Consider the following 71,358-nt stretch of genomic DNA (forward strand, 5'->3'; position numbering starts at 1 on the left):
ATTTCTCTCCATAACATCTCTCCTCTGGCACTGCCACTATTCCAGTAGGGGCCCTGAACCCCTCATGGGTGGACTATTGCAGAAGCTGCTGATGGGTCTGCCTGCCTCTACTCTCTCCACACCCCTATTCAGCCACTAAAGTGATTTTCCTGATGAGATCTGCTCACCTAGCTCAGTAAGGAGCAAGTAAAAAGATGTACTGTTTGGCCTTTGAAGTCCTTATTGCCCCCATCTTTCCAGTCTTCTTACACCTTAGTCCTCCTACACATACTCTTCCATCCAGTGACCCTGACCTTTGGGTCTTTCCAGAAGCCACTTCATCTCTCCAATGCAGGCATTTCCTCTGGAAGTCACCCACACTGGAATGATCTCCCTCCTCCCTGGCTTCCTTTAAGTCCCAACTAAAATCCCATCTCCTCCAGGCAGCCCTCCAGGACACCTCTTAATTCCAGGGCCTCCCTTCTTTTATCTGCTGTCTCTGCTGTATATAACTTATTTTGGGTAGGTGTGGGTGTTAGCACCTTGTCTCCCCCTCCCATTAGTGTAAGCTCTTTAATTCTTTGATCTTTTTTTTGGAAACCCAGAGCTTGGCACGTGCCTGGCACCTAGTAGGCATTTACTATTTATCAATATTAATAAAAATATAGGAATAAAACAATAGAAAGGATTTTATCTTAAAAGGAACATCCAGCACCTAATAGACACTTAACTACTAAAGGCTTTGGGTATTGATTATTCCTGATGCAGATGGACAAGTTGCTTCCTATACTTGGGCCTCCATTTCTGCATATGTAAAAGGGCAACTTGGCACTGAATGCTCGCCAAAGGCAGCCCCCACTGTTTCCTGAAGGCAGGAGTCACACTAGCTGCAGGAGGGAGGTAGTTGCTCTTCTCCATTCAAAAACAAAGGGGAAGGTTTCCTTTCTGGGAGGCTGACTCCATTTCACATAAACGTGACTCTCTTCAGGCTCCCTTACTCAACCTCTAAGTCTCATTTCCCCCCACACCCACTGCACTCTGGTCTAGCCTGCCCGGCCCGGACCAGCAGGGCAGAGGTGACGGTGCCTCCTTTCTTTGTTGGAAAGGAAGCTCGGCTCCGCCTGGTGGAGCTGGCGGGAGCGCCCGGGTCACCGAGAGCTTGGGGATTTGCACGGCGGAAATATCCGGGGCTGCTTTGGTAAGGGGAGGAGCACTGGCTCCCTTCCCGGCGCTGGGGCTGACTCTGCTGGGACTGGAAAGCTAATTACGGGAGATGAGCCCGGGGAAGGGGGTGGTAATGGTTGGAGGAGGCGGTGTGACGGACAGAGTTTGCTGAAACTCGGTTCAACGTGACCTAAAAAGAAGAAGAAGGAAAAAAAGAACAAAAACAAACCAAAGCCCCGGGTCTTTGAGCTCACGTCCTCTCTCCCTACCTACTCCGGCCCTTCGGCTTTCTCCCGGGAACAAAGTGACTGTCCCGAGCTTCTCTTAAGGGCTTGCCGACGCATGCAGCGTACTGCAAGCAGCTAGCCCTGCAAGCCCCCAAGGACATTTCTTTTTCCCTGACGCGCATGTACACACATGCACACACACACATACACACGAAAGCACGCGCGCCCTGCGCGGTTCATACATGGACACACGCACACACGCACACACACATACAGAGACGAGGGAGGAGCCTTGAGCTGGAGGTGTGAGAACGGGGCAGGGCTTCCCAGCCCGGCATCCTTAGAGCAGCCAGTCTTCTAGGCTCCCAGAAGCACTCCCCCTCCTCCGCTCGCTCCGCCCCCAGGCGTGAGGGGGCCTGGAGAGTGGTTTACAGGAAACACTTTAAAACAGCTTAGCCAGTGGAACCGGGCGAGCGGAGCGAGGTACAGCGGCAGCTTCCACTCCCGGGCACCGGGCTCCAGCGCGCTCCACCCTGGGCATGGTAGCTCAATGGAGCCGAGGACGGGGAGCTAGCGCGCCCTAGATGCCCAGGCTGCTGCCGCCGGGCCTCTCCGTGATCAGCCTCAGCCAGCTGCTCTAGCTTCATTCTCCTTGGGGGTGAGGGGTCGGAAGTCTGTTCTCCAGAGTTCGCCTAACCTCAGTGGGGAGCCACGGCAGGTCCTGCCACGTCCCTCCGTGCCCGGCAACTGCTAGTGCAGGTAACAAGCCTTTGGCTGGGATCCGGAGAGATGTTGGGTGGGCACCGTCCCTTTCCTTCCCCCCTCCCTCTCCCCCCCCCCCCCCCCCCCCCGCATCTTCTGCCTGCTCTGGACCGTGCTCGACCGCAGGAAGGGTAGGAAGAAGGGAGAGATGAAAGCTCGCCCCATTCCCGGCTTCGGGATGGGAAGGGCTGGAAAAGTTTGGGGGATCGGGGAGGGAGTGGCTGTGCCTAGGCTTGGCAGGAGCTCTGGAAGCAGGAAAGGGAAAGGAGCCGTGGACATATTAGGTACCCAGCGCAGCCGGGGGTCCTATTGTTGGGATTTTTCGTGGAGGGAAGCGGGGCTGGCTTTCGCCCCCAGTCCTTAGTATTCTCGCCCTCTGGGTCGGGGAGGGGTCAACTTTCTTTTTCTTTATAAGGATGGGACAGCGTTCTCCGCCCAGAACTTGCGGATGGGCAGCAGAGGGGCGGGGGAGATTTGGGGGCGATCAGCTCTTTGCCTTCTTCATACAGTCTTCTCTACCCCCTGCCAGCGGAAAGAAATGTGATCGCGCCCTCGCGGGCTGTCCCTCGGCCCCTCAGATGCCATTCTCTCTGTGTGTCCGGGTGCTTGGGGGGCTGGGCAGCCGATGTGGCTGTGACCCATATGGGCCTTTGCTGGGACAGGGGTGCTCCGCACTGGACTTCCTGAGTTTGGGAAGCCCACCCCACCGGGAAGTTGTTTGGTTCCCGTGCTATAGGGGCATAGTGTGTGCTCCGAGAAGAGGCAGCATTCATGGTCATTCGCGCTGACCTTGCTCGTCCCAGGCAGGCGGCCGCCCAGGTTGGCAGTTGCTTTTCCGATTGGCATTAAAGGGAATCTATCAAAAAGGTCTCTCTCTCCCTCCCTCCCTCCCTCCCTTCCTTCCTCCCTCCCTCCCCCTTCTCTCCCCCTTTTCTCTGTCTCCCTTCTTCCTTTCTCCCTCTCTCGCCTTCTTTCCTCCCAGGGAGCAGAGGGAGCAGTTTTTCTGTAAAGGCTTTTTCTGGGCTTGTCAGCGGTGTGTTTCCGTGTTGGAGAACGTTTGGGTGCCCACGGGATGGAAATTAACCGGGGACAAATGGGCTAGGAGGAGCTGGCGGGGGGGGGGGGGGGGGGGGAGGGAATGTGGGCTTCCAGAGCCCAGGACTCGCGAGTGCCCTTGGAAAGCCAGACCGGGCTTCCCATCCACCCATCTGGTGCACCCGGCCCCATCCTGGCCCGCAGTCCTTGCTGCCCTTTGAACCGAGGGCCAGCCTAATTCCCTGGCGGGGCTTCTCAGCCTGGGGGTTTCTTGGAGTTCCTGAGGGTTGCAGGGCAGCTCTGGCTTGGACATTGCCTTCCCAAAAGAGGCCAGCAGGAGGCAGTGTAGGACTGGGACTTTCAACGCTCCTCCTCCATCCCTCCAGGGATGATGCGAGTGCGTGTGGTGGAGAAGGCACTGGAGCTGCGTGCAACTAACTGCCTCTGAGTCAGACGTCTAGTGACACAACGAGAGGGCATGCAGGTTCGTGAGAGGGGCCGGGAGGCTTCTGGGTTGGCACCTGACGATGAGATCGGAGCTGCTGCTCCTGCTCCCGGTCAAACGTGCCAGTGAGTTAAGGTACCCAGGAAGGAAGGACAAAGGCACTGGCGGGGAGTGTTCTATCGGGAGCGCAGAGAAACCCAGACCGGTGCTGCCCCGGGAGGCTCTGGTTGAAGCCAGCCCCGATCTCTGCACCCCGCTGGCTCTGGGCCCCTGGATCGCCCTCCTCTGCCGCTGTAGTTTGGAGGAAGCCTCCGGGGAGCCAGTAAGCGAGTGAGCGAGTGAGCGCCCAACCTCCACCTTGCGCCGGCGAGCTTAGCGACATGGGTGCCAGGCAGAGGGGAAGCGAGGGCTGCCTTGGCCCCATTTGTTCTGGTTGGTTCGGGGAGAGAGTGCGTGCTCGCCCGGTGTTTCTTAGGGAGGAGAGGGCGGGTTTCGGGCTCCCTAGGCGGTGGGGCTGGGTGTGGTGAGGCTTGGGGAGAGCTCTTAACTGGCGGTACAAGTAATTCCCCGAGGGAGGAGCACTAAGAGATGAAGAATGAAGCCTTGGCTGGCCAGTTTCCTATTGATTGATGGATGAGGGCAGGTCTCCCCTTTTCCCGGAGAGCGCCCCGGGAGGGAGCCGGCCGCGGTTCTCTTCTTCCTTTTGTAGCCATTGTGTACTCGGTCGGGTTGATACTTTGGAGTCCATCCACCCTCCCTTCCCCTTTTTTGCTCTCTGAAACCTGGCCGTTCAGCCTGCTGGGGAGGCAAGGGGCTGGCCACACGGGCGTGTGGGACTGCTCTCCCCTCTGCATTCCCGGCCTCCCAGCTGGGTGTCCGCTGCCTTTGTACCCTAATGAAGCAGAGAAGAGCATAGGCAACTAAGCTCCGAGGCGAGGGCTGCTTTGGGTTCCGTCTTTGTGTGTGTGTCGGACCCACAGGAAGCTTCCTAAATGCTTTGGGAGTTCGGGGCGCTTTTCCCTGAGTCAATCAGGGGTTAATTGGCCGGGGAACCTTCAGTGAGGTTGCCTTCCTCGCTGGTTGGGAAGTTCCTGGCTTTCTTAAGGGGTCAGATCCCTCTAAGAGAGCCAGCCCACATTCTGTCCTTGGGGCACTGCCTGACACATAGTAGGCACTTCCTCAATGCCTCTAGAATCAGAGCTGCCTCCCCGGAGGTTTTCTGGAAGGCCCGCGGACTCCTCTTTGGGGTGTATTTTAGGGCATGGCTAGGAATGGTGATTAGAGTCACTCTTGCCAGCTGTCCTTTTCTAGGGACTGAATCATTTGGGGACTCTGGAGTGGGGCCGGGAAGGCAACAATCCTCTCCCCCGCTTCCTGCCTGCCGTCAAGCGTTCTGAACAGCGAGCTCCTCCTGTTTGGGACCCACGGAGGCCAGGTGAAATTCAGCGTGGACTTTGTGAAGCCAGGAGATAGTCTGAGCATTGTGATCTGGTCTCTCCATCCCCAGAAAGGCATTTGGTGAATTCTCTGGCTGCTCCCCTGATTCTTCTCTCCCTCTGTCCTCTTTGTGTCTTTGCAGAAGCTGGCCCTCCCCCTCCAGTGTGCCCTCCCGGAATACCCATGCCATCTCCCAGGCAGAGAGGGGGGCTTTCCCCCACCCCCACCCTCATTTGTAGTTACTTTGTACATCTTTTGCATTTACCTGTCTGGGTTCCTGCTCTTTCCCCCTAATGGAATTTGTGCTTCTTGAAAGCAGGGACCATGATTGTTTGATTGATTGATTGACTGACCATCTAACCTAGCACCTAACAAAGTACTTGGTAGTAGTAAGTTCTTAATGCTTACATTTGCTTGACAATATTATGTTTTGTTGACTGAATGAATGAGGAAATATTTGAGTGGTCACCCAGTTTGTTATTATCACTTAGAGTTTTTAACCCTTCCTTTCTGTCAGGAAAGGAGTCAGGATTGGTTCAGAAAGGGCTAGCCTATTGGGGTTAAGAGACTTGCCCAGCACCACACAGCTAGGAAGTGTCTGGGGTCAAATTTGAACCCAGGACCAATTCTCTATCCGAAGAGCCACCTAGCTACCCCATTTTTAACATTTGAAAGAAGATATTCTTTTTACATCACCATCAGTCCTGATGTATTCTCCCCACTCTCTCCAGAGAGCCATTCCTAATAACAAAGATTCCTAATAAAAAAGAGAAAAGACACACCACCGGCCCACCCAAGCCCCACTGAGAGTAGTGCTCCACCCCAGCAATGAACAACAACAACAATAATAACTAGTTATAACAATAATATAGATGTAAATAATAATAACAGTGAGTGCTTTAAGGCTTACTTAAGGAGTGTTTCTCCTTTGTTATCTCATTTGATCTTTATAGCATTGACCCAGTTGATCCTCCTCATTTTACAGATGAAGAAAATGAGGCTGAGAGAGCTGAAGCTGGGATTTGCCCAGGGTCACACAGCTATTAAGTGACTGAGGGAGGATTCAATGTGTCACCAGTTTTCAAATGAACCTGTTGGCCATGGCAAAGGTAACCTGATAGCAAAGATCAATGATTGATGGAGGATTCTAATTGGTGCTCTTTTCTTCCTGCCCAGGATCTCGTCTGATCTGTGAACAGTAAAAAAGGCGACCCTCCAGCCTTCATAAAAGATGGAAGCCGAGGCAGGGACGACCTGTATTGTGCAGCCTCATTGTCCTCCAGATGAGTTTCCTTGCCAGATGAGACTGACTGAGAAGATTGCTCCAGTGAAGACTTGTTTCAAGAAAAAACAAGTTCAGAAGCGGCTCAGCACAGGAACCCTAAGAACCCTGAGGCCAATATTAAATACTTTATTAGAATCTGGGTCACTCGATGGAGTTTTCATGCCCATGAACTCAAGTGGAAATGGTGACAGCAGCCTGTGCCAGCCAGTTGTGAAAAAGGCATTGGGAATGAATTCCCCGTGCCCACCAGTGGGCAGTGGGATGAGCATTCTTCTCTCTGGAGGGTCGGATGTCAGGAATCAAATCCCAGAAGCCGATCCCTCCTCAGAGGATACCGAACAGGTAGTGCCATCCCAAGACCACGGCTTTTCGTCAGAGACCACCAGTGGAACAGTGCCCGATCCTACTGGCCAGCCCTTCCAGGATCCCCTCCTGCACACAGCTGCCAGCGATGTCCCTGTTAGTCCTGACTGCACAGAAAAGGCCATGGATTGTGTTCCTGGTTTATTTCAACAGGACAACTATGCCCTCCAATACAACTTCAGCACCAGCAACAAGTTTAATACTGGCCTCTTCCAGGGTAAGAGCGAGGAGGCTTCCCTCGATCTGGTATTCGAACTGCTGAACCAGTTACAGTATCACACGCACCAGGAGAATGGGATTGAGATTTGTATGGATTTCTTGCAGGGCAGTTGTGTGTATGGCAGCGACTGCTTGAAGCATCACACGGTCTTGCCCTACCATTGGCAGGTCAAGAGGACGGCAAGTCAGATGTGGCAGAGTGTAACCAATGATTCTCAGGAGCACTTGGAAAGACTCTTCTGCAATCCCGACAACGACAGAGTTAGACTGAAGTACAGGTAAGTGGCCACTCGCCCTCCCACCCACTGCTGCCTATTGGATATTTGTCCCCTCCCTTTCGTTCAAGAAGAGCCACCTATTTATTTATTCTTCCTGAATTTTCTACCCATCGTCCCTTTGGGTTTAAATGATTCTGACTTCTCACTGTGATGGCAGGCCATACTCATTACTTCCCAAGACTACGGGGGCTTTAGAGTTTGGAAAGCCAAAACAGACCACCCCCGTGCAAGATTTCTTATTGAATTGAGCGTGAACTGGATTTTATGAGCCAAGGAATATTCTGAATGCAGAATTTGCCACTTGAAAGAATCCTCTGGTAAAACTTTTTGTTTTACTCTCTAGTTTTTCTGCATTGGGATTTCCTTGGCACTTAATACCTACCACACGACTTGTGGGACATCCTTTGGGAGTATTTATATTTATACCCAAACTAACATTCAGTTATTAATTATTCAGTCAACCTGACAAACTCTTGCAATTTTTTCCCTTATATTAGACAAAGATCTTAGCTCAATACTTCGTGGACACCTTATATTTATATATTTATTATATACATTATGTATTTTAAAAGTTTTCTTTCTTTTTCTTTCCTTTGATACTTGAGCTTTTTTTAAGGAAAGAAAAAAACCCATTGTGATAATTATTTAATACCGTCTTGGCAAAGAACAGGAGCTCTTAAGCTTGTTTGTGTCATAGAGCCCTTTAGCAGCTGAGTAAAGCCTATGGACCGCTTCTCAGCAAAAAGCTTTTTAGTTGAAAAGACGGAATCACAGAGGGACCCTACTGAAATGTGGTTATCAAAATGTTTTCAAAAAGAAAACAAGTCCTTGGAGCACTGGTTCAGAGCCTCTGGCCTCTACAGGATCACATTTTACCTGCACTGATCTCATTTAGTATCTAAGAAGGTCAGCAGAGATGCCTCTTTGCTAATTATCGAGAAAGCTTTGGTTTGGTACACCAGAAGGCTTTGGATAAATAATCTCGTTCTCTTGGTGTGCTTGGCCAAGGTCCTGTATGTGACAGGGAACTGGTGCGAATTCCACTGACCTTTGAAAGAAAATTCCAAGTTCTCACTGAACTTTGAAACAGAGGAAAACTATAAGAGGGTGATGAAACAAAAAATTGCAAGTATGTGCAAAGCTGTTGGACCCAAAACATTCAGCTGTGTCTTGGAGATGGCTCTTTGTTTGGGTCAGAGTAAGACATGGCTGTTGAGGATGGCTTTGTTTTCATGCCCAAGGGTTAAGAGTTGAGGCTTGTTGGGATGATGGGAATTAAGTGGGGAGAGTGCCATCTCTCTGGAGCAGCAGTGGAAGAATTCTGGGAATTCCCAGATGTCACAACCTGGTATGACAGTGGGGGCTAAAGCCAATAGTGGAGGCTACAGCTGCATGGGAACTGAACGAGCTCCCCACTCACAGCTGGGGTGACTCGTCCTAGTGTCCGAGGGCTCGCTGGGCTACTTAAAACATGGTGCCCAGCTTTGATCATTTCAGCATTCTCTCTCTTTGTTTTAACAAGTGACCCTGGGATCTCAGAGTTCTCCATCTTTCAGTTAAAAAAAAAACAAAAAACAACTTTAACCAAGTTAAGAGACCTCAAGTGAACGACCCTAAGCATAATTCATGTCCCAGAAATCTGATCTTGTGAATCCTTTCCAGCGACCCCCTACCTCTTAACATAAAAGAGTTACGTAGTCATGTGATCCCATCTGGCAGTAGTATATGCAATATTCTGCACCAGTAGCCCCTCAGTCAATAAATATTGTTGTTCAGTTGTCTTTCAGTCATGTCTGGCTCTTCATGGCCCCATCTGGCTTTTCTTGGCAAAGCTTTTGGGGTGATTTGCCATTTTCCTTTTCCAGCTCATTTGACAAACGAGGAAACCGAGGCAAACAGGGTCGGTCCCACAGCTAGTAAGTGTCTGAAGCCAGATTTGAACTCAGTAAGATGAATCTTCCTGACTCCAGGCCCTGCCCTCTATCCACTCCACCAAACTGCCCCAATAAACAGGATTAAACATCTAGTATCTGCCAGGCACTGGCATACAAATATGGGTGGGTGGTAGGACCGGAGATCATCTTTGCCTTCAAGGAGCTCACAATCTCAAGGGCATGAGAGGGGAGAATAAGGTATCCAGTGCGGGGCCATGGTGGGGAAGTCCTGATGATCAATGAGCTCCCTCCTTCGAGGCAGGGAGCTCGTGGCTCTGCCTCACAGAGGGGCAGAGGGAGTGATGAGATAGAGTACTGAGGCTAAAGGAAGGGTGATGAAGTCACTGGCTGCAATGAGCGTGTCATCATTACTCATCCTTGATCTCGAGGATTAAGAGGTGGCACTTTGGGTCTTCCAACAAAAAAAGCATCTTGAGCTAGAGTTCTCTGTATTGTTCCAATCAGGGTTGTCCTGGGGATTGGAGGACTCGAACAAGCAACCGTGTTTCTTTTCTGTGAAGAAAGCTGTAATAAGGTGGGGAAAGCACTTCCTTTTTAGGCTTTTCTTTAAAGCTCTCTGCAGCAAACAACTATGTCTGCCACATTCTCCCAGGGTCCACATGAGCTCGCAGTTCCTAAATTGGTGTGGCCGGGGTGACTAATTAAAACCCCCCACAAAAGCCCAACCCTCCCGAGCCTCTGGAATCCTTCTGTGTCCAGACTGGCAAATTGGGCAGTGACCTTCCCTGTCCCCCTGGTGAAGCCCATGTCCAGACTGCTGAGTGCTTTCAGCCTCCTCATACAGCGAGTTTCTGTTTAAACTGGCCCGGAAGAAACTTCTCAAGGTTATTGTCAAACATATTACATTCTGTTACCCTGAGTCAAGGGAAGAGAGGAAGAAAAGCAGTGTGAGGCCAGCAGAAGCCAGGAACTCGCCCGAGGTCATCGGGTCACTGTATGCTGTATTCTTTCTTAAAGGCTGTTCTGGGCTAAAGTACAGGAGGCGCCCTTTGAGCAGCGCTGGCGGAGTTCCTTACAAAGCTGGCTCAGTAGGTGCTGGCGGTTCAGAAGAGCCTTAATGGGGATTCTGTGTAGTAGAGACGTCCTGAATGGGGCCGTGTTTGTGCATGGATCTAGATCTGTACCGGTGGCCATATGTAGCTGTTGGTGTACATGTCAGTAGATATGTGTGCGTGAGTGGGGATCGTGTGTGTGTGTATACATATATTTATATACTGTGTATGTATAGATATAGCATGTATATATCTATAGAGATAGGTAGATGGACGGATGGATAGACTGATAGATGATAGAAGATGGACAGACAGATGGATTGACAAATGGACAGATAGGTGGATGGATAGATGGGGTGGGTAGACAAGTGAGTAAATGGATGATTGGATGGAGAGACAGATGGATAGATTAATGGATGGATAAACAGATGGATGGATGGATAGATGAAATAGATGATAGGTAGATAGAAGATGGACAGACAGATGGATTGACAAATGGACAGATAGATGGATGGATAGATGGGGTGGGTAGACAGGTGAATAAATGGATGATTGGACGGATGGGATGGAGAAACAGATGGATAGATAAATGGATGGATAAACAGATGGATGGATAGATGAAATAGATGATAGGTAGATAGAAGATGGACAGACAGATGGATAGACAAATGAACAGATAGATAGGGTGGGTAGACAGGTGAATAAATGGATGATTGGATGGATGGGATGGAGAGACAGATGGATAGATGAATAGATGGATAAACAGATGGATGGAAGGATAGACAGACAGACCTGAGAGCCAAGCAGACCTGATTGAGTCCTACTTGTGACCTATTCTGGTTATGTGACTTACTACCCCAGGCAGCTCTCTAACCCTCTAGGTTGTTGAGCAGATGCTGGTGTTCAGAGGAAGGTTTTTCACAAAGGGGAGTTCCCTGCACTGATCCCATATCCTGACCAAAGGGGGAAAAAAACAAGTGTGCTTCCTAGGCAAAATGTGGGTATTTATTATTATTGTTGTTATTATTTTTATTATTGTCAATAATGCCAGTATCGATAGTAATAAAAATAGCTTATTAATCATGGTAGAATGGACGGACGTTGCCTATAGTTCCCAAGTTGAACCATCCCAAGCCTTCAGAGAGGGAACTTGGCTTCCAAAATGAATCTTCCATGGGATTGACCTATGGTCAATGCAACCTGGTTTCCCTTGTATTCCCATGCGATGTTGGGTTTCCTAGCAACAAGATGCAGATAACGGCATTGCCAGAGAGATTTGCAAACAAGCTGGAGCAGCCCAGTTCACATGGTTACCACATTATTTGGCTAAAGCTTATTAATCTCTTGTGGTCAGGCTTGTAAAGCTAGTCTATCTATGCAGATTGCCTACAACCAGGAAGCAGCCCTTCTCAGCACTTTGTCTGCTGACTGGGGAAGGGCCAAGCAGGAGTCAGCTGTGAGGGTAACCAATGGGTGGTGGCTGTTTATGTCACTTGTTGATGTAGCATGGTAACTGGCTACCACACTCGGTATCCATAATATCTTCATTGTGTGCACTTTCAAGAAAGTTCAGCATGCCGGGCCCTGGCAGAGAGGAGGATCGAGGCCAAGCACTCCTGTTGCAAATGCTTCTGCCCTGGAATTTCTTCCCCTCTCGTTTCCCCAGTGGGCTTTCACTTTAAGATATTATTTAACCCCAAAAGGCATGCGGCGTGTTCATTCTATTCCCAGCATAAAATCCAACAACGCTGTATTGGACGGTTGCCTAAAGTCCCTTTCAGGGCTTTGATTCTGATTCTATGAGCACATTTTCAACAACAATTTAGTGCCTGCTGATTTAACTGGTTTGTTTTAAACAGAATAGTTTTTCTTCTCTTTTTTCCAATTTGGCGTTCAGCCCAACGGAGGAGATCGTGGCGTTTGCCACGGGCTTTCTTACGCAGCTCTTGTACATCTGCAGACTTTTAATGCCAGCATCAGCTGGACACCAGTCCCGGGTCCAACCTCTGCAGGTCCAGGGCTGAGACTTCCTTTTGAACCTCGGGTAGGCCTTGGAGTTTTTCCAGATTGGGACCGAGCGCTCTTGGAAAAAAATAAACAACCGAATGTTTTGTTTGGGGACTGAGAGAAGGGATTCTCTGACAGTCTGAGGCTGCTTGTCAGTGGGAGGGAATAGTTTGATGGCAGAACTCAGCAGTTTTGAAAAGCCCCACACTAATCATGCGAGTATTGTTGTGGATAATTGGGATTGTTGGTGGAGGCTGTGCTAGTGGGCTGTGTGTGGCCTCACATTTTGAGGGAGCTGGAATGTTCTGGAAGTTGGGACCACTGGGCCAAAGGGGCCGCTTCCCCCCTCTTTTCAGAGGTCTCCTGGCAGGGCCCAGTGTGGCACGAAGAAAGGGAAACACCTAGCTTCTGTTAATCAACAAGCCCAGGTTCTTTTCTTCCTTTGGAAGCTGAGCTGTTGTTGACAAAAGAGGGAGGTGGACCTGCTTGAGGATTAAGCTCAGTGTTGTCAGATTCTCGGTTTCTGGGCAATTTCACTCTCTTGGGTTGTTTCTACAAGTCTTGCTCATGTGACAGCACTATCAGATGACTTCACAGGCAAAGAGGAGAAATGTTAAGCCTCCACCGGCTCCCACCTTCTCCAGGAAGCCTTCCCCACTCCCTCTTCCTCCCAGAGCCTTCCTTCTGTTAATGATTTCCTATTTAGCCCATAGAGAGCTTGCTTTGTACATATCTGTCTGCAGACTGTCTCCTATTCGATTGTAAGCTGCTCAAGGTCAGGTGCCCCCATTTTGTATCTCCAGGGCCTATTTATTAGCACATAGTGGGCACTTAGTTCATGTTTCTTGCTTGGCTGATTGAGGATGAGGATGGTGGTCATTTCTTTTTTTAAAGGCTTTCAGGACATTTGCTGTTCTGTTGGTCTATAACCTGTAGGCGTGTTTATCCTCCTCCCACAGACTCCTGCCAGTACTTCTGCTTTGCCCAAATCGTTCAATTAAACAAGTTAGCTCTGTGGTCTGCACAGCTGTGGCAATGTATGAGCTAACTCATTATGTGTTATTGATAACACTGGCGAGGAGCGAACAGCTGAAACTCACTGGCTGGGCCTTGTGACTCTTCGGTGTTTCTTGAATATATACAGCTGGGTGGGTTTGAATTTATTTTTAAAACTCCCTAGCTGGAGAGAAAGGAGCAGAAGAGGAGAGGGAGCTTCTGTAAGCAAGATGTGCATGAAGTGACTTTCCAAATGGGCCGCCTGGTGCTGGGGAAGAATGGCTCCAACGAATTGATTATTCCTACCTCTTTGTACGGCTATTTACATATGAAATAAACCTAATTGGCTTCTCTGTCGACACATCCCCAGAAGTTCCTTGGCCTTGTGTAGAGCTCGATGCCAATCAACAGCAATTGCTCCTTTGCTGCCTCTCTGGCTTGTGTTTTTGAAAGTTTTCCTCCATAAGTGAATTGGAGGTTTGGGGAAGCAGCAGCAGCTGTCACCTGGCTCCAGGTTGAGGTCAGCTTGTTCATGGGAATCGGACCCACTTCCCAGAGGTAAAGATGGAGAACGATTGCATGGGAGGCTTCTTTGGGGCATGGAGCGCCGTCCCGGGATGTACCCGCTCTCTGTTGGCAACAGATCCGTAAAGGGCAGAGAAACTGGGGATTCTGCTTTGTTGTGGGCTGATTGCCCCACAAAAGCCCTTCTCTGGTGCCTTCCTGTGGCATCCCAGTGACCCCGGGGCTCTCAGAAGTGATGCCAGTATGGCCGGTCCTGCCACGCCAGCAGGGATTCAGGTACAAGCCTGGCATTGGACTGTGGTGTCCAAGCACCAAGCTGACAAAGTTGGGAGATTCTTCTCCTTAGCCTGGCCAGGAGGTGATGACATTTTCAGACCACAATTCAGGAAGATTATCTATTCAGTTCTAGCCAACAGACAAAGACCAAACAAGTCCTGTTCCCAGGAAGCTTTGGGGAGCTGCTTCCCTAGTGGAGCATTAGGGATGGGGCTGGGGTTTCACTGGTCTAGGGAACTCGTGGATGGAGAAACTCGCCGGACCAGTCTAGGTCAGGCCCTTTTTGCAAAACTTACTGTCCCAGGGAATGGCCAGCAATAAGAAAGGCCAAGTGATTTGCAGGTTCACCCAGCCTGTTTGTGAAAGAGATAGGTCTTGAACTCAGATCTTCCTGGCTCCAGGGTAGACTCTGTATCCATAACACCACACTGCTTCTCTTTGCTCTAAGTGAAAGCTGAAAGAGAGAGGGGAGAGGAAAGAGGCAAGAGAGAGACAGACAGACAGACGGAGAGAGACAGACAGACAGACGGAGAGAGACAGACAGACAGACGGAGAGAGACAGACAGACAGACAGAGAGAGACAGACAGACAGACGGAGAGAGACAGACAGACAGACGGAGAGAGACAGACAGACAGACGGAGAGAGACAGACAGACAGACGGAGAGAGACAGACAGACAGACGGAGAGAGACAGACAGACGGACAGAGACAGACAGACGGACAGAGACAGACAGACGGAGAGAGACAGACGGAGAGAGACAGACAGACAGACGGAGAGAGACAGACAGACAGACAGACGGAGAGAGACAGACAGACAGACAGACGGAGAGAGACAGACAGACAGACAGACGGAGAGAGACAGACAGACAGACAGACAGACGGAGAGAGACAGACAGACAGACAGACAGACGGAGAGAGACAGACAGACGGAGAGAGACAGACAGACAGACGGAGAGAGACAGACAGACGGAGAGAGACAGACAGACAGACGGAGAGAGACAGACGGAGAGAGACAGACAGACGGAGAGAGACAGACAGACGGAGAGAGACAGACAGACGGAGAGAGACAGACAGACAGACAGAGACAGGGGGGGGGAATGGCACCAAAGAGAATTTGAAGGATTCTGAGAAGTGGAGATAAAGAAGGAATGCATGGGGGATGGCTGGTGAATGTATGGAGCAGGAAGATGGAATGCTGAGTTCAGAGAACATCAGGTACTTCGCATTGTCAACATGGAAACCTAGGAGTCCCCAGTTTATTTAGTTTGAAGGTAGAGACCCAGGTTTGGACCTTGTCACAGGAGAGGATCCCCTGAGGGAAGGTCCCTCTTCACCAGACAATAGACATCCACTTTGGCTATTGGTAGCTCCTCAGTCCCGAGTTCAAGTTCGATCCTCAGAAGGAGGGTGTGATATACTGGGAGAGGCTTCTGGACAGGATGTCTATTGTCTGGTGAAGAGGGACCTTCCCTCAGGGGATCCTCTCCTGTGACAAGGTCCAAACCTGGGTCTCTACCCTCAAACTAAATAAACTGGGGACTCCTAGGTTTCCATGTTGACAGTACGGATGGATTGCTTGCGGTCCACATTGGGAGGAAGGCTCCTGATGAAGGCAGAGGATAGATTGGAGCAGTGAGCAGTGTGGAGAGCAGAGGGCCTTAAGGCCCAAATGAAGCTTTGGGGGTTGATCCTCGGACACTAGGGAGACCCTGGAAGCATTTAAGTAGGGAGTGTCATGGTCAGACTGTGTTGGCAGTTGTGTGGAGAATGGATGGAAAGATTTGAGAATTGGAGGAAAGGAAGGGAAAGAGGAGGAATTTCAGCCGAGCACAGCCTCTTGGAAGTTAGGGGCTGAATTTATTATCTACCAAAAAGAAAGGCAAGTTCTACAGATCACATCTCCTTCTGCAGTGCTTATGGAGAGACTTGCCATATTTGGTGTTTGCAAAAGTCAGGATAAAAAAATCAAGCTGGGTAGCTCAGTGGATTGAGAACCAGGTCTAGAGATGGGAGGTCCTAGATTCAAATTTGACTTCAGACACTTCCTAGCTGTGTGACCCTGGGCAAGTCACTTGACCCCCATTGCCTAGCCCTTACCACTCTTCTGTCTTGAAACCAGTACACAGTATTGATTACAAGACAGATGAGAAGGGTTTAAAAAAAAAACCTACAAAAAGGCAAGAATGGCCTCAAGGTTCTCAGGTGAGGAACTCTTGCAGGACGGAGCTTGTCCCCAACAAAGCTAGAGAACTTGGGGGTAGCAGGGTTTTTTAGGGGGCTATCTGGAGAGTTCCAGGTGCTAGGTTCAAACTGGAGCACAACAGAGAGAATTAGGGATGGATTGAGATATTTGGAAATTGTTTTTGGAGAGATGAGAAAGGAACTCCTGGAAATTCTCTGATCCCAAATGCAGAGAAAGGAAAGGAATGCAGTAAAGACTTTTAGAGCCAGTAAGGGACCATAGGAAGAGAATAAGGAGTCACTAAGTCAGTCAACTAACATTTATTAAATTCCTACTATGTGTCAATCACTATACTAAGGGCTGGGAATCAGTAATTTATTAAGAGCCTTAAGGGCTATTCTCTGCTAGGTATTATGCTAAGAAATAGAAAGAAAGACAGTCCCTGCCCTCCGGGAGCTCACGTTCTTTTTCTTTTCTTTTTCCCCCATTGACATTGATTTTTATTTCTCCAATCTGGCTTCTCCTCTTCCTCCTTTCTTTTTTAAACCACTCCCCAGTTGAATTCTCTTTTTCTTTTTGTTTGTTACATTAAAATTCCCAGGTAACTTCCTCCCTCCCTCCCTCCCTCTCTCCCTCCTCTCTCCATTGTAATGGGAGAAGACATCATATAAAAGGGACCTCTGAATGGTGGGGAGGGTGGGGAAGAGACAAAGAAGGAAGAAGGATCATTCAGTACAATGGAGGAAGAGAATATCTGGGGCGGTAGAGAATTGTTAAGTGTGTGGGATGTTGCCTGGAGGTCCAGGAGGAGGACCAGTGACATTTAGCAGTTAAGAGAGCAGTTTGAATTGGAAATGTCATCGGAGGGCTTCCCAGGTGTATGATGGGGAAGATCCAACCTTCCAGTGTGGAAGGGGTTCCCACACTCCTGCCAGGAGCTTTGAATTATCAAAGTAGAAGTAGGTAAGAAGTCAAAGCAAAGAATCCAGCCAAGGGCTTTGCATCACTGAGGCCAAAGCAAGTTCCTTCCTGGTTGATAGTGTGTTGGGGTAGGCTGTGATCACATGTCACACTGGACTTTGCAACACCATAAACACATGAGTGAGGCCTGGAAGGAGCTCGCTCGTCCCCTTTTAGGGGGGAGATCTCTAATGCTCTTGGATGAAAGCCTGCCTCTTTTCTCAGTGCTTCTAGTTACTGTTGAGAGGACCAGTGCAGAGGGGAGGGAACTCGGTTTCCCTGTTTCCAACCAGCAAAAGGGTGTCTCCTTGTGTGCAGTGTTAGGTTGGGTGTTTGCTCATTCTTCTCCCCTGTTGGTGGCTAAGGAAAAGGTTCCAGGTAGGATGATTGGGCTGAAAAAAGAGAGCAAAGGATGCTTTTCTCTGTCTCCAGAAACCAGTGACTCATGAACACAGACCAGGGTGGGAATATTGGGCTAGGAGAAGGAGAGAAAGTCTTCCCTGCTGCATCTTTGGGCAAAAACTGCCTTTCTTCCCTCAGACTTGGGGATTGAGGGGCGACTCCTAAGCAGAGAAGAGACTTCTGGGACATTGTGAGATGAGACTTCCCATACCAGGAAGAAATTTGGACATATTCCTGTTTCCAGCTAGCTTGTTTTTTCATTTTAGTCTCCGGTGAAACCAGAGAGCAAGCAAGAATGGGCCTTTGGTTGTGAGAATTGCCTCATTACCCACACCCCGACTTTTAATGGCCTTCTGCAGAAGTTGAGGTGCTGGGTGGTTTTCCTCCCTCTCTCTCTCTCTCTCTTCCCCCCATCCCCGGTGTAGATTGCACCAGAGCTGAGGCCTGGCCATCCGCATAGGGCATGGCCTGGAGAGAGGAGCCCCGTGAGGCCTGGGTGCTTGTCTGTTCAGAGTGCAGCGTGGACACTTTCAGAAAAGAGCCAGCTCCCTTCTCTGTGATTAGCACAACTGCTGCACCTGATCAGGACAAGGACAGGGCAAAGGGCCTCGAATCCTCCAGATCGCTTCCTGCTGTGGTTGTTCTTTGGTTTCTGCCTGTCACCTGGCTTCTTTCTTTCACTTCCAGGCAGTGAGAGAATCCAAATAAGAGTTCTCCTCCCCCTTCCTTCCTCTCCCCATGAAGGGTGAAGGGGATATGGGATGAAAGGAACCCAGGCTAGCTTGTTCTCTTTCCTCCCAGCATTTAGACTCCTGGTTGCTAGGCTACCAAATAGCAGAGACCTTGTGTGGAATGTTCTAGCATTAGTTTGTTACTCCACCTTAATTTGCACATTTTAGCTAATTGCTACCAGTGAGCCCTGGACGTGTGGCGCCCATAGGCATGGCCCTTGCCATGGTCAAAGGGTTCAGACTTTATACACAGCCAAATCTCAGACAACATTGGGATGTTGTTAGCTCAAGACTTTCCACTGGGGGCAAGAATTCTTCCCCTCCTCTTCCACCCAAAGAGCCCTTGATGGAGAATGGAGTATCTAGATAGTTTTCTTAAAGCAACAGGTGATTCTTGCGGATATGGACTGTGAGGAAGGCAGGGTAGGGAAGTAAAGGACTTGTGTTCAAATCCTGCTTCTGACTCTTCCTAGTCATGTGACTTTGGGACTTTTGGAATTCAGGGAAAAAAAGAGTTCATTCTCTAAGGAGACTTCAGAGTCCTTTAAATTAATGTTGGGTTATTTATCCAGTTACTTTTATGGAATGAAAGTAAACCCACCCCAGCTTTTGGTCCAAGTGAGCATATCTGAATTAAGGAAGTTTTTTGTTTATAAGCCCTTACCCTCCCTCTTAGAATTAACACAAGGCAGAAGAGTGGTAAGGACGAGATGAGGCAATGGGGTTTAAGTGACTTGCCCAGGGTCACCCTGCTAGGAAGTGTCAGATGTTCTATTTGAACCCAGGATGTCCCTTCTCCAGTCCTGGCTCTCTATCCACTGAGCCACCTGAATTAAAGAAGTTCTGCTTCCCCTGATAAAGTCCTGCACTTGAACCTTGCCATCCTGTTGTCTGTCTGACTACAAGGTGGAATCCTTTCCATGGGAATGTTTTGAACCATTTTTTTCTTCAGGAAGGAGCCACATGGAGTGGCCTTGATAGAACTGGCATTTATGGTGGAAAGTGGTGTTGGGTGGATACGAGAGCTTCCATGAAAGGAGTCTGTGCTTGGGTGCCCAGCTGTTCCGGTAGAGACAGAATTTCACTTCCTGTTCAGGCCATGGTGCAGCGGGTGGCCCATTTATTATATATAGTTGCCCTCTGACTGTGAGGCTCACAACAGGCCCAGCTGAATCAGGCAGAAAGGCTCCACACTGGCTGGCACCATGAAATCGAGCTCCTTGGACACATTCTGCCAGCCAGCAGGCGTTAGTAGATATCTACTATGTACAGACACTGTGCCAGGTGCTGGGGAAATGAAGACGGGATGGAAGAGGCCCTGCCCTCCAGGAGCTCACCTTCTGTGGGTGGGGAGAGAGACAAATCTATAGGGGAGGGGAATTAGTGGCTCAGAACCCTCCCCTGGCTGGGGGCTTTGAAGGAAGCTGGAGATTCTCGGGGCAGAAGGACCAGGCACAGGGTACTGGCAGATCATTCGTGCATTCATTCATTCATGTGTACCCATTATTTCCCCCAAAAGAACATCAGCACTTTGAGGGCAGGCTGCTCTTGTTAGGTCCCCGATTAATACCAGCCAAAGAATTGAGACAGCCACACCTATGTGAGGATGAAAGACTGCCTAGTTTTTTAATGTATGAAAGTTGTTGATGTTCCCCGGAGCCCCCACTCAAAAAGCTCTCTGGGGTTCTTTGCTTTGCTCCAGTGGTTTTGAAAGAGCAAACCTTTCAGTAACTGCCTGCTTGACTTCTCTAATACCCTGGCAATGGCTGAAATCTGCCTTGAGCAGGTGCCTCAGAGGGTTTTTTTCCTTTAACTCTTGCCCCCTATGAACTCCATAGGGAATCAGTAGCTTAGCAGGCTTCCAGGGGAGTCCAAAAAGTGCTGACAGGGCTTGATTCTAGCCACACATCTTCTGATTCTGGGTTCTGATTGGCACCTCATCCCCATTTGTCCTTGATAGAGGCAAAGGCATCGACCCATGCACATTTGAAGAAATGCAAGATGCTCCCTTTTCTAAAAGGGAATACACAATTATATAGACATATAGTATGTGAATACTTATATGGGGTATACAGAAGTAGTGCACTGGATATAGAGCCACAGACCTGGAGGCAGGAAGACCCTGTTTAAATCTGGTCTGAGACACTTACTAAATGTGTGACCCTGGGCAAGTCACTTCACCTCTGCCTCAGTTTCCTTTTTCTATAAAATGGGGACACAATAACAGCACCTCCTTCCCACAGTTGGTATGAGGATTAAATGAGATAATTATAATGTGCTTAGCACAGTGTCTGGCACAAAGTTCATATTTATAAGCATTTCCTATTACAAATGTGTGTATATATATAAATATCAATAAAATGTTATAATCATTAGAATAGTATATTGCTAGCTGGCTCTGTTACATATACATACATAGACATAAACTATACACGTACACACATACATGCATGCATACACATACATACATACATGTACATCTACATAAACACAATGCACAGAGCCCTCATTTGCCCAGAATGCCAGGAGAGCCACAAACCGTGTCATGTTGCTTTCTTTCTCTTCTTTCTCGGCTTTAGAGGCTTCTTTTCTCGTCTCCCTCTAGTCAGGGTAAGGTGTGCATTAACAGAAGCTGCTAGTTTGGGTGCAGCAGGGGTGTCTGGCAGTTTGTGCAGGGAGGGGGCTCACACAATATCCAGAATGCTAATTACAAAGTCGAGGAGGCCTCCTCCCACCCCCCTACTTGTTCTCAAGGAACCTGGTGACTAATTGCCTTTTCCCTCACTACCTACGTGTTTGAACATCCCAGGGGAACAGACAAGGGACCAGGTAGCACCGCGGACAGAGGGGCAGCCCTGGGGTCCAGACCCAAATCTGTGCCTCGGGCCGCTCTGAAGTCCCGACCTTGCCTAAGATTTACTGCTCTGCGGAGGAGAATCTGGTCTGATTTCACTCTAAGCCACGCCCCCCTCAAAACAACAACAACAACCCCGAACAGAAACAGAGTAGATTCATTGTTGCACTTTCAGCTTTTGCAGATAAGAGTTCTGAAACCAACACCGAGTTCTTTTGGTCCTAAAGGAGATCAGCTCAGTCCTCCCCCACCCCAGCTGAGAGACTAATCACAGGAATGTTACAGGTCACAAAAGAAATGGAAAACAATGTTTCTAAAACAGGAAGTGAGGCGAGTGCCCATCCCCTAAACATAAACAAATAAGGACTTGGGCTTTCTGTGTACCTCGGAGGTTCTGCATGCTATGTGAATTATTTAAGGCTGTAACATTATTGAGAGTCCACGTCAGGTTCCAGCAACCCAGGGCTATCAAAGGAGCTTGTTTGAACACCCCAGGCAGTCACCAGGAGCCAGCTTTGTTTTGTTTGGTGGGCCTGTGAAATATTTCCAGAACTCTCTGTTTCCAGCCACCATCCCTATCTGGGGTTTACAACAGGAGGGCCTGCACTTCAAATAGACTGCATTTACCTTTTGTCCTTTCCTTTGGTGGTGAACCAAAGCCAGAGCAGAGCTTTTTTTCTTCCCTCTCCCTTGCTTGATAGGCTATAGGACTGCAGTGCTTCACTTGGGAGCCAAGAAACTTAGGTTTTATCAAATAGATATTATAAATAGATATATACATATAATTATAAATACATAGAAATAGAAAAATAAGTCTGATAAATATATACCAATATATTATAAGTATATAAATATGGATATTATATAGAAATATAATGAATATTCTGAATATATAAATATATCAAATATAAGTATATATAATATAGTATATATAATATATAGAGAGAAATGGATAACTAATATAAATGATTTTATTTATAATAGTCTTTAGTTTATTTTATGAATTTAAAAACATTATTCTGAGAAGGGGTCCATTGGATGGATGATGAAAGGGGAGGAACAAGACACAAAATGATGAGGAACCCCTAGTTTAAAAGGTTGAATTGTAACAAAGTGATATTGAATCCTCACTATTCCATTCCATCCCCAAAACTCTCTCTTCCCCATTTGTCCCTTCTCCCTTCTCTCTCTCTCTCTCTCCCTCCCTCCCTCCCTCCTTCTCTCTCTCTCTCTTCTCCCTCCCTCCCTCTCTCTCTTTTTTTTCCCTCCCTCCCTTTCTCTCTTTTTTTCTCCCTCCCTCCCTTTCTCTCTTTTTTCTCCCTCCCTCCCTCCCTCTCTCTCTTTTTTCTCCCTCCCTCCCCCCTCTCTTTTCTCCCTCCCTCCCTCCCTCTTTCTCTCTTTTTTCTCCCTCCCTCCCTCCCTCCTTCCCTCTTTCTCTCTTTTTTCTCCCTCCCTCCCTCTCTCTCTCTTTTTTCTCCCCCCCCTCTCTCTTTTTTCTCCCTCCCTCCCTCTCTCGCTCTTTTGTCTCCCTCCCTCTTTTTCTCCCTCCCTTTTTTTCCTCTCTTTCCTTTTCTCCCTCCCCCCCCTCTTTTCCCATCTTTGTCTTATCTTTCATATCCAAAGAAATCCTGCCTCATTTCTCCCTGATTTCAAAAACTTGGATTTGATTCATTTTCTTCCTCTGTAAAATGAAGGAGTTGGCCTCATGGTCTCCAAGGTCACTTCTAGCCTTAAGTCTATGTCCCTGTGACTCCACCATAAGGTGGTAAGCTTACCAAGCTGTTTCCATCCTTGAATCCCCAGCACAGTACCTGGCAGAGACTTAGCTTAAATGATTGCTGACTGCTTGATACCCCCAGCTGCTGGTACCTTCCCCAATCAAATTTTCTATTTTTCTTGCACGTGGTTTGTATTTACTCATCTGCATACTTCAGTAGGGGTCCCCCACCCCTAACCCCAGCAGATTGTAAGCTCTCCGAAGTCAGGGACTGTTTCTTCATCCCCCACCATCTGGAATAGAGCCTGGTTTGAAATAGGAGCTTAACAGATGTTTATTGGTTGATTTTGCTGGGCCGTTTAGAGCCCTGAAGACCAAGAGACCCCGCTTCTCTTTGTCCCTCTGACTGAGTGTTTTGATCTTTGGGTATCCCCTTCCTGGCTGGTAGGGACAATTCAGCATCCTCCTTAAAAAGTGGGTTTCAGCAATCCAACTATTTTTTCTTGTCTGTGACAGTTGTGAAAGCTGTTGCCTCCTCTTTGGAATCTTCAGCCTTGGCTCAGTTTATCTTAATATAAACCAAAGATATAAGAAAGCTCTCATGTGTGAAGTGAATTTTTTTCTTATGGCCTGAGCCTGTGTTCTCTACTTTGGTTGCCACCAGACCTTTTCCCAGTGAAGTGATTTCTCATTATTTTAGATGATTTCTAAATCTTGCCGCTGCCCAGAAATAGCTCTTCTCTGTGCTGGGGCCAAAGGGGGAAGCAGAACCTAAGAAACATGGTGCCATTTATCTGAGGCAGGGATTATGCTCTTCAGAGTCAGTGTCAGCCAGTTCCTTTCATTAGTTTGGGTGTTCACACCAACACTGTTTACCCTTGGCCATTGCAGTTCTATTTTTCTTCTTCTTTCTGGGCTGTCGGTGCCTGTGGTTATCGAGGCTCACAAAGGAATAATGATCATGTGGGGGCATATTTGCTGAATCAGTGTGGGTGTTGGCACACAAGGCATTGATAAAATATGCTGGAGAATGTCAGACTTAATTAGTTTGTCAAGATATGTGCAGGGTGGGAGGAGAGCAGGGGAGAGCACCTAAGCCCTGAGAATGGCTTCTCTTGTTAAAACCGAGTTATTTTGTGTCTGGAGCTGGGGGGGGGGGGGGGAGTTGGCAAAGGAAGCCTGTGGAAGCTGCCGTTGTTCATCAGTAAATTGAGTCACATCTGTCCTTTGATGCAGTCTCACAAGCCCTTGCTTGGACTCTCTTTCTAATTCTCCAGGGAGGCGTTACATCTTCGGGAAATCAGTTTCAGTTTTGTTGACTTGTTTAATTCCTGGCAACTGTGACTTTTTGTTTTTACACATAGATCTGTATGGAAGGGATTTCTGAAACCATTTAGTCCAATCTTCACTTATAGAAAAATAAACTGAGGCACAGGACATCTAAGGGACTTGTCTAAGGTTACATAGGTACTAAGGATCAGGCAGGATTTGAACTCAGGATCTTTGACTTCACACTCTTTTCAATACAAAGATGAGAAGGAGAAACCATCCCAAACTTTAATAGAAGCTCTTGTGTACATGGTACTTGGCCAGGTGCTTTCCCAACTACAACCCAGTAAAATGGACAATGCAAGAAATCTCATCCCCATGAGTCTCCTCATGGTTAAACTCTCCATCCATCTAAAGTCATACAGATAGGTTTCTGACACCATATCGCTTCTCTGATGATGTATTCAGAACAAAAATGAAAACACAAGAGCATCATATTAAGTCATTACGGTCAGTAAGAATTAACAACAAAAACATGTTTGTGATAAGTGCATTCTGGGGTGAAGAGCAGAAAGGAGAGCCTAATAGGAGGATCAAATGAATTAATAGGGATAGCTCACGGTATCACACTTCCTGGCACTGTGGGAAAGGAAGGAATGAGCATGTATATAGCACCTACTATGTGTCAGGCACTGTAGGTAGAAGGGAAAACACATTCAGCACATTCTGTGTGCTAGTCACTGTCAGGGAGGAAATAAGCATTGATAATAAGCAGTTATACAGTACCTACTATGTGTTCAGTGCTAGGATATAAAGACAAAAAAAAATGAAACAGTTCCTACCCTCAAGGAGCTGACTTTTCTGTATAGAGAGACAACGTATACAGAACTATTTATAAACTATCCCTGACTGTCCATGCAAAATAGATACAAAGTGACTGGAGAGAAGAGATCTGGAAAGACTTTGCTAGAAGGTTGGTCTGGAGCTGAGTTTGGAGAGAAGCAGGGATTGTAAGAAGCAAAGATGTGCATTCTCTATAAAGGGGATGGAGCAAGAGTGTTGAGTGGAGAGATGACCTGTTCTCATTCAATTTTACGACCCTTCTCCCAGGAGGAAGGGGTCCTATTGAGTGCCCAAAGCTCCTTTACCCTTTTTCTTCAGTTTCCCATTATTCCCCTAACCGGATTTTGAGCTTGACTCATTAAGTTGCCACTTAAATTGTTTCTAAAATCTCATTTCCTCCAGGACACATAGGTCAAATGAGACCACCTTTCCCATGTACCTTCCTTATTCTGGGAACAGTCCCCCCCCCCCCCCCCACTCCTCATATGACTCTCAAATTCAGAATTATCCTTGTCCTCCAAAGCAAACTTGCTACTGATAAGATTTTGATGTTAATTATCAGACAGCCCTGCTGTGGGGACACATGCCTGGTTTCCAAACCCCCTCCGTCCCCTAGGGGAAAAGGAAAAGAAAGTAAATTTCCTGTCTGGTCTCTAAATCTCTGCTCAATCTCCAGCCTCCCTCAGAAGAGAAGATCCTTCTCAAGTGGAGATAACTAGGTGGTAAAGTGGATGGAGCACCAAACCTGGAGTCAGGAAGACTTAAGTTCAGATCTCAAGTCTCAAATACTTCCTAGGTGCATGACCTTGAGCAAGTCTCTTCAACTCTTCCTCAGTTTCCTCATTTGTAAAATGAGGATGATAATAGCACCTATCTTTCAGGGTTGTTGTGAGTCTCAAACCAGATGATGGTTATAAAGGGTGCCTGGCACTTAGTAGGCTTATTCTATGACCCAGGGCAACACTATCCTTCCAGGTCTTCAGGTTCACAATTTAGGAATTATCCTGGACCCCACCATCTCTCTTCTCTTGATCTAAGCAATTATCAAGGCCTGTCAACTTCACCTCTTCATCTCTGGTCAATTTCATTTCTGCACCTCTACCTCTGTGGTCATTTCACCTCTGAAGCAGCTCTTGTTCATTTCACCATTGTCTCAGCTGTGGTGGGCACCTCTGAAGCAGCTCTTGTTGATTACACCTTTGTAATGTTTCTTTGTTGATTTCACCTCTGTACCATCTGTGGTCATTTTACCTCTGCAATATCTCTTATACATTTCACCTCTCAACCTCTGGTCATTTCACCTCTGCAACAATTCCTCTTGATTTTATCTCTTGTTGATTTCACCTCTGCAACATCTCTCTGCTATCCCCCTTCTTTCCCTTGACCTTACCTCCATCCTTGGTTCAGGGTATTATAACCACACAGTTGGACTCTTGCCATAGCTCTGGTGGGTCTGTCTGCTTCCAGCCGCTTCCTACTCAGTCCATCCCCCACACACAGCCCCCAATAAACCCCAGTGGCTTCCTGTTGCCTCCAAAAACAAATATAAAACACTCTGCTTGGCGTTCAGAGCCAACTGCCATAGCCCTTATTCATCCTTCTCAGCTCTCTCCTGCCTTTTTGTTGCTAAACTTCTAGAAAAGGCCATCTGCAATAGCATAAATGTGACTCTACTTCTCTTCTTAACTCTTCAGTCTAGCTTCTGATTTCATGATTCCACCCAAACCACTCTGTCTAAAGTTACTAGAAAGCTTTTAATTGCCAAATCCAATGTACTCCTCTATCTTGACCTTTCTGCAGCTTTTCCCTTGATTTGGGAATCATCCCCATCTCTTCTAAGTTTTGTGACACTTCTGCCCTGGGTTCTCCTTGTACCTCTCTATCCATTCTTTTCTACTCCCTTTGCTGGATCTTCTAGCTTGCCTTGGGGGCTCCCAAGGCTCTATCCCAGGCTCTTTCTTTTCCTCTCACTGTTCTATTCCATGTAGTGAAATTATCAGCTTTCATGGACTCAACTCATTTATCATCTCCAAGCTGATGGGTCCAATCCTAACTTCACTGCTGACCTACAGTCTTGTGCCCCCAATTACACTATCTTGACACCTGTAAATTAATGCCTGATGAATGCCTTTTGATAGTGACTTGAAATATCAAAGCTAGGAGGCAGGGAGGGCTAGTCTTGGAGAATCTTATGGCACAGTTTCTTTTGTCTGGGATTAAGTTGTCTTTGTTGGCTCTTTTCTAAAACATGTCCTGTTCAAAGGAAACCAGTTGGTGAGATGAATCCTTTACAAAGAAAACTGTGATGTTTTTCAATTATTGGTCTGTCTCTGAAAGTGCTAAAAAAGTATATTGGAAAATTGGATCCAGGCTAAGCATGGATCTAGGCAGCATTCAATTGTAGTTCACGATGATTTGTCATAGGACCCAAAGAATTGACATGTAAGCAGTCTAGGAATAGCTACAGTGCTCACTAGTTTTCTCATGCAAATCAAGATACAGGATGTATTTTTTTTCTCCTTAAAGTAGCAATTACTTGAACAGTGACTGGTGACTAGAGTAGAACTGTCTCTTTAATAGTTTCGATATGCAAAGTTTTTTCCCACCCTCTATCAAAAGTTCATAGACCCTCAGAATATGCTTGTCGATGAAAAAAATGACTTCAAATACACAGGAAACATCACCAGGAAAAAAGCATCATGCATATTAGCATATAATGAAACTCTGTTTGACCTCCTTATGGAATTCCTAATTATTTGCTCATAATTGAAAGCAAATCAACTAGAGATTAAGTTTTAGGAGGAGGCTGGTTTCATTTTAGAATCTAGGAGCTTAGGAGATTGGGGTGGTTGCCTGTGTCTTTCTTTGTGAGTCTCTGTTTCTGTCCATCTATCTGTCTCTCTCTTTCTTGCTGTTAGCACTCATGGGTGAGAGTTTCTAGGGTCACCAACTAGTCTTACATGCTGTGACTTCTGGTTATATTTGGAGTCCCATGTGATGAGGGAAGAAGGCTCACGACTTTCCAACAGTGCCTAATCTCGCTGGACGGAGTTGGCTGTGCTCAATGCCTCCTCTCCTCCCCCCAGCCACTTGCAAAATTGCACTTGTCAGATTCTTTTCAAATGGCATCTGTCTACTAGCCATTCACCCGAGCCCTCCTAATTACTTTAGCGTGGGAGAAAGTTGAGAGCTTGTCCACAGAGTAATGGGCTGCTGGTTTTTTTCCTTTGCCACCTAGCACTGTTCCTTGGGCTGCTGGCACGTGGCTCTCGGTCCCAGGAGTGCTCGTGGGTTTCTGTTGACTCATCCCCATTCCATGAGCAGATCAGGGCTAACTTACACGCATCTGCAATATGACCAGGTCCAGGGTGGAGGTACAGTCTGTGACTGGATCATGAGGGCAAAACTAGCTGGCAGTGAGCAGACCAGTGACCCCATTAGCACTGCCCAGCCAGCTGAGCACGGCGGCCAAATCCAAAGCCCCTAAAACATAGGCAGGGAGCAATTTACTTAATGGCAACAATCTGTCCCAACACCTGTATTTTCACACACACCAACATCTCCCCATTAGCCATATGGAAACAAGTCAGCTTGTATGCTAGGAGGAGCCAATTGAAAATTCTGGCAAATAGAGTTGCTTTTTCCAGCATTAACAAGGAATCGGAGTCCATGATTCCAAGATGTCCTAGAATTCTAGAACATTCATGAGATTTCAAGCTGGAAGAGACCACGGCTACATCCTCTAGTCTATCCCTTGACTGATGAAGACACCGAAGCCCAGAGGGGCCATGATTTACCCAAGGGCTCAGATGGGCGGGCAGTAGGCGGCAAAGCTGGAGTGCTGAGCAAGCTTTCCCTGCCTGGCGCCTAGCACACCTCACTTCTCGCATGTCTAGGAATGATAGTTAAAATTTGTTTATTTAAAAGAACATTTCATTTGTTTTCAAAACCTAGAAGATGTTCCATGACAAAAAGAAGGAAAAACCAAGTGCCAGTGCTTTAATTAGGTTCTTTATGAATCAGATGTGTGAATTTCCTAAAGGGCTCTGATTCATATAGTGGTTTCTTTGTGTTGGAGTGAGTCCTTCCTTCCCTCCTTTTCTTCCTGTCTTCCTCCCTTCCTCTTCCCTTTCTTTCTTTCTTCCTTCCTTCCCTCCTTCTCTTTCTGTCTTCCTCCCTTCTTCCCTTCCTCTTCCCTTCCTTCCTATCTTCCTCCCTCCCTCTTCCCTTTCTTCCTTCCTTCCCTCCTTCCCTCCTCTTTCTTCCTCCCTTCTTTTCTTCCTGTCTTCCTTCCTTCCCTTCTTTTCTTCCTGTCTTCCTCCCTTCCTCTTCCCTTCCTACCTGCCTTCATTCCTGCTTTCCTACTTTTCTTCCCTTCCTTCCTTTCCTTCCTTCCCTCCTTTTCTTCCTGTCTTCCTTCTTTTCTTCTTCCCTTCCTTCCTTCCTCCCTCCCTCTTCCCTTCCTGGCCATCTGCCTTCCTTCCTTTCTTCTCTCCCTTCTTTCCTTCCTTCCTTCCTAATGGGCTTCTAAAGACCTGTGAACCTGTGTAACATTATGGATACCAAAACAATCCCAAATATTCCCATTGCTAAGCTCCTAATAGTGAAATCAAAGTCTGTTGTTGTTGTTGTCGTGCCCTGCTAGCACTCTTTTCACCATGAGATGGTAACGAGTGCCACTACTCCACTGCCGTTGGGGTAGAGTCAGTGAGAATTCTCCCTCTTCTCCTCTCAGCCATTTCTTTAGGAAATAGAGACATTTTCTGGTTTTCCACCGCAAGCAGCAAAAGAGAGAGTCCGAGGCTTTTTCCAAACGGGTGATATTGTCAGGCACGATGCTAGTGCATTGATTAAGCCCATTAAACCACTGGCTCATTTGATCTTCAATTCTGGGAAGTAGGTGCTAGTATAATACTCAGTTTACATATGTACAAGCTGAAGCAAACAGGTGAAGGGACTTGCCCAGGGTCATCATCTAGCTATGAAGTATCTAAGGCCAGATGGGGGTCTTCCTGATTCCAGGCAGAGTGCTCCATCCACTGTCTATTCAAACAAGTATGTATCAGGCAGTGACAGAAAAGAAATGGGCCCTGCCCTCAAGGAGCTGGTTCTAGTTTGGGGAAGGCAGTATAGCGGATAGAGGTCTGGCCTTGGAGACGGGAAAGCCTGAGATGGAGCCCTACTTCAAACACTTGTATGATTCTGGGCAAATCACTTATGTGCCTTGGTTTCCTTATCTGTAAAATGGTCTTGATGGCTTCTTCGAGGTTTCCATCAGCCTTAAACCTGTGATCCTGGAGACTTGGAATTCTAGAGCAACAGAATGCAGTCAGTCCATGAGTGCCCGCCCTTTGCTAGCAGGCTAAGAATTGAACAGCCTTAGTGTCGTCTTCATTTCTTTTACTCTGTAGCGAGGAGCCTTCCTGCATTCCTCAGTGGGCTTTAGCGCCAACCAAGGCTGAAGTGCAGTTTTGTGAATGAACTCAAATGTGCTTCCCTTGTCCTTTGCAGGGGGCATGAATTCTGGGCGGACTTGAATACGATGAGCGTGTATGAGACAACCGAATTTGACCAGATCCGGAGACTGTCCACCCCGTCTTCTTTCAACGCCAGCTCCAACTACCACACCGTCTGGAAGTATTTCTGCAGAGATCACTTTGGCTGGCGAGAATACCCAGAGGTATTGATTGTTATAATCAGTGGCATCAGGGCACCAGCTAATCCCCTCCCTCCCCCTTCTCTGCCACTTGGCTCGCAGCCCAGGAACGATGAGGCAGCATTTAAAATCACAGATTGGGGATCCAAAAGGTGTATGAGCGTGGTGACCTCCTGGGCAATACCTTCAGGGATGTGGGGAGGCTGGGACATTTGTGGGGGAATTCTGGCTCTCTGTCCATCTGTCTGTCCATCTATCTATCTCTCTGTGCCTATCAGTCTGTGTCTTTCTAGCTAGCTATTTTATCTTTCCATCATTCATCCATCTATCTTTTTCTCTATCTATTTACCCATCCATCTATTTATCTCTCTATCTCTATCCATATATCTATATCTCTCTGTCCATCCATCTAGCTGTCTTTTTCTCCCTCTATTTACCCATCCATCTGTTTATCTCTCTATCTCTATTTCTCTATCCATATATCTCTATCTCTCTGTCCATCTACCTCTCTCTCCATCCATCCAGCTATCTAGCTTTCATTCTCTCTCTCTCTCTCTCTCTCTCTCTCTCTCTCTCTGTCTCTCTCTCTCTCTCTCTCTCTCTCTGTCTCTGTCTCTCTCTCTCTCTCTCTCTAATCTTATAATAAATGAAAAAAATTGGGGAAGCAACATGGTATAATGAAAGAGTGCTGACTCTCTAATCAGGGGACCTGGGTTCAAATCCTGACTCTGCAGCCTTCTTCCTATTGGGCATCCATCATCTGTCACTTAATCTCCTGAGGCCTGTGTAAAATGAGTGGGGCTTGACTCAGTGTCCAGTGATGTCCTTTCTAACTCTAAATCGAAGATCCTATGATTGAGATACTTTGGGTTGTAATATTCATGTTCATTAAAAAGGGCAAAAAGCTGAAGACTGGCTCCCCCGCAGGAAAACGTCCCCTTCTCCATGCTTTTCTCATAATGTTCCCTTTTTTCGCCCATCCTCAGAAATGGAGCTTTGTGTTTTTTTTTGTTTGTGTTTTTTTTTTTTGACAAAAACCAAATGCTGACCTCAGAAAGGCGTTGAAGCCAGTGGCAAATGGAGCTGAATTATTTATAGTAGGGGGTGGTAGGAGTGGTTGGTATGTCTACATGTGCGTGTGTTTGGATCTAAAAGGGAAATCACACAAAGGAGAAATGTGGCCCCAGCCCTTGACTTGGAGCGACTTTGCCCAAGAAGCAGGGATCCATCCGGGAGTGTCTCAGGGCCACACCTGGCCCATGGGAGAACAGCATGTGATGTTGTTCGCCTGTGGAGGGCCGAGGAGAGAGAACAGTCACACTCTGTCCCCAGGAAGATGTTTATTGAGTTGTGGTCAGGCCAATCAATCATCCCTCTGGCCTCTCTGCACATGCTCCCTTAGTCCGAGGCACTGAGGACAGCCGGCCCATCGATCACGAAGGATGCTGCTTGACTCACCTTCTTGGTGGAGAATGTCAAGTCATGTTTAAAAGCCTCCAAATGAACTGCAGAGGATTCATTTCACGTCCGAGAGATCCGGCCTTTCTCGGCGATATACATTTCTTTTCTACCTGCGTACATGCGCGCGTGCACTCACACGCCTGCACATATTCGCATGCAAAGGGAAATGGGATCGTTTTAGGCGACTCTTCTTTAAAAGGCAATCGTGCATCCTGGTGTCACGAGCTGAAATAATTGATTGCCTTTTAGCGGCCATCTAGCATGCAGAGAAGGTGATTGTGAAATGCCTTCTCCAAATCGCTGGTCTGGCCTTTCATCTTTCTCCCCTTTGGTCGGCTTCTTGGATTCGTAGCCTGGACTGATTTATTTGACATTTGCACGTTACTTACTTGAGTTCCCCTTACGAAAATCCCCCCAAGAAGCCTAAACAGAGAGGCTCGTGCAGAGCCAACAGGGGCCGCTTCAGAGCAGGGCTGAGCAGTTAGCAGTTAGCTGGGCTTCCCAGCCTCACTGAGCATTCCTGAGCCTCTTGGTGTGTGCTGACATCGGGGGTGGCACCATTGCTGTGGCAGGGAAGCCACTTTTGAACACAGGAAATGAGACTCTCTCTGTCCAGCCTGGGCCTGCTTTACACCCAGTAAAAATCATTCACCATCAGCATTGCTTTTGTTAGATGATCTCTTGGGCGAGGAACAACCTGCATCACGGAAGGGAATAGTTCAGAGAATTAATTTCATGTCCAAGAGATCCGGCCTTTCTTGCGATTTAAATTTATTTTCTACCTGCATACATACGCACATGTACTCCCACGCACGCACATATTCACACACTTTAAGGAGATCACTGGTCCACAGGAGGAGTTGGAGCAGAGGCAGTGTGGTAGAGTAGAAAGTAGGCTGGATTAGGAGTGAGAGGACCCAAGTTCAAATCCTGCTACTTATTACTATATGATCAGCTCTATTTCTCCATTTCCTCATGTGTCAAATGATGGGCTCTGACATTCCTCCTATCCCTAAACCACCAGGTCTGTGTTCCTCTCTTTTTCCTAAATGCTGTGACATTGGCAGCATGTGGCATTGACCGTGAGCTGGTGAAGTGAGTGTTTTACTTTGCTTCATTTTGACTGTTTATTAATTTGTCTTCCTCTGGTCCATTTTGTTTTCTAATTGAACAGTCTATCGTTCAACAGTCTGTCATTCGACTGATAGAAGAAACCAGCTTCCGGGGCCTGAGGGAGGTCCGATTCTCGATGTTGCATCACCAGTACATTCTGAACATCAAGGATAACTACCAGCAAAGCATCTTCTCCCGAAGGATAATGAAAAAGAGACCCCTCTTGAGATCCTGTCTGGTGCTGATGCCTTATCTCCAGTAAGTAAGCTCAGAAAGGGCTCCCTTATTCCTCATCTGTGCGTTTAGCCTCCTGCAGAACTGCCCTCATAATGCTTTGGCTGTCCTTGCATATTCGCTAGGAAACATCCTTCAAGGGGAAAGATTACTCTGCTGTCCAGTGGAAAGTTGAAGGCAATAGTTGGCATTGATTAGATACTTTAGAGCCTGCTGGGTAGTCGCTTTATTTTTATGATACCATTAATATATGACTTTAATGTTTCTGATTCTGTCACTACCACCGAGTAAGCATGCACTTTACACCAACTTTCTGCTTCGAGCCTCTCCTTAACAGCCCAATAAAGCAGATGCTAATGGTGCCTGATTTTGATGTTTCCTGGACCTATGATCTCACTGAAGTAGAAAGTTTTCTATCAAAGCAAAATATTAACTATTCTGCATCTGATAGTCTGAGATAGTGGCTTGGGGGCCACTGAGAAGTCATGTGATTTATCCAGAGTCACACAACAGAGCCTGTGTGGGTCAGAAGTTGGGCTTGAACTCAGATCTTCCCACCTTCAAAAACTGCTGTCTATTCTATGTGCCATATTGCTTCTTTCCATTTTGTAGGTGAAGAAATTAAGCTTCAGGGATAAGAGACTTGGCTTGTATCACTGTAATAGTAAGGGTTAGAAGGAAGGAAAACTCAATCCCAGATCATTCCTGGTTCCAAGTCCAATGCTATTTCTTCAAAACAAAACAGGGAACTTGGGTGTTGCATCATCTTGATTTCCAAATGTATCACTTCCCTCTCTACTTTTCCTATCAATCTAACCCTTGTAACAAAGGCTGGAAGGAAGGAAGGAAGGAAGGAAGAAACCCACCTAGCCATGAATTGAATCTGACAGTATAATTGCATGACTCAATCAATCAACCTGCTGTCTTCCTCTTCACCAACTTCTGCAAATAGAAGCAGAGAGCTGAATTTTCTCAACTCTTTTTTGGGACCAAGCTTGGTCATTAAAATTATACAACTCTGCTGTCTTTTCACCTCTTTATTATTTGGATTTGAGTACCTGAATTCAAAATACTTCTGACTGACTGACAGTAATTGCCATGTAAATGTATTTTTTCTGAGTAAATGTATTTCATGGGCCTTTTGTGAGCACTTATACATTGGGAAGAGTATGGATTTTGAAATCAGGAAACCTGGTTTTGAATTCCATCTTTACTACATCTTTCTATGTTTCTGTGAGCTTAGGCAATTTAGCCTTGCTGGAACTGAAGACCTGTAAAATGAAGTGATTGGCTTAGGTGATCTCTAAAGTCCCTTCCTTAGGGTATCAAGGTAGTATACTGGATGGAGTGCGAAATCTGAAATGACTCAGGAAATAAGTTACTAAATGACTAAAGAAAGGAAAACCTGAGTTCAGATTTTATTTCAGATACTTACTAGCTAGGTGACCCTGGACAACTCATTTAACCACTGTTTGCCTCAGTTTACTCATCTATAAAATAGAGATGATAATAGCTTCTAGCTCCCAGGGCTATTGTGAAGACCAGATGAGATGTTTTATAAGATCTTTGGAAACCTTAGAGAACCATCTAAATGCGAGCTGTTATTATTAAGGTGCCAGCTCAAATCTATGATATTATGATAAGCAAACAGCAGCTTGCCTTCCCCCACAAGTGGAATGAGACTGCATTTAAATTGCCTATAGTAGCGGCGAACACCTGCCTTCCCCTGAGAATGGCACTAGTATTCATGTTACCGAGTCATGGCCAATTTATTTGTCTTTTTCTTTTTTCTGGCAGGACCTTTTCACTTGAAGGGACTGTCTGCCCCCAGTGAGTTATATAGCAGCAAGGAGGTAGCTTGGGATAAATCCTGCAAAGGGGGGGGGAGGGGACTTTGGCCAGGAAAATAATAGGAATAAGATGAATGATTAAGCACTAGGGTTGTTTTTTTAGTTATTAATGCCTTTTATATTTATATAGATCATTTCCAGTTAGGCCTCTCCTCCCCCACCCTCAGTGAAGTTTACCATCCAGTAAAGAAATAAAGGGGCAGCTGAGTGGTTCAATAGATTGAGAGCCAGGCCTAGAAATGGAAGGTTCTGGGTTCAAATTTGGCTTCAGACACTTCCTAGCTATGTGACCCTGGGCAAGTCACTTTCCTCCCATTGCCTAGCCCTTACTGCTGTTCTGTCTTGGAACCAACACATAGTATTGATTCTAAAATGGAAAGGAAGGGAAGGGAAGAGGATCAGGTCTTTGACTGTTTGGCCTTGAGAAGAGAAGGGGAGAGCCAAAGTTGGCAAGAAATTGATTTGGGGAGATTTTTTCCTTCTTCCTACTCCTTCCTCTTCTTCTATTCTTCCTTTTGTCCTCTTATCTACCTTCTTCCCTCCTGCCATCCTTCTCTTTCTTCTCTTCTCCTTCCATCCTTCCTTCTGTCCTTTTCGATCTCCCTCTTCCCTCATTCCTTCCCTCTCTTCTCCCTCCGTCTCTTCCATTCCCTCTCTCTCACTTTTCTTCCTCATCTTTTCCTTTCCTTCTCTTCCTTCCTTCCTTCCTCTTTTGGTTTTCTTTTCTTTCCCAATTTTTCTTTTCTTTCTAGTCCCACGCGGGTAAACTAGCAGTCATGGCTACCGTATGTTAACAATACCAAACCTGGGCTGTGAGACATGAATATTATTTTGTAAGAAACACTGTATCCAGGAACCATGGGAGATGAAACATTCTTTGCATCATTACATCTTGGGGTGAATGTATGCCTTCATCAAAGGCCAAGTAAGGAAAGTGCTACATTGTAGCCTTTTTTTGATTAGAACTAATAAAAATGCCATTTCTGTGATTTTGCCAGCACAGCTGGAGATGTTATTGTCAGAGTCCAGTAGTTAGGGACATATTGTCCTCCTAGTAAGAGGGTGGAAGTCATTAGTGTGACTGGCAGCTTGGCATGCTGGGCCAATCCAATACGATTTAGCTCCTGGGAGCAGACGAGAATGCTCGTTAACTCCCTTCTTGGTGGGGGGCGGGGGTGGGGGGTGGTTGGGGATGGCAGGGTGAAAGTTAATTTGTTCAGAACCTTGCAATAAATGATGGTGGGGCCCTCTTTTTGTTTTTCTTTTAAACAGACTTGTTTTGGAAAACCACAGACTATTAAAAAAAATTGTGGAACCAGCAGGAGAATTAGTGCTCCACAAACGTGGGCTCTTTCTAAATCTAGTAGAAGTAAGCAGGGAGATGGTCCCCTCTGCTCTCCATCCTCTGCCTTCGGACCCTTCCTAGACTCTTCCTTCCAGGAACAATGGTCTGGGGGGGGGGGTCTATTAGAAGAGCCCAGATCTTCAGAGCTGAGCCCCCTCCTACCTTTTTACACTTGACTCCCCTTCCACGCAGGCTACATTCTAGCCACACCTCAAACGTGGCACTTTATCCTCTGAATTTTCCATCTCCCAGACCCAGCATGCTCTCCCTCCCTTCTCCCCTCTGCCTCCTCCTTTCCTGGCTTCCCTGGAGACTCACCTCAAATCCCACCTTTGCAGGGAGCTTTTCCAGGGCCCCTGCTACTGTGTTTACCTTTGTTTTTATCTCCCATTTCCACTGTATTTCAGTGGGGTCAAACTCAAATAGAAGCAGGGGCCACGTTGGCTTAGAAAACCACAAAACAGCATTATCTGTGCTTTCTTGTAAAGTGCTTGACATCATGCCTGGCATGTAGTAGATTCTATAAAAAGGCTTATAGTCCCCTAATGAATTTAAATCTGGGAGTTGGGGCTCTCCCCTCTGCCCTACAGGCTGGTTGACCTCTGCTGTAAACATGTTAGTTATTTCTGTGTCGCCGACGCCCCCCCCCCCCTCCCGTAAATGTAAGCTTCTTGAGGGCAGAGAGCCTGCTTTTGTGCTCCTGGCCCACTTGAGGCGCTTGGTGACTGATTCTCTCAGGCTTTGCACTCTGCCCTGGCTGTGAGGGCCAGGAAGGGCTCTGAGATGCAGACAATACCTAATGGTTCTCCTCTTCCAAGGCTGGCCTTATTCTCTAATGCCCCTGGAGTCCTAGCTGCCCAACAACTCCATTAGGTCCTAATGCCCAAATACCCTCAGTAGATGCCCATTTCCACTGAGGTAAATAGCCAGTTCTGTAGCCTGGCATTCAAGGCTCTCCATAATTTGGATCCAGCCTACCTTTCCTGTTTTATCTGGGACTTTTCCTACTTAGTGCTCTCCATAGGGAAGATTATTCTCTTCCTATCCCCTAACATGTAGTCCTCAGTTTCCCTGTCCTCCCACCTTAGAGCTGATTATTGGAATCAGCTCCAGGACATGAAGCCAGCCTGGCTGGAATCCTCCCAGCTGAAAGGGATTTATTTACCTCTTATCTGATGCAGCCAAATGTCTTCTCCTGCCTTATTTATCTTTGAATTGGATCTTCTTTGTCCATAAAACCCAGTTTCCATTCCATTTGGAAGTGATTGGGTTTGGGGGGAAGGATTCGGAGTATTCCAGGGTAAACTGGAAGCCTGGGGCTGCCTTTGGCCTCTTTTTGCTGCCCTTTCCCCAGTGCTTGGCTTGTCCTAAGTGCTTTGTAAATGTTTATTCACTGAAATGGGAATGCTAGCAAGTCCTAGGGAGCTCGAAAAGCTCCAAGTGCGACCTGGAAATGGACTGCGTGTTTGCTGTCAGAATGCAGCTCAGGGAGGGGAAGCTAGGTACTTGGTTGGCCACACATGATGGAAGTTCCTGCCAGGACTGGAGGGAGATTCATAGATTTTGAGCAGAAAGGTCGTCTCCCCCAGCCCTTTCATTACCTTCCCAAGGTCAGACCCCTAGACGGAGGCCAGCTAGAATTCACACCCAGGCCCCTCGGCCTCCTTCTCCAGTATTATCTCTGCTGGACACATGCTGATTGCAATTGGGGGTCCTTGAAGGAGGGAGGCAGGTATTGGGAGGGGGTAGATAGATGGCTAAAGATGGCTGAGCAGAGGAATGCTTTCAGCCCCATGACTGGGAAATGTTGAAATATTCCCTTGAAGGATACTAATATATCTTAGTGTCGATATGGCAGAAAACAAACTTGTCAGGGATAAAATCTGGCTTAATTCTGGCCTCAGACACTTCCTACCTGTGTGACCCTGGGCAAGTCACTTAACCTACATTGCCTGGCCCTAATCTCTTCTGCCTGGAACCCAGCCTTGCACTGATTCTAAAGCTGAAGGTTGGGTTTGGTGTAGCCTTAAAGACCTGCCAAGGACACTGAGGGGTTAAAGGACTCGCCCAAGGTCACCTAGCCGGGATGCTCAGGGACAGGACTTAATTCAAGGCCAGTCCCTAATCCACCCTGCCTTGCCACTGTAATACCTGAGATACAAAGGTCAAAGAAGATGTTTTGAGATTGCTGTATAAATGCTGGTGATTAGGATGCTCACCAGTGTGCTGCCTATGAAAAATAACCATCTAAACTAATGAACAATATAAACAAGTTCTGTCTAGTTAAGATTTTTTCCTGAAACAATCAGGAATTGCAGCCATCTTATTAAAACCAACATTTCCCAAATCCATAGCTATTAGGGAGAACTGTGGAATAAGAATAGATTAGACTTTGTTTTTTGTTTTAATTAAAAGTAGAATCCATGCAATTATCTGTTCCAAGGCAGAAGAGATTAGGGCTAGGCCTTGCGGGTTGAGTGACTTTCCCAGAGTAACTTAGCTAAGGTGTATCTTTGGTGAGATTTGAACCCAGGACTTCCTGTCTCTGGGACTGAAGCACTATCTCCTGAGCTGCCAATGGGCTTGCTCCATAAGACTATTCATCTTAAACAGATGCTGATCTTGGAGGAAGTTTGTACTCTAGGAGTTCAGATCATTACAAGTCAGAACTAAAAATTTCTTTTAAATCTTAGAGTTGATCCTTGATCCCATGGGTCGAGGGGGATAGGACTGGGGATGTAGACTCTAAGCGATCCCCTCAGTGCAATTATCAATAATACAGAAATAGGTCTTGATCAGTGACACATGTAAAGCCCAGTGGAATTGCCCATCCATTGGCTACGGGAAGTGGAGGGGAAGGAAGGGAAAGAACATGAATCTTGTAACCATGGAAAAATATTCTAAATTAATTATTAATTATTTTTAAAAATAATTTAAATTTATTTATAAATTCCCCCCCCCCCCGAAAAATCTTGGGGTTGAGACCCAGGAAGGTTTCAGTGACTCGCCCATGGTCATATAGCTCATGTCAAAAGTGGGATCAGAATCCAGAGTTCTTCTGGCTCCAGCCGAGCCAATATTCTTTCCCATTACCTTTCTAGAAGAGACATTAACCTCTTCCAGTGGGATAGTGGGAAGCAGCCAGTAGCCGGGCACTCAGTACTGGGTGACTCGCAAAGCCAGGGGCTGGGCTCACCAGGTGATGCTCTTCAGGCAGGGACCACAGATCATCTGGAAAATAAATGTCTCATATGACAGACATTGCTGAGAGACAAGAGTGCGCTGAGAACTGTGCTGAAATCTGACACGTGATGCAGCCTACCAGACTCAGGGTCTGCCCTCATGGAGCGGAGAGTCTCCTATGGGCAGACGTGGTCAGATTTGACCAGATTCCTACCTAGAACCTAGAACCCCAAACCAGGAGAACATAAGCAGCCCCTAATACAGGGCTTAGCACATAATCGGTGCCTAATCCACGTTCATGTTAAATGAATCAATCAGTAAGCATTTTCTGAGCAAGTAAATACTGGGAATAGAGCAAAAGCAAAAACAGTTCCTTCCTCAAGGAGCTGACTTCCAAACAAATGACTGGCAAGCCTCCTTTGGACTTTGAGTATCCCAGCGATTGAGACTCCAGCCATCTTCTTGAATGAGAAGCACCTTCAGGGCTACTAAGGAGAAGAAATTCCATCTCCTCCTCAGGAAACTAGTGCTGCTGCCTCCTGGGTTAGCCTTGAGTGTCGGAGAATTTGTAAGAAAGAAGGGCTCTCTAGGTGAAAATGGCTTCCAGAAGGGTCTGGATGGGCCAAGATGGTTCACACGGATCCTTCTTTAAGCACGTGTGAAAATCAAGACCAGCAGAGCAGGAGTAGTGTAGGAAGTTGGTAGGCAAAGTGAGAGGAAGGCAGCGCAAGAGGTCTTTGCCACATCCTCTGCCTCAAGTCTTGGTACCCCCGCTCAGGAGCCCCTGGCCCATGTTCATAGCTGGAACTTGAAGGAGATCGGACCTTCCTGCCCCAAGCCAAAGTGTGAGTGGATCAGGGAAGCTCCACGAGCCTCCAAGGGAACCCCGAGGAAATTGTAGATGGGCACTGCTCAGCCCTTGAGATGAGATTTTGTACATGAAGCATTTTACAAACATTTCCGGTTTTATGGAAATGACTGCTTCTTATTGTTCTCTATTTTTATGAATGATCATTACTCTTCTGAAATGGCTTAGATTAAGTACATCGCTTTCAAAACCAGAGACATTCAGCAGAAATAAGGAAGCCGGGGCAGAAACCCTGCTCCTTCCCTGGAATCCTGTCCTCACTATTACTGTTTCTTTCCTACAATTTGATTCATCTTGAAACCCGATTTCTCCCTGTCACTCACTGCTGCAATCAGATTTAAAAAACAAAACAAAACACCTTTCCTTCTGTCTTAGAATCAATACTAAGTATTAGTTCCAAGGCAGAAGAGCAGTATGGGCTGGGCAATGGGGGTTAAGTGACTAGTCCAGGGTCACACAGCTTAGGAAGTATCTGAAGCCAGATTTCCATTATCAGATTTTATTTCAACCCTTATTTATTACTTTGTTTTTTTATTTTATTTTTATTATACATTTGATTTATTATTGTATTTATTTTTAAGCAAAGTATCAGTTTACTTATTTATTCCATTGTGGACCAGACCTGTGATTTTATTTGTGTGAAAGACCCGCCATAGAATGGAAATTCCTTTGACTTCTTCAAATTGGCCACTTACTCCTAACTTCCAGGCCTAGGGGGTTGCCTCAGTCACTTAAAGGCTAGATAACTCATCCTTGTTCAGATAGTGCTTAATATTGCCTGGACCTGGATCTTGCCTGACTCCAAAGCAGAACCTCTGGCCGCTAAGACCCAACACTTCTTATAGCTGTCATTTTTTCAGTATTTGTTTTATAAGATTTATAAATTTTTATGATTTTCTGAATCTGAATTTTATAAAGTTTATATTTCTGCTTATGAAGCTTGCCATTCCATCATTGTTATTCCCATTTTACAGAAATGGAAACTAAGGCTCAGAGCAGTCAAGCCTTGGCTATGGTCAAACAGAGTGGCAGATCCAGGACCTTTAGAGTAAGAAAGGACCTGGTTTGCCTTGGTGAGTTTAGATCACCTGGCGTCCAGATGAACCTCGTAGAGTGCTGGCACATGGGATTCATTGAATCACCCGTGATATTCAAAAGATTGTGAGGAATGGGAGAAGGGATAAAAATCAGTTTGATAAAGATCCGTTTGATGAAAAACAAAGATGTCTGGTTAAAAAAAAACAACACAAAAGGAGAGAAATAGAGACTGCAAACTGGGAACCAGGGAAGCTAACTTTGAGTTCTAGAAAAATTCTAGTACAGATCATTAAGGAGACGGAGCCAGAATTCTTGGGCCACACTGACCCAGGGCCAGATTTCTTCAAGAACTTGTCATGTCAGACTAACTTCACTTTCTTTTTTAGTGACAAAGTTCCTAAAGTGGGAGGTGACGGGTATCAAGTAGGTAGGATTTATGAAGATTTGGACAAAGCATTTGATGAATGATCTCTCATAGTATTCTTGTGGAAAGGATGGCAGTTCTTCAGGAATAAGAAGAGCTGCTTTGGGGTTCCCCAAATGCTTTACAAATGTGATCGCATTTGATTTTTTTTTTTAAATTAAACCCTTACCTTCCATCTTGGAGTCAATCCTGTGTATTGGCTCCAAAGCAGAAGAGTGGTAAGGGCTAGGCAATGGGGGTCAAGTGACTTGCCCAGGGTCACACAGCTGGGAAGTGTCTGAGGCCAGATTTGAACCCAGGACCTCCCACCTCTAGGCCTGGCTCTCAATCCACTGAGCTACCCAGCTGCCCCCTCCCCATCTCATTTGATTTTGACAAGTCTTACTGTCTCCATTTTACAGTCAGAGAAACTGAGGGATTTAGAGATTAAGTCATTTGGCCACTGTGCTTTAGGGTTCTCCAAATGCTTTACAAATGTGATCTCATTTGATTTTGACGAGTTTTAACTGTCCCCATTTTACAGTCAGGGAAACTGAGGGAGTTAGAGATCAAGTCATTTGGCCATGGTCAGATTAACTGAGGCCAGAATTGAACCCATTGCCCTGTGCCATTTAGCTGCCTCCATTAGTTCAAATTCACTAAGGATTCAGATTGAGGCCCCAAAAAGCATTCTAGACTATAGCCCTGGACTGAATAAAAGATGGTGTGATTGAATAGGCATAAACGTAAGCCGCCTGAGAGTCCTTTTGCTATTAGCATTCAGTGAGTCTGGGAAACATCCCCAGATTGTGCGGCTCCACTGGGATGCCTCTGGTGGAGTCTTGCTTGCTCGGAGCACTAGGGCCCTCAGACACCGCCGTGTTTGCAGGCTCCTCTCCTTTTCACATGTATGTGTTCTCTTTTGTTTCTTTGCTTTGGAGGGGAAAGGGGAGCCTCTGGCTCAGCCAGACTGTAGGTGCCGCCTTCTGTTTCCTTGCCATATCCCCCAGCACTGAGGAGGATGACTCAGTGGACTTCTGCCTTTGGGATGACTATTGAGTAAAGGCCTCTCCATTTGGGTGCATTTCTCAAGCCTCCCACTCACAGAGAGTCCCGTCTGGGGTGCCACAGGCTGAAAGGCTGAGGAGTGCTTTCAGGCAAGCCCCCCTCCCCCTGGGGATTAGGTGCTGCCCCTCCCTCCAGCTGCGTCACCCAATTTCTCTAGAATTAAATACCCTGAGCATGGTGGGGCTGAGCCTGCCTGCCTGCCTGCCTCTGTGGGTCCTCGTGACTGTTTCCTGCTGAGTAGAATTACGTCGTCTAGCCCTGAAACTGGAGCCAGGTGTTGGCATTTGCTTCCCCCCACCCCCCACCCCATGAAAACTGTTAAGAAGGTTGATTAAACTAAGCGCTTAATCAAGTGAAAATAAAGCAGGGCTCCAGGTTGCTGCTATTTAGACTGGAAGTCCTTGAGAGGAACTGACCTGAATTAAAAGGGGCAGAGATCCAGGCCCCCTTTTCTCTGTACTGGAGGGAGGCCTTTGGGATATTTTTGTGGGTGTCCTGGACCCCGTCAGCCATCCTGTCAAGCTCCTGGACCCCTTCTCAGATGATGTTTGTAAATACCCCAAATGAAGGAGATGGATTCCCAAGGAAGTCGCTGGTGCCAAAATGTAGCAGCCGAATGTTTAAAACAATGTTTTAAACCAATTTTAAAAAATGTTTAAAAACAAGTCCCTGGACCCCAGGCGAAGCACCCCTCCAGAAGGAATGCAGTGATCCATCAGGCTTCCTTTCATTGAGTTCCCTCCCCCGCTTTTGTGTCTTTTTATTGATGCTTTAAGAAAGCCTTTGGCCTTTTGAAAAACCATCCTGCCATCTCCTGGTTCCCCCTGCCCTGCCCCCCACAACTCCATCCACCTTCCTTTGGAACCCAGAAAACAGTTAACTAGAACCAAAGCCCCAGATGTGGGCTCCTCCAAGGAAAAAGGGAAGGCTGCTTAGAGCCCCACCCCCATGCACACTAAGGAAAACATCAGCTGATGGTTGTTTGGAAAAATTTGGAGTCCTTTCCTTGTCATTTACCAAAAAGGCCTGATTTCCTAGTCCAGAATGGTTCTCTGTGCAGGGGCATGTGAGGCACAAACTTCACTAAAGGTCACACGGCCTCATCTGGCCTTGTCATGAAGTTCAAATGAGCTGGAGAGAGACAGAGAGAGAGAGTGGGAGAGACAGACAGAGGGAGTGAGAGAAAGACAGAGAGAGGGAGTGAGAGAGAGAGGGAGAGACAGAGAAAGGGAGAGAGAGTGAGACAGAGAGAGGGAGAGACAAAGGGACACAGAGAGGGAGGGAGACAAACAGAGAAAGTGAGACAGAGAGAGGGAGTGAGACAGAGGGAGACAAAGGGACAGAGAGAGGGAGAGACAAAGGTCAGAGAGAGTGAGACAGTCAGAGGGAGAGAGGTAGAGAGAGAGAGACAGAGAGTGAGTGAGACAGACAGGGAGAGACAGACAGTGAGAAGGAGTGAGAGAGAGACAGAGAGAGGGAGTGAGAGAGAGAGGGAGTAAGACAGTCAGAGGGAGAGACAGGCAGAGAGAGGGAGAGACAAAGGGACAGAGAGGGAGTGAGACAGAGGGAGAAACAGAAAGAGGGAGAGAGACAGGGAGAGAGAAGGAGACAGAGAGAGGGAGTGAGACAGAGGGAGAGACAGAGAAAGGGAGTGAGACAGGGAGAAACAGAAAGAAGGAGAGAGAGTGAGACAGTCAGAGGGAGAGAGAGAGACAGAGAGACAGAGAGTAAGACAGTCAGAGGGAGAGACAGAGAGTGAGACAGACAGAGGGAGAGACAAAGGGACAGAGTGAGCGGAGAGAGTGATTGATTGATTTTGTAACAATAGACAGGAAAGGAGCCTAACGTTCCAAACATCTGGCTCTAGAGCTAGGACTGCTACTTGCCCCAAGATGATGATGCTTAATTGTTTGCTGATGTGTATTTTGCGGGTGGGGGGACACGAGGTAGCCCGGTCCAGGAGCTGCCCAGGGTTTTCAGATGGCCCGCTACACAGACTCTAGGATCGCCATCCATCAGCCTTTTGTTAACTTTAGATGGCTGGTGTGTATTTTTAAAAGAAAGGAACAGCTCAAACTCATTTAGCTCCCCTCTCCTCCACGCACATTTCTGCCCTGCTGATGAAGCCAAATAAGCCATCTCTGCTTGGTTGAGGCCAGCTTCTTTGAACAGGCAAGCCTAAAAGGAGTGAGAGATTCACTTGTTGATTGCAGAGTTTCCTGACTGCCTAATAGCAGGCTGCTCCTGCCTGCCTGCCTGCCTGCCTGCTTGTCTTCATAGAGACTTGGGGGGAACTCAGAGGTCATCTTTGTTTTATAGATGAAGAAACTGAGGTCCAGGGAGGAGCCAGGATTTCTCTAGGACACCCAGTAGTAAACATCTACAGACAGGATACCAAGAAAACTTGAGGCACTTCACTGATTATCTCTAGCTCACCTTTTCCCTCCAAATCCTTCTCGGATCTCACATCCTGGAGCAGCTAGGTGCCTCAGTGGATTGAGATCCAGACCTGGAGATAGGAAGTCCTAGGTTCAAATCTGGATTCATATTCTTCCTAGCTATTTGACCCTAAGCAAGTCACTTAACTCCCCATCTTCTATCCCTTATAGCTCTTCTGTCTTAAAACTAATAGTAATAATGCTATATTCTCTTTGAACCGAAACATAGTATTAATTTTTTTTTTAAACCCTCACCTTCCATCTTGGAATCAATACTTTGTATTGGTTCCAAGGCAGAAGAGTGGTTGTAAGGGCTAGGCAGTGGGGGTTAAGGGACTTGCCCAGGGTCACATATCTGGGAGGTGGCTGAGGTCAGATTTGAACCCAGGACCTCCCACCTCTAGGCCTGGCTCTCAATCCACTGAGCTACCCAGCTGTCCCCCGTAGTATAGATTCTAAAGTGGAAGGTAAGGGTTTAAAAAGAAGAACTATCCATGCTTTGCAGATTTTAAGCTGGCACACAAATACTGAGTTTAAACAGCCCATTTTTTGTTTGATAAAACATTAGCTGGAACAGCCCAAATTAAAATTCAGCACTCATTTACTTCAAGTGTTTTAACTCAGCTTTTCTTTTCGCCCAAACCAGGACCCTCGGTGGGATGCCTCTCTCGCCTCTTCCGGCAGCTGAAGCCGCTTCGTCCCAAGTCCTCTGTCCATCTGTAGTTACCTCGGCAAACTTTTATCCAGAAACCTGGATTGCTATGGATCCATCTCAGGACTTCATCCAAGTGCCTGTTTCCAAGGAGGACAAAAGCTACCGAACCATTTATAATCTCTTTCATAAGACTGTGCCTGAGATTAAATACAGGATCTTGAAAATACTGAGAGTGCAGAACCAGTTTCTTTGGGAAAAATATAAAAGGTGAGTCAGAGTCCTGATACTTCGGGGGGGGGGGGGGCAGGTGGTGTGTAACGGGAAGGGGGAGAAGTGAAACTGAAGAATTACCAATGAAGTGCCAGCAGTCTGGAAAGGGAATTTCTCAGTTAAGTTACTACTTGAGGACTTGATAGCAAGATACACATTAATCAAATTGACTATAATGTGAGTGTAGAGAATTTCAGAAGTAAAGACGGTTTGGAATGGGATAAATTAGGGAAGCCTTCCTATAGGAGGTCAGATTTTTTTAAAAACCCTTTCCTTCCATCTTAGGATCAATACTGTGTATTGGTTCTGAGGCAGAAGAGAGGTAAAGAGCTAGGCCATGGGGGTTAAGTGACTTGCCCAGGGTCTCATAGCGAGGTTGTGTCTGAGATCAGGTTTTAACCCAGGGCTTCTATCTCCAGGTCTGGCTCTCAATCCGCTGAGCCACCCAGTTAGCTGTCCCAGAGCTAGAGATAAGTAGAGAGAAGGTTGAGGAAGGTCTGAAATCCACTAAGAATGAGAGAAATCTCCCAAGATCCAAACAAATCCCCTCATTTTATAGATAAACCCAGGTTTAAAAAGCTGATAAGGATGTAGGAAAGTCCAAAGCCTTTCAGTCTGATGCACCCATTTTATACCTGGGGAAATAGAGGCCTGAAGAGATTTAAATAACAAAGAGAAGAAGTGGAAGAGTCTAAATTTGGATTCAGGTCTTTTGACTCCCAATTCAGCACTCTTTATGCCACCCCATCCTGTCTCCCATAGCTTGAGCCAGCTTAGATGTGGATTGTGCCTTGATTCAAAATAAACATTTGTAATGCTTAGAGAGATAAAGCCCAAAATATCTGCAATGAAGTACACCACAGATACCCTCAGGCAGGGGTGGCGGGAAGCACGCAATCCACACCACCTCCAATTTCAGCTTCCACCCAAGGAAATATTAACAAAGGAAATTAAATTAGAGTAAAAACACAGATAATGTGGTTTTCTAAATTGGTATGCAACCTGCAGGGATCCTTATGTATGGTGCATTGGCCCCTGTTTCTTCTGGGGGCTGACACTTCTGCCCTAAGGGATTGTTGTGGATTCTCCTGTGACTCAAAGGTGCTCCTTCTGGTTCATTTAAGACCAATACATCTAGCTGTGTGACCCTGGGCAAGTCACTAAACTCCCATTGTCTAGCCCTTACCGCTCTTCTGCCTTGGAACCAAAATATAATTTGAACTCTAAGACGGGCTCCTACTTCTGAATGCTCTGCTACTTCTCTTAATTCCTTTAATGAAGAGAAGAAATTGAAGAATAAAATCCTTTACCAAATCTTCCCTATTAAAACCCATCCTTTATTTCCTTCTTCCAATTCCCCATCCCTCTCTGCCACAGGAAAAAGGAGTACATGTCCAAGAAAGCCAATGACATTAGCAGAATAATGAACGAGCGGCATCTCTTCCACGGCACCTCCCAAGACGTGGTGGATGGCATCTGTAAGCACAACTTTGACCCACGTGTGTGTGGCAAACATGCCACCATGTTCGGACAAGGCAGTTACTTTGCAAGGAAGGCGAGCTATTCCCACAGCTTCTCGAAGAGGTCCCCCAAAGGGGTGCATTTTATGTTTCTGGCCAAAGTGCTAACTGGAAGATACACAGTAGGCAACCACAATATGAGAAGACCTCCTCCGGTGAATCCAGACAGCATCACCAGTGACCTGTATGACTCGTGCGTGGATAATTACTTCGAGCCTCAGATTTTTGTCATTTTTAACGATGACCAGAGCTACCCGTATTTTGTTATCCAGTATGAAGAAGTCAGTAACACCGTCACCATTTGAAATTCCTCGATACCGCTAACTTATTGAAATAAGTCCTGTCCAGCGTTTGTAGCCAGTTTCCAGGGTGGGAAGGGAAGCAGTCTGGGAAGGGAGCGCTAAAAAGAAGGCATTGGCCAGAGCTTTGCATGATGCCGTTTCTCCTTTTTGTCTTTTTTCCTTCTTTGTTTTTCTTTTGTCTCCTTTCTCTGGACTGTTCCCTAGGTTTTGCCCTTCACATTTCCCTTCCTTTTCTTTTCTTTTTTTCTGCTTTTGTCTTCTCCTTTTGCGTTGCCCATTTTTCCCTCGTTTTTTTTCCCCCAGAGCTTTCAAACAAATGACTGGGAATGGAGCTCATTTCTAAGAAACCTCAGAAACACACATACCACAAGTCTGAAAAATGACCAGCTACAGGCTGGTTGGTTATTTGCTAATTGCTCTCCATGTACTCTAGTTGGAAGGTATGGCTGATGAGACTGTCCTGTGTACAGAGAATCGTGATGCCAACTTTGGTTGAAAATGGAGCTAATTAATCCTAACAACCGAAGTACAGAATTAATGGCTTAGGCCAGAGAAAGGTTAAAAGAGGGACAGAATGATGGATGTCACGGTTGTAGAAAAGAAGTATGGACCATTGGCTTCAGGTCCTGTGGCCTCAGTTGCTTTAGCACAGGTGAGAAGAACAAGCTAGCAGAAAAGCATTAGATGGTAAGATCCTTGAGGGCAAGGACTGTCTTTTGTCCCTTTTGGCATCCCCAGCACTTAGCACAGTGCCTGGCACATAGTAGGCGCTTAATAAATGTTTATTGATTGATTGATTAGTGACCAGGTCCGATAGAATTCTATGTGTTTCTATGGGAAGTCACCCAGGATTCCATGGAAAACCAGAATTGTCAGTGCTTTGAGAAAATGCTGGTCACCAGCCAGTGATAGGCCATGTTAGCATTGCTTTGTTAGAAATTGGCAAAAGAAATCTATCCCATTCACCAACCACAAATGGAAGAAGAAATAGGTAGTTCGTTGACTCCAAGTCAGAAGTAGTAGCATCGCTGCCTGGAACAGCCCTGAGCTCCTTCTCCCCCATTCTCCCTTTGGACCTCCTTTGTGTGATTCAAGGCACAAGCCCTACCTACCTTGCAGAGATGTGAGCCCTGCTTGGGCAAGGAAGTCCTGTGGTGCCACGTTCCTATTGGGCACTCGAACAATTTGCTGGTTTGAATTCATTAGTGGAAAGAGAATGTTTCCAATTCCTAACTTGAGGTGGTTTTTTCAGATGCAAAAGGACACTCTGGGGCACGCAGGGTATGACCCCAGCCCTTCACACTACTTAAATATAGAAACACAGCCTTGCTGGGGTGCAACTAATTAAGGGAGTATGTAGCTATGGCAGCGAGGCGGGTACCGACTCCATGAGTCCTCCACCTTAGGCAAATCTGTGAGGCCAAGATATGGATTGATTACAAACAGATCAAATAGGATTGGAAAAAGGAATCCTTCCAACACCAGGTCCCCCCCCACCCCCACCCCCCAGCGCATTAAAAAGCAATTCAAATGGCTCCCAGTTTTTCAGGTTATGGAAAAGCAAAGGCATGCATGTACTGATTTCTCAGTGAATTGACTTGAATGAGCAATGGACAGGGCTTGTACACAACTGACTTCTCTGCTCCAGCCACTTCAGGACATGGCTGCCCATGACCGTGAAATGACCACATGTGGCTGAAAACTTGAGAGACGCTTGCACTCGCTTTGACAGAACAGTGATTCCCAACATTCTTTGTAATTGTAACAGTCTTTCCTTGTACGTTTGATTCTGTGACATTCATTCATTCATTCCTCCCCTTCCCACCCCAAAGAAAAATGCTTGTATATCTTATTTATTTTTTTAATAAAAAGGTGAAATAAGTTTGTTGTGAAGGTATTTCTCAAGATTTTCTGATTCTCCCTGGAAAAAAAGTAAAGATGCTTTTCATTGTTGGAAAACCAAGGACTGGGATTCGTGGGCAGACATGCCACTAAAATCACCCACATCCCATCGTTTGGCCCTTGTTGTCAAGCCCAAGATATGTAGTAATCAATAGGAGTGACTGTAACTTAAAAGTTATTTGGAAGTATTTGCTTTTTCAAGTCATCTCTGTTCTAGAGTCATGATTTAGTTGTGTGGATGATGTACTTCAGCACCTCCCTGCTTTAGATTGTGTCATGAGTGACTATTGCTGAAAAGTTATTACTTGGTAATTAGCTCTGTTTTTAGGGGTCCTCCAGTTCTCCAAATTTCCCTAGATCCTGAGATGACAGAGAAGCTGGACCTAAAGCCTCACCCACTTTGTAGGACCTACCAGAGCTTGTGCTTGGATTATATGGTCTTCAAAAATCCCAGGTCTCTTCCAGATCATGGTGGAAGTTTGTACCACTTATTAATGTAGAAATAAGAAGTCATATGCATTCAATTCTATAATGCTTTCTTTTAGGTAATGATATTCACTCAACAATAATTGACTATAAGACTATAGGTTCCAGAGGGAGATATTGTAGATGAAAGAGCTCTCTAATTAAATAAATACAGATATCACTGGGCATCCTCTTCCCACTCCCATTTCATGTTTTTATTTTTAAAACAGCCTATAGTTTGTGATATAATTTTTGGCAAACTGGGACTCTGTGGAGCTGACATTTAAATGTATCTATATTTCAAGTATTGGAGACTGCATGCCACTGATCAAGTCCCTCTTCTTATCCTTGGGCACCAATGACCATTTTAGATTGTCTTAACTATGGTTAATGGTTCCTTAGGAAGAAAGTTCCATGTTCTCCTTTAGTAACAATGGGATGTCTTGATGTTTTGCAGGCAGGAAACATTTCCTCATGTGTACGGAGTGTACATATTGTATCTGTTGTACATAGTAAAACAACAACAACCTTGTACCTTTTGTTTATTAAACTATTTATGTTAGTAAACATTTATGTTTGAAAAATCATGTGGGCCTGAGTTTTTTATCTTTAACAATAAATTTTGAGTTTATAGACAATTTAAAATATGCATTCTTTGCATAGCCAGTAGATTTTAAATTAGAAATGTTTTTTTTTGTTGTTTTAAAAAAGTTACTCTTGTAACTTCAGCTCTATGTAGTTGACAACTAAGTAGTTGTCCTGTTTCTGTGCTCCATGTGGTATGCTTAGAGAACCCAATATGGCCCTCTAGTAGAACTGGTACTCACTCATTCTTAGGGAGGTAGTGTGGTACATTAGAAAGTATAAGGAATTTGGAGCCAGAGGACCTGAGTTCAAATCCAAGTTTTGCCATTTACTTTCTATATGACAATAAATGAGTCACTTGGGCTCTGGATATCAGTTTACCCATTTGTAAGATGAGATTCTTGGACTATATGGCCTCCAACGTCCCTTTAATAATAAAGTATATGTTACTCTGAGGCATCAGGTAGAGACAGCTTTATGAAAAGAAAGAATCAGGAGTCAGAAGACTGTAGGAATTCAATTTTAATGGTTTGGCTAAATATATGAAAATTATAAGTAATGTGGTGGTCGCCAATTTAAAATATTATAGCTCAAAGTAAAAATGACTTAATAGCATTAATTTACAAAAGAGGTGGAAAGAATGAAAGTGTAGAGAAATACAAAAAGGAATAGAGAAGATGTCTAGCCTATCATACTAAATATTCCTCTGGTACTCAGCTCAGCCAGGCACAACTTGTTAACCCTCTCAACTGAAGTTAAACTCTCTTTGGAATTCAGGAAAGGAAAATTAGCTATTCACTCACCCAAATTCACTCCAAGAGGCAGGTCAAGATGACTCCTGAAGCTGACTTTCTTCTTGAAGCTGACTTCCCAGCCCCAGAAATTCAGGGCCTTTTATAGTGGCTTCTTATCCCTTTTCCTCTTCACAGGGGTCAATCACAGTTTCCAAATTGCCCAGCACTGCCCAGGGAAGCAGTGTCTTCTGGGATCCACTTCTCACCTCTGAAGGTGTTAATTCTTATTATAGGCCTCTGAAGGTGTAAACCTTTTTTATCATGGGGTTCACACATTTCTGACAGATTGGGTTAAAAGGGTGGAGCTCTCTACTCAGTGGTTAGCTAGGTACTAAGTAGGGGTACTAAAAGAAAGAGTTGACTAAGTGTTAACTCAAAGCAGACAAAGAGAATAAAGAATTCCCTTTTACAAGTGTTAACATAAGACAAAAAGAATAAAGAATTCCCTTTCAAGGGACCTGGGTTCAAATCCTATCACTACCTTTTCCTACCTGTGTGACCTTAAATAGGTCATTTAACTTTTGAGTTTTAGTTTCTTTCTCAATCAAGTGCTTGATTTTAAGATCTTGGACATTTCAGTGAGGGTGGAAGAAGGAAAAGGGAAGTTCCTATTCCATGGCATACTATTTCATTAAAAGATGAGCTCAATGTGGATACTCCCTTCAGTGGCACCGATCACCTTTCTATTCTACATAATGCTTGTCCAGTATCCTCCCTTAAGTCCTCTGCTCAATATTCTGGGGTCTTTCCTCTAAGACATTATTATGGAGGTACCAGTGCAAAGTGCAGGCTAGCCCACCTTCTCATCTACTTCTCTTTGTTGATATCTTCTCTATCACTTTACATATGCAATATCACAAAGCAGTTTAGCCATCATGGATCTCCACATTGCCCTTTGGGAGACTCGCAGTTTTAATTCTTCCAAGTCAGTGGTATTTAATGATTCTCAGTCATACAGCATCACTAGAAGAATATTTGCGCAATTTTAAAAAATGTGTTAAAGAGTCATAATAACGCTCCCCGGTTTCCCAAATTCCATCTTCCTCCTATTGAATTAAAAAAAATAAAATCTTACCCAAGGCAGAAGAGCAATAAAGGCTAGACAATGGGGATTAAGTGACTTGCCCAGGGTCACACAGCTTGAAAGTGTCTGAGGCCAGCTTTGAACCCAGGACCTTCCGTTCCTAGGCCTGGCTCTCAATCCACTGAACTACCCAGCTGCCCCTTGCCCTATTGAATTCTGTGCTCAACTTGTTACCAAATAATTTGAGATGGCCTCTATGCAATTTTAAAATTAAAAGGAAAGATGGTCATTAGGGTTTTTTAGACATTTGAATGATATATGTTATTGAAAATTACAATAAAGTTACAATACAAAGAGTTTGGTTACAGACCTTAAACCCCCCTCCCCCCAAAGGCTATTGCCTCCTTTCCAAATTTCTTTCTCTATCCTAGCTGGCCAACGTGCTGTCTTGGAATCGGTGATTCATAAGATCCCAGTCTAGGAAGAGGAGGGACGGACTAGAGAGCCCTTCCACAGATTTCTCCCCTTGGCCAAATGCAATTTAGAAACACTGCTAAAATGGCTCACTCGGTACTACCACATGACCCTTCTCGCCCTGTTATTTTCCTTAAGGATTGTCATGGCTTGACTAAGTCTTTCAAGACGGGAGCTGAAGTCTCCTGGGTTGCATTCTCAGAAAGGTGCAGGGTTTTATGCTTTCATCTCAATTATCTGAAAGTGAAGGATCTTTCAGTGTTGAAGGTAATTAGACTTGGGGTGGTTGGGTGGCTCAATGGATAGAGAGCCAGTCCTAGGTCCTGGGTTCAAATTTGATCTCAGACATTCCTTGCTATGGGATCCTGGGCAAGTCACTTTGCCCCCAATTGCCTAGTCGTTACCACCCTTCTGCCTTGGAACCAACACTTAGTATTGCTTCTAAGATGGAAAGTCAGCACTTAAAAAACAACAACGGGTAACTAGACTTTACCTTGCCATTATTATTACTTTTTGTTCTGTCGTCTTAGTCATGTCTGACTCTTTGTGATCCCATTTGGGGTTTTCTTGGCAAAGATACTGGAATGGTTCGCCATATCCTCCAGTTCATTTTGCAGATGAGGAGAACAGTGTAAAGTGATTTGTCCAAGGTCATCCAGATAGTCAATGTCGGAGGCTGGATTTGAATTCAGGAAGATGCATTTTCCCGATTCCAAGCCCAGTGCTTTAACCATTGTGCTACTGAGCTGCTCATTATTAATAGTCATCTTTTTTTAGTGTTTTGCTGCCAGGAAAAAAAAAAAAGATTCCACTCAGATTTGTCCATTTACACTTTACAATAACCTGTCATGTAGAATAGTCCAGAGAGTAGATAGAAACCCCCAAGTGGCTCGTCCAAGGTCATGTAGCAAGTGAGCAGCAGAGTGTGTCTGGGTCTTCGAGCTCTCAGGCCAACGCGTTCTACTTTGTTGTGCTTTATTTCCATTTGACAATCAGTCTACCTACCCACCAACTCTTGTACGCACCTGTTAGGTCACAGGGAAGCCAACAAAACAGAAGAAAGCATCCTTGCCTTCAAGGAGCTTACTTGAATTGTTTTTATCGATGACATGTTAAAGCATGCATTTTCATTTTGGAAAATATTCTGCCATCCGCAGCACCACCACCACCACCTACAAACTCTCTCTCTTTTTTTTTTAAACCCTGACCTTCCATCTTGGAATCAATACTGTATATTGGTTCCAAGGCAGAAGAGTGGTAAGGGCTAGGCAATGGGGGTCAAGTGACTTGCCCAGGGTCACACAGCTGGGAAGTATCTGAGGCCAGATTTGAATCCAGGACCTCCCATCTCTAGGTCTGGCTCTCCATCCACTGAGCTATCCAACTGCCACAACAAACTCTCTTTTTAACAAAAAATTAAGCAAAAATTCATGATATTGAACTGATTGACTCCAACAAGGTATACACCATTCTACCTATGTAGTCCTCCACCTTTCTCCTGAGAGAAGACCAGGACCATTTCTCCAAGACCATTTTTCATTGAAGAGACCTTCTGTTTTCACATCACAATCACTTCTGGAAATGATCCCCTCCTTGTCAACCCCCTCCCACCTCCCCAATCTTTATATATAGAAGCTACCCTTTTAACAAAGAGAAATAGGTAAGCAACAACACCTGATATAATGACTGCATTTAGGAAAGCATGCAATGTTCTGCCCTAGTAGTCTCCCACCTGTCTGCCCAGAATAGGGACGTATATATGTTTATTATCTGTTCTCCTGAACCATTCTTGGCTTTTCAGTAGCAAGGGGTTTAAATTCTACTTGGTCCTCACAGAAATCTGGGAGGAAGTTCTTTGAAGATGATCATCCCCCTCATTTTACAGATATGGAAACTGAGCTCAGGAGAAGCTAAATCATCTGCAGAAGTAGCAGAACCAGAAGTAAAATCCAGTGCATTTGCCTCAAAGCTTGGCATGCTTTCTGTTACATTAAACTCTATCTTGAAAGCAATAATTGCCAAGTTCTGGGGTCAGGAAATTGTTTTCAGTCTAAGAGCAGCCCAATACTGGAGCACAAATCCTGTGGCTTCTTTTGGCTAGTCAGTTGAACATCTCCCAGGGTACCTCTGAGTTCAGTGAGGCCATCAGTGCCATCTTTTCATTCTGGGAAGCCCATTGGAAGGGGACTTTATGTATTTGCAATTCCCTCTCTAGTCATTTACTTTTATAGACTTATCTAGCCAGTATGAACTTAGAAAGTTCATTTGCAACATAAAAGCAAGGTTAAGCTTCAGCTGATCCAGTGTGGACTGACTTAGCAGAAGAGAATAAGAATATGACTGATAATGGTCTTTCTCTTGTGATCTCCAGTTAAAGTAGTGCTTTGAAGACATTATCTCTGGTTAATGTAGTGCTTTGAAGATATTATCTCCTCCTACAGTGGTGGTGAACCTTTTAGAGGGGAGGGGATCTGAGAAATGTCCTCAGGTGCAGGTGGAGAGGGGGAGGGGAGCAGCCCTGCCTGGAATCCCTCTGGCTTTCTAGTAACAAACTCTGGTGAACTCTATGCTGGGGTGATGGCATACACCCACAGAGAGGTCTCTGAATGCCCGCTTCTGGCATGCATGCCATAGGTTTGTCACCATGGTCCTAGGACCACACAACCCTAGGAGGTAAGTTCTATAGAGGTCATTATCCCCATTTTGTGGAAGAAAAAAACTAAGACTCATTTGGGATTTGAACCATCACCCTTATACCAAATCCTGTCACTGTATCTCCTACTTGTCATGAGGCAATGGGATATACTGGAAAGAGGGCAGGTTTGGAAATCAGAAGACTTGGGTTGAAACTCCAGCTCTGACCTTGGGCAAGTCATTTACCTTTGCTGGGCCACAGTTTCCTTACCTAAAAAATGAGGAATTTGGGCCAGATGGCCTCTGAGATCTTTTCTAACTAGAGTCCTAAAAATAAATTGATAATTGATATTTATGTAGCATTTTGAAGTTCTCCAAGTACTCCACAATATTGTATAATGTGAGATTTCCAAAAATGCCATGAGATAGGTACTATAGATAGATTATTCCCACTTCGCAGATGTGGAAACTGAGTCTCAGAAAGGTCAAATAGCTTAGTCACATCGATGTTCATTCTTTGTTTTTCCAAGAGGACCAATGACATCACAAATGATTTCTTGACTCACAAGTGAGTTGAACTAAAAGTGAGGCAGAGTTGTACAGAATCCACCTCAATCTCTCCTCCAACCATCCAAGTCTAGGGGCAGAACAAGGGCCAGGATGACTGATGATGGCTCTGGAGGTGGTAGATGACCTTGATGTCTTCCATGTCTGACCAAGCTCTGAACGCTCCACTTCATGGCCATTGGAACAAATTGTTCTCAGCTGCCAGTTCTGCCAGAGGCAGTCTTCACAGGCTTGGGGTAGACACCCCTTTAACTCACCAACAGTTCTGAGGGCAGTCAGTTGCCTTCAAGCTGGTTTAGACCATTTGCTAAGATGGGGTGTGGCCGTCATGCCTATTACAGCTTCTTGGGGCCACTGGTGAAAGTTGGGTAAAAGGTGGGCACCAAAGGTAGATGAGCAGCCCTGAAAGGGGCTCAGCAAGCCCTCACACCAGAGGTGTTGGGCCTCCCTGTACATCCCATCCACCCCAGAGCCATAGTGTGTATCAGAGAGGATTTTGAACATGGACTTTCCCAACTCCAGGCCCAGTGCCCTCTTTACTTTGATATGCTGGTCCAGAAAAGATGTAGAACCTCACTGGCCTGAATATTTAGAGGTCACCCTTGAAGGGCCTGGTTGTTGGGCTGTGTGATGGAGACAACCTCTCTCGTTACCACATGTGATTACAGAAATGTCTGGGCCAGCCATACTAAATGGTCAAGGAAGATAGCGAAGGTAACCGAGCCACGAAAGGCTGGCCCTCTCACTCTTGAGCTTGGCACTATGACTCACTCACTGAACTACCTGGCCCTAACCCTGCCAACTCGGTCCCCACCAATCCCTGGCAAAATGCTTCTGGCTTTCATCTACGGTAGAAATAACTTAATCCATGAAGACTATTATTTGGATCAGAGCTATTCAAGACACCATCCAATACACGGTATTGATTCTCAAAGAGAAGGTAAGGATTTAAAAAACAAAAACCAAGTATTGGTTCCAAGGCAGAAGAACATGAAGGGCTACGCATATGGGGTTCACCCAAACTAGGAAGTATCTGAAGTCAGATTTGAATTCAGAACCTTCTTTCTTCAGACCTGGCTCTCTTAATGCTTAATGTCAGTTCTAAGATAGAAGGTAAGTGTTTAAAAAAAATAAGATATTAGAATGCCAGCCTATTTGTAGTGGACTGTGGACGTGAATGAGCCATTGCCCGTAAGAAGTAGGTACCCTATTTTTTCATGTGCTGTGGACCAGTATTCCTTAATTTTTTAGGGAATAACAGTCATCTTTTTTTTTTTTAATAACAGATGAGCACTTTCTTGCTAAGCAGCCATCTTCAGAGAGGCGGCATCCCAAGTACCTGGAATTCAGACAATATTCCTCCTGGTTCCAATGGGAGGTTCCCCACTTGGAATTTGGGTCAAGGGCTCTAACCCTGATCTTGCCTTCGTTGCTGGGTGATAAGGCTCCAAACCAGAATCCAGAATGCCAGGGATGTGTTTTCCACAAAGTGATGCTCGACTCCCTAGGAAGATACTGCAGAATGAAAGCATCAAATTAGGGCTAGAATGAACCTTCGAGTTCACTTTGTCCAATTTCTCTCAGTTTACAATGAGGGAAACTGAGGTCAGTGGTTAAGAGACTCTCCCAAGGTCACGTGTGAAATGAGCATCGAAGCAACAATTCACTTAAAAACCAGGTAGGTTGTTTACAAGCTCTTCTCCCACCAGCCTCTAGAACCTTAGAGCAATGGTAATAAAATGTCACGTACACACACAAAGGTATTCCCTCCCTCACCCCCCCCCCCCCCCAGCACAAGGTCTGATCTTCAGACTGATCACAACCACAAGCCGAGACGGAGAGGGTTGTGTCATCATCATCTGGACTGGAAGCCCAGAATCTGTCTTACTTGTGTGACTTTGTGCTAATCACTACAACTCTCTGGGCTCGTTTCCTTCTCTATAAAATAAAGGGGCTGCCCAGAGAGCCTCTGAGGTCCCTTCCAGCTCCAGACCCCATGAAGTTGCTCAGAGAGGTGATGGCATTAACAGGGGTACCCAGGGTACCGAGGCAGAGAACTGGCATTTTCTGAAAATCTCTTTCCCTGAAATGTCTTCTGGGGTTCTTTCATGCAGAACCATGACAGAAGCTGAGGTTTCTCAAGCTGGGAAGCAGGGGATGGCCACAGACCTGAAGCTATCTCTTGGGAAGGGGCCGGAGTTAGTAACCAAGAACCCAGGGGGCCAAGCGTTCCAGAGGCTGGAGACGGGGGGATTTGCTGGAATCGAGGCCCTCGTGGACTGGTGGAGCCAAGTCAGGCTTCAGCTAAAGAAGACAATCTTCCAAAGGGTCTCCATGACCTTGGACAATAACACCGCAGAGGGCGCTTTATAAGCCAGAGGAAGGGCAAACGGCTGTCGCTTCGGAAGGTGGGACATCATGGATCCTGATGGACATTCTTAGAACCTCAGACTTGGAAAGGACCTCAGAAAGCAGCCAAGCCCAGGACTGCAGCTATGTATGGCCTGACCACTGAAGACCACAACCGTACTCTCCCCTCCCTAACTCTGGATTCTAAGACCCTCCTAATGCAGTCTAGGATAGCAGAGGCGTGCGGCTAGAAGGGGAGAGTGGAGTATCAGTTGTCATTTCATACCTTTGTCTCCTATTAAGCTGGCAGTAAATGAAAATTCCTATATCTTTTCCACAGGGGCTACTGCCTTGCCGTGTATCATTTTCATTCCCATTCTGTATTTATAAAGATGTTAAAAAAAAAAGGAGGGCAGTTAGGTGGCTCTATGGATACAGAACCAGACCTAGAGATGGGAGGTCCTGGGTTCAAACCTGACCTCAGATACTTCTTAGCTGTGTTACCTTGGGCAAGTCACTTAACTCCAATTTTTTAGTCTTTGATGCTCTTCTACTTTAGAACCAATACTTAATATCCATTCTAAGACAGAAGGTAAGGGTTATTAAAAACAACAACAACAAAGTACCAAAGAAAAACTCCATATAGAACTCCTGATTAAATTTTAACCCATTTAATTGGGTCTTTCACTTTAGCCTGCCAATTTCTATTTGGATCACAGCTCTGCCCTCTCTTTCACGGGCAATCCCCCTCAGCTTTGTGCCATCTGAAAATCTGACAAGAGTGCCACCTACGTCTCTAAGCAAGGCACTGGTCAGAATGTTGAGCATCACAGGGCCAAGGACGGATCTCTGAGTTACTCCACTTGAGATTCCTTCCATCCTCCTCCACTACCAATTCATAGCCAAGATCTTTACTACTTCTTGGGTCAAGTCAATCCCCCCTTCTGAATTCACTTGCCAGTGCTCTCAAGGGCATTTTATCTCTCCACCTGTTCCACAAACATAGTATGAGAAAACTGTTTTTTTAAATATAAGTATACTCGATATATATAGCTTTTCCCTGATCTATTTTTGTTTGTTTGTTTGTTTCCTAATCACCAAAGGAAACATGGCTAGTATGACATGATTTATTCTTTTTATTTATTTTTTAAACCCTCACCTTCCATCTTGGAATCAATACTATGTATTGGTTCCATGGCAGAAGAGTGGTAAGGACTAGGCAATGGGGGTTAAGTGACTTGCCCAAGGTCACACAGCTAGGAAGTATCTGAGGTCACATTTGAACCCAGGACCTCCCATCTCTAGGCCTGGCTCTCAATCCACTGAGCTACCCAGCTGCCCCCTGAATGATTTATTTTATTTTATTTTTTAAACCCTCACCTTCCGTCTTGGAATCAATACTGTGTATTGGTTCCAAGGCAGAAGAGTGATAAGAACTAGGCAATGGGGGTTAAGTGACTTGCCCAGGGTCACATAGCTAGGAGGTGTCTGAGGCCAGATTCGAACCTCCCGTTTTTAGGCCTGGCTCTCAATCCACTGAGCCACCCAGCTGCCCCCTGCATAATTTATTCTTAATGAAGGCATGCTGGCTTTTAGTGATCTCTACTTTCCTTTCTACATGCTGACTGATCATCTTCTTAAAAATGTTCCCTATAATTTTGCCAGGAATAGAAGTTAAGTTCACCAAGTTTGGGTTTATGAGTTCCATGTTACTCTCATTTAACAAAAACTGAGACAATACTTGCCTTTCTCTCGGGCTTGTAACTTCTCTCCTGTTCCTCAAGACTTTTAAAAGATCAAGGACAGTGTCTGAAACATGCTGGCTAGATCACGTCCTCCCACAAGAAGAGGAAAAATGTGTGGATGGGGACAAATGGAGTGAGTGATGGATATGCCTGTGTCCAGCCCCTGACTCCATAGGAATCCTACCCACCCTGGCAGGCAGCCCTATCTGACCCACTTGAGAGTGGTGAATTCACAAGTAGCCCAGCTCTCTTTGTCTGACTCAGTGTAAACCCACATAGCCCCAAGAATCTGTGGGCCAACTGGTGGTCAGAGGATGATTATCTGAATAAAGCTGAGCTTCTACTGTGAACTGGATGATGAAATGGCCACTAGTCTCCAACGTTCCTGTCACTTCTTGAGACGTAGGTGGCGTTGGACGTGGAATCATGGAGACCTGAATTTGAATCCTGCCTTAATCACTTACTACTGTCTGACACAGTGACACTTAGCTGTTGTGTGACTGGGCAAATCACATCTTCTCTTAGCCTCAGTTTCTTCATCTATAAAATGGGAGAAAAAATAATAGCCCATTATGTTCCCTTTTGAATAAGGCCAGAGGCCAGGGAGAGCCATGTTCTGCTCGTGAATCCCAACTGACCAAGTTTCAGTAATACCCACAAGGTTCCAATTTTCCTCCTTGCATTCCTGTGTCTAGTTCATCCAGTTTATTACTGATAATTTGAGCATTTGGGAGCAGATTCCTGAAACCATGGTTGTTGGAAGGTTCTTTTTTTGGAATTTGTCTCCAGTGAGATAATGAGGGGGAAAGTGAGCAATAAGGGGTTCTAGTATTACCAGATCTCAAACCATATAACAAAGTAGTAATAAACAAAAAAGTGGACCTAATGGGAAAGATAGGTCAGTCCATGGAATATATCAGGTCTACAAACATAGTCACATGATGTTTGATAGCTCAAAAACCCCAGATTGTGGGGAAGGACTTGTTATTCAACAAAAAACAACTGGGAACACTGAAAAACAATCTGCCTGGAATTATATGGAGACCAAGATCTCCCATGATGTGCCAAGATAAGCTCTCAATGGATAGATATAAAAATTAGTAAGAAATCAGAGGAACAAGCAAGAAATGATCTTTAGGATTCACATGTAGGAGATAGAGGGGATTCTGAAGATAAAATTGACAATTTTGCGTGTTTAAATTTTTTAAAGTTTCTGCACAAACAAAATCAATGCAATTAAAATCAGGAAGGAAAAGGGTAACTGAGAGAAAGTATTTTCAGTAAGAGTCTATGATAAAGATTTCATATATAAGGTATGTCAGAAACGGATTCAAATGTATAAGACTGAAAGCTAGTCCCCAATAAAGAGCCACAGAATATGAATAAGCAATGTTTAAAGGAAGAGAGCCATGCTGTTAATAAGCACTGAAAAATGTTATAGAGCACTAACAAAGAAATGCAAATTAAAGTAACTTAAACCCATCAGATTGGCAAAAATGACAAAAGAAAAATGACAAATTTTGAAAACAAGGTACATTTGAGCACTATTAGTGGAGCTATGAATTTGCTTGTTCATTCTGGAAATCAGTTTGGACTGATAGCCAACAATTTACTAAACTGTGGTGGCCCCCCTTCTAGACTTAAATTCCAAGGGATTCAAAGGGGGGAGGGATCCATCTATCTAAAATTATTGATAGAGGACCTTTCTGTGGTTAAAAATTGGAAATGGGCAATTGGGGAATGGCTGAACAAGTTGTGCTCTCTGTTGGTGATGGAATACTATTGTGCTCAAAGGAATGATGAACTGGAGGGATTCCATGTGAACTGGAACGACCTCCAGGAACTGATGCAGAGTGAAAGGAGCAGAACCAGGAGGACATTGTACATAGCGATGGATACACTGTGGCACAATCTAATGTAATGGACTTCTCTACTAGCAGCAATGATCCAGAACTATTCAGAGGGACATATGAGAAAGAACATTATACACATCCAGAGGAAGAACTGTGGGAGCAGAAACACAGAAGAAAAACAATTGCCTGATCACATGGGTTGATGGGGATATGACTGGGGATGTAGACTCCCACCCTAATGCAAATATTAATAATATGGAAATAGGTCTTGATCAATGACACATATAAAACCCAGTGGAATTGTGCATCAACTCCAGGGGGGGGGGGGGCGAAAGAACATGAATCATGTGACCATGGAAAAATCTTCTAAATTAATTAATTAAATAAGATTTTTCAATTAAAAAAATTAGAAATGGGAGAAGCTTGGTGGCTCAGTGGATTGAGAGCCAGATCTGGAGATGAGAGGTCCTGGGTTCAAATCTGTTCCCAGACATTTCTTAGCTACATGACCCTGGTCACTTAACCCCCATTGCCTAGCTCTTATCACTCTTCTGTCTGAGAACCAATACTCAATATTGATTTTAAGGAGGAGAGTAAGAATTTCAAAATAATAATAATTGGAAACTAATGCAGTGCCTGTCAATTGGGGAATGGCTAAACCAATTATGGATATCAATGTAATGGAATACTAGTATGCCATAAGAAATGCTATAAGAAATGCTTTCAGAGAAACACGGAAAAGCCGATGTAGAGAGAAATGAACAGAACAAAGAGTACAATTTGTTTAATGTAACAAAAACATTAATAAAGAAACAAATTTGAAAGATTTGAGAATTCTAACAAATGCAAAGACTGATAAAATTCTAGTCAGTCAATAAGCATTCATTAAGCCCCTACTTTGTACCACTATATTAAGCACCAGGGACACACACACACACACACACACACACACACACACACACACACACACACACACACATGCACACAAAGACAGCCCTTACTCTCAAGGGGTTCTCAGTTTAAGATTTCTACAAGATACAGTTTGTAATGTCCAAAAGGCAGATGGGAGGTTGGGAGAGAAGTTAGGACAAGAGAAAAAAAAAGAAATCTGAGAACCATCTGCCTGGATGTGATAGATGAAGTGATGAGTATTGATGAGATCACCATGACTAGAGGGAGAAGGGGAAAGGGCCCAGGGCTGTGTTTTAGAACACACCCAGTTAATAGGTATGGCCTGGATGGAGATCCAGTAAAGGAGACTGAGAAGGAACAGTCATACAGGTAGGAGGTGAGCTGGTTCAGCATGGGTTCAAAATTGGATAGGGAGCTAGTGCAGGGGTAATGGCCTCAGGAGAGAACTGAAGGGAGGAGGGATTGGAGGTCAGAGTGAGGAGGAAGAACAGGTTTGGGAGTTGTAAGGCAGAGAGAGAAGTGGGATGACAAGACATTGTATACTGTCTTGATAATATTGTACGGATAAAGGAATTTCAGTGTTTATGAACTCTGTGGTAGTACATTTATGAGTGACAGTAGGATGAAGGACTCGACCGTCTCTTTATGCATTTGAGGTGGAATGGAGGGATAGGCCATAGGAAATGAGTAAATTGAGAAATTGGGAATGAAGGTGTTTGAGGGAGGAGCGATATCATGGTGAAATTCCCTAGAGTCACGGCAAGATTCCAAGCAGAGATAAAGGCGAGCCAGGAACAGAACTCATTGAGGAAAGAAGCAGAGATTTCTGGAGGTAGACAACCAACACAGAATCTCACTGGGGTGATAATGTCCATTGCATGGACCTCAAAGGAAAAGAGATTACTGAGTAATGGAGATAGAGGGAGAATATGGAGGTGGCAGTGGGGGGGGGTAGAGACAGGGGAGAAAAAAGAAAGATAGGACGTGGAAAAATTTTTTTTTAACACCAAGAACAAAAGGAAGGCAAGGAAGAAGCAAAATAAACTTTGAAAGCTACTCGTTTACCTTATTGTATATTTGAAAAAAAGAGAAAAGTGCTGTGACTATAGAAAAAAACTATAGTTTCATGTACACTGTCCTCTTTTTCTGCTATTCTGTATCTATGGAATTTCCTGTGTTATTTGTGTTTGTTAAATTAAGAATTCTTTTATATTGTCTCCTATATGTGAATCCTCAGGCCTTTTTCTCTCATTCTTCCTTTGATGCTGGACATACTCCTTTCTATGACACCAGACTCGTTCATCTATGAGAAATAGTCCTCCTTAAGCCCCTCCTCTTTTTTTTTTTTTTTCAATTTTAGGCCATGTTGATTTGATGCTCAAAATTACATTTTAATATTTTGTTTTGCCATCTCATGCTAAGCCAGAAACTGCTTTTTCCTGTACTTTGAAGCAGGGCAGGAAGTGGTCTAGGAATCCAGATTTCCCTCTGACAACACCTTCTTCCACATTTTCTCTTCACTTTTCTTTTTGGAATCTCCTCCCTGCAATCAGCAGTGGCCATAAAGGCACCCCCTATACTTCAGAGTCTTCACGTTTTTGCCTGAAAAAAAGCACAATACTGCTCAGTGTTTTGGGTCCCTTCTGGGAGCATCATACATCAGCAGACAAAGTTAGTGAGCATCAGATTTGGCAGTTGTCAGGCTCCCTATCGCATCCTGGATACAAGCCCTATGGAGACAGCAGACTTCTTTGTTGTTTGTCCCAGTGGCAAATGGGCACCTTGGTCCCCCCAGGGGGTGGCACCACCTCCTCTGCTCTTCTTCTTCCTCTGTCATTACTGGATGACTTCTCACCTAACCTCGTCATCATTTCTTTGAACACAAGAAGCTACTTGTGCCAGAGAAGGTCCAGGTCTCCACTCGCACCCCTATTATGAGAGCGCTGAATGTCAGTCTGCCCTCACTCTTCCCTTCCATCTTCCCATCACATTCATCCCCCCTCCAACCTCTTGACCCAATGGAAGTTTTCTTTCTGGTTCTTTGCCTCCTTTTGGTTGTTTCCTCCTCCAAACATTTCTCCCACTCCTTCCCGAGCCCCATATTTTTAAGTCTGATAACTGGAGGAATAGAAATGTGTTTCTCTCTTTCATTTTCTTGGTTTGGAGGTCAGTTTATACTTCGGACGCGCCTTGGGGTCATGCCGTCCTGCTGAAAACACAAGCCTAGCACCCTCTCGAGTGTCATTACCAAACTTTCCTTGCCGTCTATACTTGTTTGAAGCAAATCCATAATCTTGTACGGTTTTTTTCTCACTCATTCACTCTGCTCTATTGGGTAGCTCACTACAAAGACAAGATGTCCATCTATCTGGACCGTGTGGAACCCATTTTCTCCCTTTCTTCCTTGTCTTCTCTGGCTCTACTTGAAAGACAAGGCTTTGCCTGGTCATGTGAATGTATGTAAACAGCAAGGACAAGAGTGAATCCTAATGAGAAGTCTCCCTCTCTCGCCCTCCGTGGCTCCCAGATTCTTTCCTCTCCTGTCTGGTTCTCTGGCAAGAGATTGTATCCACAATTGAATTTAAGAATCTTTCATAAATGTGAGTTTGCAACTAATTGTTATTGTTTGTGGTTAAGTTAAAGTTCACAAACTTCACTGATGTGGAAAAGGGAAAGATTTCTGAATAACTGATACATTCTATACACTCCCTCGGAGAGACCCACAAATGCTTTTACTGGAAGTAGCCAGAAAATGAAGGGAAATGGTTTGGAGCGAGGTTTTATTGCCGAATTATCATTATATTTGCCTTATCCCCTCTTCCCAAAAAGAGCATCATTTTAAAGCAATCTTGATTTTTAAAAAACCCTTTCTTGGGGGACAGCTGGGTTGCTCAGTGGATTGAGAACCAGGCCTAGAAACAGGAGGTCCTAGGTTCAAATCTGGCCTCAGCCACTTCCTAGCTGTGTGACCCTGGGCAAGTCACTTGACCCCCATTGCCTAGCCCTTACCACTCTTCTGCCTTGGAGCCAATACACAGTATTGACTCCAAGATGGAAGGTAAGGGTTTAAAAAAAAAAAAAACCCTTTCTTGGGGGCATTTAGGTAATTCAGTGGATTGAGTCAGGCCCAGAGATGGGAGGTCTTGGGTTCAAATATGACCTCAGACACTTCCCAGTTGTGTGACCCTGGGCAAGTCACTTAACCCCCATTGCCTAGCCCCTCACCACTCTTCTGCCTTGGAACCAATACACAGTATTGATTCCAAGATGGAAGGTAAGGTTTTTTTTTAAATTAATTAATTAATTAAATCAATCAATCAAAACCCTTTCCTTCTGGCGAAGAATCAGTACTAAGCATGAGCTCTAAGGCAGTAGAGCAGTAAGAGCTGGATACTGGGGATAAGCTGGCCTGCCCATCACACCACTAGGAAGTATCTGAGGTCATATTTGAATCCACTACTTCCTGGCTCTCCATCCACTGAGCCTCCTAGCTGAACCAGATTTTTTTTTAATAGCATCACCTATTTTAAAGATGATTAAAGTGAAGGCCAGAGATACAACATAATTTACCAAAGATCACACAGCTGAACAAGCAAAAATGGCTACAAAGTGGAAAACCAAGAGTTCGAATTCAGGCTGGCAAAGGACCAGAATAATCTGATTCCTCGAAGTAGTCTGGATCTTTTTTCCCTGGACGACATGACTTAATTCATTTCTAACTCTATCCTTTCCTCCCTCCTTTCCCCAAAGAGCTGCTTGTTGTTAAAAATTAATAATGCAAATTATTACAATTATTACAATACACACAACACAAAAAGTAATAATGCAAACAATATAAAAAGTAAGAATACAAATTATTACAACACAATTATTATAATAAAAACAATATAAAAAGTAATCATACAAATTATTACAATACAATGATTACAATACACAATACAAAAAGTAATAATACAAATTATTACAGTACAAACAATATAAAAATTAATAATACAACTAATAATACAAAAGAGAGGCATTAAGTGAGAAAGCAGTCTAGCAGAATGAATATGTTAATATGTATTTATTCAAACTAGCTCTTGGACTCTGCATTCTATGTAATGTTCTGCATTCATAGCCCCCCACTGGCATAGAAAAAAGGGAGATTTGAGCTGGACCATCCTGACCAAATGTTTCCTTCCTTGGGAGTCTCTTCGTTTCCATTGTCGCTGCCGCCATCTTTGTGTCTATCGCCCGGGTCACTTCACTTTGTATCAGCTCAGCTAGAACTTCCCAAAAAGCATCTTTTTGAAAAACTCGCATTGTTTGCCCTCTTCCCCGTGGCAGGTTGACTCAATTTTAGTGTCTCCTTCTTATGGGATAATCAACAGGTGACGAGTGGAATTAGAGGCTCCTGCCCTGAAACTCGCCTTGTAATGTGGCACCAGGTAGGGAGAGCTTGAATAGGGTTGTGATTATCTGGAGCTTGCGAGTAAATTAATAGGTGTGCAGGTGGCCGTGTCTTCAAGGCTGAAATGATTCAAGAGGCTCCACCCTCTCATTCTGCCTCTCCTGCTCCTGGATCTCTGATAGGCTGCTTATAGACTCTGCAAGGAGGCTCACACCTGCTGGGCTCACAGGACGTGCCAGCAAGGGCATCACAGCCTCCTTCTGGGCAGAGTAGCTGCACTTCTGCACAGGAGTTTCTCTTATAGGGTAGAAGGGTCCTTAGGCAGAGGAGAAGCCAGCAGTGCTCTGAGATACAGAGATAGAAGGCTCCAAGCCCCTCCTTTTACAGATGTCCTCAGAGAGGAGCGAGGATTTACTCAAAATCAGAGGTCTAAGTGGCAGAACCAAGATTTGATCTCAGAGCCTCAGAGAGAAGCAATGAGTTGCTCAAGGTTACACAGACCAAAGTGGCAGAACTAAGATTTGAACTCAGAGCCTCAGAGAGAAGCAATGACTTGCTCAAGGTTACACAAACCAAAGTGGTGGAACCAAGATTTAAACTCAGAGCCTGAGAGAGAAGCAATGACTTGCTCAAGGTTACACAGACCAAAGTGGCAGAACCAAGATTTGATCTCAGAGCCTCAGAGAGAAGCAATGAGTTGCTCAAGGTTACACAAACCAAAGTGGTGGAACCAAGATTTAAACTCAGAGCCTCAGAGAGAAGCAATGACTTGCTCAAGGTTACACAGACCAAAGTGGCAGAACCAAGATTTGAACTCAGAGCCTCAGAGAGAAGCAATGAGTTGCTCAAGGTTACACAGACCAAAGTGGCAGAACCAAGATTTGAACTCAGAGCCTCAGAGAGAAGCAATGAGTTGCTCAAGGTTACACAGACCAAAGTGGCAGAACCAAGATTTGAACTCAGAGCCTCAGAGAGAAGCAATGAGTTGCTCAAGGTTACACAGACCAAAGTGGCAGAACCAAGATTTGAACTCAGAGCCTCAGAGAGAAGCAATGACTTGCTCAAGGTTACACAGAACAAAGTGGCAGAACCAAGATTTGATCTCAGAGCCTCAGAGAGAAGCAATGAGTTGCTCAAGGTTACACAAACCAAAGTGGTGGAACCAAGATTTGATCTCAGAGCCTCAGAGAGAAGCAATGAGTTGCTCAAGGTTACACAGACCAAAGTGGCAGAACTAACATTTGAACTGAGAGTTGGTGGTCTTTCCATTGTCAAAGGAACTAACGGAGAAATTTAATGAAGTGTGTGGCAAATGAATAGCTTGGGTCTCTCTCATGTCTACCATTTCCTCCCCAATAGCAATGCAAGAGAGATTGTGCCAGTGTTGTTTTCTCCACTGTCTAGACAAGGAGACCTCCGAGAGGGAGCCCTTTCTTTCTCCATGGTCTCACAGCTAGGAAGTAAAGAGAAGAGGCAAGATTCGAAATCAGATCTCTGGAGTTAAACCAACCTGCTCCTCATGGATTCTGAGAATCCCACTCAAAGTTCGGCATGGGCTCAGTCACATACTGGCAAAAAGCCAGGTCATGAAAATAGATGACTTGCTTAATTAGGCAATCGGTTAGCCATCAGGTGCTCAAGGTGCTATGGAGGAAAGAAAGAAGTCCGGGGCTCAGTCCGAGCTCTTAAGGAACTTAGAGTTTTGTCAGGGAGATGCTACATACACAATTAGTTTGGGGTTTGTTTTTTAAGGATATAATTGTGACAAAGAAATGGCAAAGGGGGAAGCTGGGTTAGGTGGCTCAGTGGATTGGGATCTGGGTCTAGAGATGGGAGGTCCTGAGTTCAAAACTGACCTCAGACACTTCCCAGCTCTGTGACTCTGGGCAAGTCCCTTGATCCCCATTGCGTAGCCCTTAACCACTCTTCTGCCTTGGAAAGAATATACTGTAATTATTCTAAGATGGAAGGTAAGGGTCTGAAAACAAAGCAAAACCAAACCACAAAGGAATGGCAGAGATAGTAAGTCCTGGGGGAGGAATCACTGCTCCAGAACTGCCTTCCCAGGCTCAGGAAGTAAGGCTAATGGACGGCCGCTTGGTAGTGGTTAGAACACTAGTGTCAGAAAGACCTGAGTTCAAATCCTCCTTGAGACACTTAGGAGCTGTGTGATCCCAGACAAGGTAACTCATTCTCTGTTTGACTTTATTTCTCTCTCTATAAAATGGGGATAATAATCGCAGCTCTCTCCCAGGGTTATTATGAGGATCAAAGAAGATAATGTTTATAAAGCATTTTGGATATAACACGCTACATAAATGCTAGCTATTAGTAGTAGCAGCAGCAGAAGACATTATAGAGAAGGCTCTTGCATAGAGGGCTTTGGGGATCCCTTCCAAATGAGATTCTCCAGTTCTGCTGGGGGTGGAGGGGGAGGTAAACGGAGAGACTTTGACTCATCTGAAGGAGATGTTTCCATAACACTATGCATTTTTTTTTTCAAGCGTATGTTTGGAATGTGAGGATGTGTAGTAACTCTCCAGATGGGTTTTCCCCAAGATCCCAAGACTGGACAGGAGACATTCAGTTCAGAGCAGTGTTTATTGGACAGATAACACCGATTGGCCAGACAGGATAATTCTGACCCAAATAAATCCGCCTTGTTCCTGAATTATCTCATTGGTTAGTCTGATTTCTTTTTTGCTCATCAGACCTGTGATTCCTGGCAGCTTGGCCCTTAGAATCCTGTGTCCTGGGGCGCGTTCCTTAACATCTCTGGGCCTCCATTTCCTAATCTGTAAGAAGTGGTGGATTAGATGACATCTAATGAACCTCCCCACTGAAAATCTGGGATCCTTTGACTCTCCTTGCCCAGGCTCTCTTTCCTTCCATCTCGCCCTTTCTCCCTCCTTTCCCTCTCCTGCTTCTGCCAAGAGACAAGGGTGGATGTGTCAGGCCCGGCCAAAAAGCAGCTTGTGAAGGGGGAATCATAGGGTCAGGAGAGCCGCCTGATGCCCAGGGGCCTCTCCCTGTCTTGTTCTCTACTTTCCCACAACTTCCTTCACTGCAATCAGTTTCCATATAAACCGATAACAAGCCAGCTGTGAGAATGATTTGCTGGAATATTGGCTGGGCTTCTTGTTGGGGTTTTTGTTTTTCTTCTCTGTAGCTGTTGTAGTTATGGAGGGAACAAAGGTCTGGTGGTGAACCTAGAAGGAACACCTTTTATCTAGAATAAAGGACTCCCGAGAGTTCACTTAGAACCTACCAATTACTAAACAACTTACATTTATTAAACATTTACTATGTGCCAGCTCTTACTATGTGCAAAGCACTGAACAGAAACGTAAATTTGGC

The 71,358-nt window shown here is 45.4% G+C and overlaps 1 protein-coding gene across 5 annotated transcripts; it reads left to right on the top strand.

Annotated features, from left to right (window-relative positions):
* Positions 1 to 1,689: 1,689 nt before the first annotated feature.
* Positions 1,690 to 51,258, top strand: TIPARP (TCDD inducible poly(ADP-ribose) polymerase). 5 transcript variants are annotated; one of them, XM_056807776.1, is made up of 6 exons: positions 1,690 to 2,129; positions 6,226 to 7,194; positions 30,415 to 30,583; positions 33,195 to 33,391; positions 46,207 to 46,482; positions 47,863 to 51,258. In XM_056807776.1, the coding sequence occupies exons 2-6, from the start codon at positions 6,281 to 6,283 to the stop codon at positions 48,308 to 48,310; spliced, it is 2,004 nt and encodes a 667-aa protein (XP_056663754.1). In that variant the 5' UTR covers positions 1,690 to 2,129; positions 6,226 to 6,280; the 3' UTR covers positions 48,311 to 51,258. The 5 variants fall into 5 exon arrangements, with proteins under 5 accessions (XP_056663754.1, XP_056663756.1, XP_056663753.1 ...); XM_056807778.1 differs by having other exon boundaries at positions 1,718 to 2,129; positions 33,210 to 33,391; XM_056807775.1 differs by lacking the exon at positions 1,690 to 2,129 and adding an exon at positions 3,299 to 3,651 and having other exon boundaries at positions 33,210 to 33,391.
* The last annotated feature ends 20,100 nt before the right edge of the window (positions 51,259 to 71,358 follow it).

This window comes from Monodelphis domestica, chromosome 8 (assembly GCF_027887165.1).
Source record: "Monodelphis domestica isolate mMonDom1 chromosome 8, mMonDom1.pri, whole genome shotgun sequence".
Lineage (NCBI taxonomy): Eukaryota > Metazoa > Chordata > Mammalia > Didelphimorphia > Didelphidae > Monodelphis > Monodelphis domestica.

What these genes read in the sequence shown, in the direction of transcription:
- TIPARP (XM_056807776.1), top strand. Translation starts at nt 6,281, where the DNA reads ATGGAAGCCGAGGCAGGGACGACCTGTATTGTGCAGCCTCATTGTCCT. An exon ending in AGAGTTAGACTGAAGTACAG is followed by an intron (nt 7,195 to 30,414) that starts GTAAGTGGCCAC and finishes TGTCCTTTGCAG; the next exon opens with GGGGCATGAATTCTGGGCGG. An exon ending in GTGCTGATGCCTTATCTCCA is followed by an intron (nt 33,392 to 46,206) that starts GTAAGTAAGCTC and finishes CGCCCAAACCAG; the next exon opens with GACCCTCGGTGGGATGCCTC.